The sequence below is a fragment of the Lithobates pipiens genome, unplaced genomic scaffold, assembly GCF_037356315.1.
Source record: "Lithobates pipiens isolate NorthernLeopardFrog02 unplaced genomic scaffold, aLitPip1_a1.2 Scaffold_23, whole genome shotgun sequence".
NCBI classification, from domain to species: Eukaryota; Metazoa; Chordata; class Amphibia; order Anura; family Ranidae; genus Lithobates; species Lithobates pipiens.
The window spans coordinates 4,991,632-5,063,720 of record NW_027507785.1 but is presented as its reverse complement, the minus strand read 5'-3'; the positions used below and the strand labels follow the sequence as shown (position 1 = coordinate 5,063,720).

Here is a 72,089-nt window from a genome sequence, read left to right as displayed (position 1 = left end):
GTTCATCCTTGTACTTATGGGGACCCTTGTCCAACACTGCTCCCTTCTGCACTAACTGCGAAGCTCTTCCCACAATGTTCATCACTGCACCCCTCTACCAACACTCTACCAAATTTTGCAAATGTAGCGCCAGCTCCTGACGAGCATGCGCTATATGTTTTTGAAAATTTATATTCCTGAAACCACAGTTGGGTTTTAGGGCTAATTTTGTTAAATTATGGTTTCAGTACCAGTCTGGCTGGATTGCACTAAGTTCTCCTTGGCCACAGATGTTGCTGTCACCGCCGGCAAGTATGAGAACGCAGTTTAGCTGGGCAGATTGAATTCCATTCTTTCTCTCTGAACCAGCCCAGTGGGAATGTTTTTTCTGCTGTGCATACTGGGAGGTGGTATTTAAGGTACTGAGATCACGTGCTTCAGGATTCCGGTCCAGAACATATTTTCTGTCTGTTTTGTCCTGGTCCTCCTGACCAGCCCTCATGGCCCTCTCTGGCCTGGGGTGCGGATCCATGCAATTCCGAGCATTGGGGCTGGATAGCCCGAGGCAAAGCAACTGCAGGGACAGGCCTGAATAGATACGGGGCCTTAATGATTCTAAGGAGAGGCCCAGCAACTGGAGAAGTATCCAGGGGAGGACTCTTCGGGAGAAGGCCATGCACAAGGCTGGCTTCTCTGAAGGAGCCTGGAGGCTCATTTGAAGGACACTTTATGGATCCACATTCATACGGTATTGCCGGACCGGCTGAGAGATACTGGTACCGTATGATAGTTCTCTAAATTTGTCTACGTCCCTCAGTTACACCCAAGTCTGTGGCAGAGACTTTCTTTTTCTCAAGTTTTCTATACCCAAGTCTGTGGCAGAGACTTTGCTTTACTTAACACCCTACCGGCTGCTAGGCCTAGTGAGAGGAGGTCTATCTAATGGTTGTGAGAATCCAGCTGTGAAACTGTAATTCTCTGGATTTCTTCTATAAAAGACTTTCTATTTTTGTAGTCCAAAAGTACCTGAACTTACTTCCTAACCCTCTACCCTCCATTAAGAAACTGTGTTATCTTCTAAATAAAAAAAACCAAAAGAGGAGACAGTGTCAGTTTCTACATTTCTTTGGGCCATCTACCACTGGAACCCCTAGACAGAGGTGAGGTCAAGAAGGTAACGGTAAGCCCAATAAAACCAGCAGCTCCTTTGGGGGTGAGTGCTACAGGTGGGGGCTCGTAGTCTGGGATTTACCTTTACCCCTCGCAAAGAAAGAAAATTGTCCACGTGGAATTTACATGATAAAGGGTTATCTTTTCCGACTGCACCATTTCTGCAAAGAATGATTGACATCCACTGTTGGCGGACTAAACTGTGGGCAGATTTGGAAAAAGCCAGTGAGTTGTGGAGCCATTGGGAGGAGTCTTGCCTGTTTCTTTTCCCCTCACGAGGCACAGCGTGAGTGTGTCGTAGGAGAAAGAGGAAGTAGGTTGTGTTCTCGTGTGGAAGGAGAAAAAAAGTGAAAATGTTCCAAGTGGCAGGGACATCATCCATCATGGGCCCCAGGATGCCTTCAGTGGGAAACCCCACGACTGTGAGACTGCCTGGGACTGTGTTGACGGATACGGGAATTTGCCTGTTACCGCAGGGGCATCTTGTCCTGTACACGTCAGGAGACATTGAGGCCCTAGGAATGCTTTGTGGAAAGTGTGAGGGACTGGTCGTAAGTCCCGGCTGTTTGTTCGCTGCCTGCGGTGTGGAGAGTATTTGTTCAAGGTGGAACAACCCATCGTGCCACCTCGAGCCTACCGCATGGACTGGGCCACGGGCGATGCCACAGAGGAGTCTACTGTCTACGCTCCTATGGTGAGGCCTACAACCTCTACATTATCTACTGCTGCCAGTGTCCCGGAGGGAGATGCTGTCGCTACTGTTACCGGAGGAGTGACTCCGGATGTCATGGACACAACTTCATCCACCGTCACCACTACTAGCGTGCCCGCGTCGAAGAGAGTGGGCTATGTAGAGGACCATCCCAAAGTTCACCGGATCGGATCAAAGAAGATCCTTCCCGAGAAGTCCGCCACAGTTACCGTGAGAGATCTGGGGAAATTGTGTTAAGCAGGATTGTACATAAGTATTTGCCAGCAGAGGAGTTGCAGAATTCGGAGATAGATTCCCTCTCCGATGCAGGGGATGACGATCTGTTTGAGACCATGTCCCAGGAGATGTTGTGGGCAAATGCGGATGATGTGGCCGCAACTTGCAGTGTCTCTGGCTGGCTAGCCCTTAATTCGGGGAGTGCATCGCCTCGGGCGGGAACCCCTACTACTATAGACTTGACTTTGCCAAAACCTGTAAATTTACCAGAACCAAAGAAAACGTCCTTTTCAATGGTGCGCAAATCACCAAATTTCTGTGTGCCTCCCGGGGATGGAAGTGCTTGAGCTCTGCCCAGGCTCACACGGGCCCAGCGGCTGCTGAATAAGCGGGTGGCTTCTTTTTCTCAAGTGTTCTATACTAAAGTCTGTGGCAGAGACTTTTGTCAGAAACCCAAAAGAGGATCCGGTGTCAGTTTCTGCATTTCTTTGGTCCATCTACCATGGGAACCCCTAGACGGAGGCGAGGTCAAGAAGGTAACAGTGAGCGCAATAAAACCAGCAGCTCCTTCAGGGGTGAGTACTACACAAAGTTACCATGATTACCGGATGCCATTAGCAGTTTACGTTTTGTAATTGATTTTGTCTATAATTGCCTTATTGTTTTCAGTAAAAGTGTCAGCTTTGTGGGATGTGGCCAAACTGAGATCTCAGAAGTAGCCATTTTTTGTGTCATTTGAAAACCTCTCAATATCCTGCAGGGTTGACATTGAAGAGTACAAAAGCATCTTGGCGATAATCATAGCTGTCCGGGAGATTAACAATAACCCCAATCTTCTGCCCAATGTGACCCTGGGCTATCATATATTCAGTACTTGTAATGATCCAATGAAATCTTTGGCATATGTCATAAGGATATTGTCTGGAGAAAAGGAAGCTCCTAACTATTACTGTAAGGGACGTGGAGAATTCGCTGGTTTTATTGGTGACAGCACTTTCCATACAAATTATGCCATGGCCCAGTTACTTAGCTTGTATCGGTATACACAGGTAAGTGATCAATTCAATATATTATGAGTGTAACACATGTGTTCAATAGATGGCTTAGTACAGTCTTGGTGGAATATTTTTAGTATTACTTTTCTTTAACCACTTCAGCCCCAGAAGAATTGACCTCCTTCCTGACCAGAGCCCTTTTTTGCGATACGGCATTGTGTCACTTTAACTGACAATTGCGCGGTCGTGTGACGTTGCACCCAAACAAAAATTGACATCCTTTTTTCCCCACAAATAGAGCTTTCTTTATAAAGAAAAATAAACCTCCGCGGTTTTAATTTTTTTTGCGCTATAAACAAAAAAAGAGCGACAATTTTGAAAAAAATTTTTTTTTACTTTTTGCTATAATAAATATCCCCAAAAAATATATTAAAAAAATATTATATAAATATCCCCATAAAATATATAAAAAAAATATTATTATATTATTATTATAATATTCTTTTCCTCAGTTTAGTTCGATATGAATTCTTCTACATATTTTTGGTAAAAATCGCAATAAGTGTTTATTGATTGGTTTGTGCAAAAGTTATAGTGTTTACAAAATAGAGCATCTGTACACCCACTTTGATGGTGGATGTCTTATGGACGCCCATGCATCACTGCCCGTACATGACGTTGGGGGCGTAACCTTCAAGCCCTTGTGGGTATATCTAGATGTTCAGCACAGATTCCGATTCACAACTTTTTTGGATAGTGCAGTCACATCTCTAAGAACAAATTGACAAACATTGGATTTTTTACTCCATTGAGACGTTTTCAAGACACGAGTTTCGGGGCTAAGTGGAGACCGCAGTGAGAAATACCCCCAATCCAGACTGTGCTGATCCTCCGGATGTTCCCCTGTTGTGGTTTTTGTTTGTTCCGCCCCCTCAGCTCCCGAGCTGGATGCACTACACGGCTGCCATTTTGATATCCAGCGTTTGGCGATTTATCTCAGACCTTCAATACAACATTCATGCATCCGCCCCTGAAGAAGCGAGTAGGGTCTCGCGAAATGCATAGGGCTCTATTGATGCTTGTTTTATGCCAGTACATGCTGGGTATTATTGATGTCTGCACTATGGTTACATATTTTCTGTCCACATGTATGTACATTTTTTATTGTGTATGTGTATTTACTGACCCAGCAACTTTTACGTTTTATTGCTGCTCATGGATGTATAACATTTGTAATAAATCTTAGTATATTTACTTTCACTTGTGTTGTGCACATTGGCTATTATGCCGGGTAACTCACAATCATTGTTGTTGCCGCTCTGTTACACAACATTTTGAAACAAATAAATAGATTTTGTCTCAGTGTTTGTTGTGGACATTGGCTAAACCTCTCTCACCTCATTTAACCAGTTCCCGACCAGCACACGACGATGTACGTTGACAGAATGGCACGGGCAGGCATATTGGCGTACAGGTACGTCCAATATTCAATGCCACCCTGCCATCGGGAGCGCGCCGCCGGCGGCGCGCTCCCGCACTGGTCGGGACCCCCGTGAGTCTGGTCGCGGGACCCGCGGACTCGATCGCCGCGGGCATCCCCGCGATCGTCTCACGGAGCGGCCGAATGGAGGAAATGCAGAGTAAACAGCATTTCTCCATTCTGCCTAGCAACTAGTGACGCTGATCTCTGCTCCATGTGATTGGAGCAGAGATCAGTGTTCACTAAATGAAAGCCCAACCCCCCCCACAGTTAGTAACACACCCCTAGGAACACTTAACCCCTACACTGCCACCCACTGGTTAACCCCTTCACTGCCAGTGTCATTTACACAGGAATCACTGCATTTATAGAGCAATGATTACTGTATAAATGACAATGGTCCCAAAAATGTGTCAAAAATGTCCGATGGGTCCCCCACAATGTCGCAGTCACAATAAAAATCGCTGATCGCTGCCATTACTAGTAAAAAAAAAAATAATAAAAAATTATTAATAAAAATGCTATAAAACTATCCCTATTTTGTAAACACTATAACTTTTGCGCAAACCAATCAATAATCGCTTATTGCGATTTTTTTTTACCAAAAATATGTAGAAGAATACGTATCTGCCTAAATATCTGGGGAAATTTTTTTTTTTTATATATTTTTGGGGGATATTTATTATAACAAAAAGTAAAAAATAATGCGTTTTTTTCAAAATTGTCGCTCTATTTTTGTTTATAGCGCAAAAAATAAAAACCGCAGGGGTGATCAAATACCACCAAAAGAAAGCTCTATTTGTGGGAAAAAAAGGACGTCAATTTTGTTTGGGAGCCACGTCGCACGACCGCGCAATTGTCAGTTAAAGCAACGCAGTGCCGAATCGCAAAAACTGGTCTGGTCTTTGACCAGCAAAATGGTCCGGTCTGCAAGTCGTTAAAGTCCCAGGGCTATTTTTCTTGTTTTTTGTGCATTATTAGGGATGGAGGTGTCAGAGGGGTCACACCAGACCTTAATCTCCCTTCATAGTGTCTACAAAATAGGGGATAGATTTATGGCATTTTTATTATAATTTTTTTTGTAGTAATGGTGGCGATTTGCGTTTTTTTATCGTGACTGCGACATTATAGCGGACACATCAGACACGTTTGACATTATTGGCATTTATACAGCGATCAGCGCTATAAAAAATGCACTGATTACTGAATAAACGACACTGGCAGGGAAGGGGGTTAACACTAGGGGGTGATCAAGGGGTTAAGTGTGTCCTAGGGGGTGATTCTAACTGTGTGGGGGGGGGGGGGGGTGGGCTACCTTGGACATGACAGCTATCACTGCTCCCGATGATGAGGAGCAGTAGATCTCTGTCTTGTCACTAGGCAGAACGGGGAAATGACTTGTTTATATAGTCAACTCCCCGTTTTTGCTGCTCTGTGACACTATCGCGAGACACTGGCGGACATCGAGTCCACGGGTCCCGCAGGCACGGTCACTGAGCACGCAGCGGAAGCTCGCGTGCCCACAATGATGCTTCTTAAAGGGGAAGTGCCTGTACCTGTACAACCTGTTAACCAGCAGTTAATGAATGCAGATCAGAATTAACAGACAATTAGATTTGGTATGCATCTATCACAGGGTGGTCCTGGGGATACATTACATAATACGCATGCCACGTCCCGATATTTAAATTTGCTAGAAAACACAACAACTAGTGTTGAAAGTGATGGACTTTTTAGGCATAAATATAGATGAAAAAGAATAATTTTAAACAAATTTTATTTCTAAAAAAATAAATAAAAAAATAAATAAAAAAAAAATAAACAGATATTCAAAGCCTCAGAGCATAATAGTTTCACTGTCTAGTATAATATAAATGCATCACATTTAATATGGGGACATTGAAAAAAGAAACCATCAATACAGAGAATACAATTTATACAGACAGTGTATCATGGATGACTCAGCTCAGAGATGCTCTACATGTTTCGCGTTCTCTACAACGCTTCATCAGGAGCTCATAACTTTTTCTAAAAATAAACAAACAACAGTAAAATGATTTATTATAAAAATAATTATGCTTCCAAAAATTCTATAAGAAAGAGAAACAGAAAGACTTGCTCCCAGGGTTAAGAAAAAAAAGGGGGGGGGGGGGAGGGAAAAGAAAAAGGTTGTAGGACTAGATAGGAGTTGGGGACAACATGTGAATGGGTGTGAAACCTTCAGACATAAATTAAAGAGGGTAAAAAAAAATATATATAATAATAAGTATATAGACGGGAAGATGAATTAATTAATTACTTACGTTCCCTAAGCCCACGTACACACGGTCGGAGATTTTGCCAACCAAATCCGTCGGATTTTGTCTGTCGGATTTAGTCCGACGGATTGTGTCCCGAAACTGTTGCATACACACGGTTCGGGCCAAGTTGTCTGATTTAGCGGTTGCCAAGAACGCGGTGACGTAATTTCGTTACGATGGGACTACATTCAGGCTAGTAGCCAATAGCTTTGATGTAGGAATTTGATCTGAGCATGCGTGGCACTTGGTCCGATCAAAATTCTCTACACATGATCGGATTAGGTCCGATCGGCCCAGTTGGTCGGGAAATATTTCCAACAAGTTGGAAAATTGGGTCCGACGGAGATTCGGACGGAATCAGTCCGATGCATACCACACACAGTCGGGTTATCTGACGACACGGTCCGATAAGACGCATTCCGACGGATTCTCCGACCGTGTGTACGCGGCATAAGACTAACCAGGTAGAAAAAAAAAAAGCATCTCTACAGAGGTATAGGCAGTAGTATAGCCCATATATCATGTGAAAAAGGCACAACCGAGGACTCCAAGAGTATAAGAACGAGGGAGGGGAACAACAGGTATAACAACCGTGATCTGTGCAATAAACCAAAAAAATATATGGAAAATGCCTCTCATGCAGCCGGCTCACTGCATTTGGATTGGGAAGTTGGGCCACAGCACCGTCTGGAAACAGAAGGGCTGTGACGATCTCTTCCTGGAATTTTAGGAAGGATCCAGTTCATCCTGAAGCTTTGTATAGCACAAAAGCATTCAGCAGAGCCAATTGAAATAAATATAATTTTTTTTTTTTGTACCAGCATCTGGCCTTATGGGCTATTAGGTATGGTGCCAACAGCTGGTCATTGAGATCCGCCCCTCCCATATTAAGGTTGTATTCGTGGACACAGAGGGGTTTCGACACATCACCAGTCGCCGTAGGAATTTGGACTGTCGTGTCTGCGTGAAGGGAGGACAGAATGAAAACATTCCGTGAATCCCTCCACTTCACTGCTAACAAATTCTTACACTTCAAGCAGGCTCTCCCCTGTCTAAGTCGGGATTCTACAAGCCATTGGGGGAAGCCCCGGCGATTAGATTACACCAAGGGTTACACCAAGTCCCACACAATTTTACCAGCGCTCCCTATGTAGTCTGGGCAGTTCTCCGGCTCTACGTGACTATCTCTTTCCTCCTAAACCATAAAACTATATGTATAGCCTGTTGCCCTGTCACAGAGCTTATACATCTTGACCCCATATCTGGCACGCTTGCTGGGAAGATACTGTTTGATAGACAAGTGGCCAGAACACATAATCAGGGACTCATCAACGCAGACAACTTGATTAAACAAGACTGCAAACTTAGTTGAAGTGGTTTGCGAAGGGGCCAAATTTTGTAGAGCCGATCAAATCCAGGGTCACCCCAAGGATGACAGAGTTCAGTATCATTGAAGTGCGTGAACCGCAACTCACTCTTTTTAGTAATGCCCATGAGGAGGGATAGGCCCAGGAAGGTCTTAAATTCAGAACCGTAATACGATTCCAATCTCTGTCAAGGATCAACTGGGGATTAGCGGTGATGAAATGACCAGCATACAAATTTCTTTGGTCCACAATAGATCTATAGAGATCTTCCGTGAAAAACAGTGAATAAAAATCAAGTGACGTAAAGTCAACTGTTTCCACCTGAATTCCAGGTTGGCCAGTGAATGGGGGAAGTACGGGTGCTGCAGAAGTGGTGGGCCCTCTATATTTGGATTGGCAAATGCAGCAGGAAGGGCACTATGGGCTCGACTGGCCTGTCTTTGTCTTCTTCTTGGTGGCAGTGGGACACTACTCGTGCTAGCCACCTCACCAACTTGAACTTCACTTATGGGACTCGCCACGTTGCCAAGTGTTACTGCAGTGCTGGATATACAACCAGGATGTACTAGGCCTCTGGTGCTTGCCAGTTCACCAGAAGGATGAGAGACACTAGTATTGGCTCTGTGCTCCATACGAGAGCCCTGCGGTTCTTGCACCTCAATATCAGCAGAAGAACGCCATTGGGTACGCCTTGGCAGGATCCACTATTTAGTCTGTCAGGGGGCCGCTGTTTGTCTACAGGTTCGTATTCCGAGCCTGAATCTGACAGATGGGTGACTTCCTCTTCACTATCTGTCATGCTCAGAAACGTGTAGACCTCTTCACTATTGTACCTTCGATTGGACATTTTGGCCTCTAAATTTACTGGTACAGTAGTGAGACTCACAGGAAAAAGAGCACCTGACTGTCAGTGACTGCTTCAAACGCTACAATTTTTTTTTTAGCATTTGCAGGGACCAGGCCTGACTCTGCAAACGCTGCAGTTATGTGTTAAGTGTTTTTGTAAATGACAGTGATTGATTGATACTGCACTTGGGTGGACTGGGCTGGGCGGAGGGGGGCAAAACGCAGGGGCTAGCAGGTATCTGGGCTGATCCCGCTAACACTGCTTTTTTGGGAAACCTAAACTGCTGGGGACGCTAGTATAGATCTGATCAGATCATATATTGATCTGTTCAGACACTATACTAGTACGGGAGGTGTATGATGCGTGCATGGGTGTTAGCGCTACTGGCACTAATCCGACGCTGCCTGGGGTGACGCAGACCCTATCTGACACTAAAGCCTAACTGATATCACCCGCCGGGTGATCAGGGAGTTAAACCTTTATTTAGGTAATATACGGTGGGTGCCCTGACACTATAAAAAAATTACTAGCTAACCAGCATCACCCGTGACACTAATACAGTGATCACTGGTGACAGGGGGTGATCAAGGGGTTAAACCTTTATTAGGGGGGTCCCTAAACCTATCTGGGCCTACTACTAAGTACCCTAACATTGATTTTTTCACTAATGAGACCAGTTACAGTGATCAAAAAAAATATAAACACTGCACTGGGTGACACAGTGATGGGGGGTGAAGGGGTTAACTGGGGAGGGGGGCGATCGGGGGGTGACAAGTGTACCTACTTGTACTGGTGTCACTGTACAGTGGCACATTGTTCGTTGTTCGGTGAACAGATGAATACCCGATGTTCAAGTCGAACTTACGAGGACATCGGGCTCATCCCTACCAGAGAGAGGAGAGAAGACATCTCAGTGTTGGTGCACCTTCTGAGCCCTTGTACACACGGTCGGAGAATCCGTCGGAATGTGTCCTATCGGACCGTGTTGTCGGATAATCCGACTGTGTGTGGTATGCATCGGACTGATTCCGTCGGAATGTCCGTCGGACCCAATTTTCCAACTTGTTGGAAATATTTCCCAACCAACTGGGCCGGTTGGACATACTCCGATCATGTGTAGAGAATTTTGATCGGACCAAGTGCCACGCATGCTCAGATCAAATTCCTACATCAAAGCTATTGGCTACTAGCCTGAATGTAGTCCCATCATAACGAAATTACGTCATCACATTCTGAAAGATCAGATTTTTCGACAACTTAGTCCGACCGTGTGTATGCAACAGTTTCGGACAAGATCCGACAGACAAAATCCGACGGATTTGGTTGTCGAAATCTCGGACCGTGTGTACAGGGGCTATGAGATGCAAATTGCTGCCGGAACACCATTAAAGTCTATGGGACAATAACATGAAAAATCAAAAGTGCTAATTTGGCTTATATGCAAATTATTGTCATAAAAAGTGTATGGGGACCCGGGTCCTGCCCCAGGGGACATGTATCAATGCAATTTTTTTTTACAATAGCCCATTTTTTCAGGGGGCAGTGATTTTAACCACTTCAATACAGGGCATTTATACACCTTTCTTACCAGACCAATTTTTAGCTTTCAGCGCTCTCACACTTTGAATGCCTGTTACTCAGTCATGCAACACTGTACCCAAACAAAATTTTTATCATTTTCTTCATACAAATAGAGCTTTCTTTTGGTGGTATTTAATCACAACTGGGTTTTTTATTTTTTGCGACATAAGTGAAAAAAAGCGTACATTTTGAAAAAAACAAACACTTTTTTTTTTAGTTTCTATGATAAAATTTTGCAAATAAGTCATTTTTGTTCATAAATTTGGGACAACATTTATACTGCTACATCTATTTGGTAAAAATAACCCAAATTAGTGGATATTATTTAGTCTCTAGTCATAGAGTCTACAAGCTGTGGTGCAAATCATTGAAAATTGATCACATCTGATCACACCTGATGCACTGACGACATTTCTTGAGGCTCTGAAATGTCAGGAAAGTACAAATACCCCCCAAATTACCCCTTTTTGAAAACTAGACAGTCCATTGTATTTAGTAAGAGGCATGGTGAGTTTTTTGAAGTTGTAATTTTTTCCCACAATTCTTGGAAAAAAGAAAAATGTTTTTTTGTTTTGTTTTTTTTTGTTTGTTTTTTGTTTTTTTACAAAATTGTCATAATAACAAGTTATTTCTCATACACAGCATATGCATACTTCCAATTACACCCCAAAATACATTCTGCAACTCTTCCCGAGTATGGCGATACCACATGTGTGAGACTTTTACACAGGCTGGCCACACAGAGAGGCCCAACATGCAGGGAGCACCGTCAGGGGTTCTAGGAGCATAAATGACACCTCTAATTTCCAACGACCTATTACATTTGTGAAGGCCCTGGAGGACCAGGACAGTAGTATTACCCACAAAATGACCCCATTTTGGAAAGCAAACACCCCAACGTATATACTATGAGGCATAATGAGTCTTTTGAACGGTTCATTTTTTCACACAAGTCTTCAGAACACGTGGAAAGAAAATCAAAACATATTTTTTTACACAAAGTGGTCAGTTTATAAGATATTTCTAACACATAGCATGTATATAGCAAAAATTACACCCCAAAACACATTCTACTACTCATCCTTAGTATTGTGATACCACATGTGTGAGACTTTTACACAGCCTGGCCACATACAGAGGTCCAACATGGAAGTGGTACCTTCAGGCGTTCTAGGAGCATAAATTACACATCTCATTTTGTTCCTACCTATCACACTTTTGAAGGTCCTGGAGCACCAGGACAATGGAATTACCCACGAAATGACCCCATTTTGAAAAGCAAACACCCCAACGTGTATTCTATGAGGCATGGTCTGCAAATAGGTACTCGGGTACACTGACGGACTGGTGACAGGTACTCTGTTACTCCGATGGTCTGGTGACAGGTACTCAGTTACTCCGACGGGCTGGTGACAGGTACTCAGGTACCCCGACGGGCTGGTGACAGGTACTTGGGTACTCCAACGGGCTGGTGACAGGTATTCAGGTAACTCAGATGAACTGTGACAGGTACTCAGATAGACTGTGACAGGTACTCAGGTACTCAGATGAACTGTGACAGGTACTCAGGTACTCAGATGGGCTGTGACAGGTACTCGGGTACTCGGGTACTCAGATGGACTATGACAGGTACTGAGATGGACTGTGGCAGGTACTCAGGTACTCAGATGGGCTGTGACAGGTACTTGGGTACTCAGATGGGTTATGACAGGTACTCAGGTACTCGGGTACTCAGATGGACTATGACAGGTACTGAGATGGACTGTGGCAGGTACTCAGGTACTCAGATGGGCTGTGACAGGTACTCGGGTACTCAGATGGGTTATGACAGGTACTCAGGTACTCAGATGGGCTGTGACAGGTACTCGGGTACTCAGATGGGTTATGACAGGTACTCAGGTACTCAGATGGGTTATGACAGGTACTCAAGTACTCAGATGGGTTATGACAGGTACTCAGGTACTCAGATGGGCTGGGACAGGTACTCGGGTACTCAGATGGGCTGGGACAGGTACTCGGGTACTCAGATGGGCTGACAGGTGCTCAAGTACTCAGCACCCCCGGGGGCCCACAGGAGAGGCGAAATACCGAGGTGTCATATGACGTCCACCCAGGATGGGAGATCCCATCTGTAGGCGTCATTTGACTATGGCCCGGAACTGAAGTGGTTAATAATGCTTAAAGTGAAACAATAAAAATGAAATATTCCTTTAAATATCGTGCCTGTAAAGTGGCACATTTTTACCATGTTTAGAACAGTCCCTGCACAAAATGAAATTTCTAAAGGAAAAATTGTCATTTAAAACTGATTGAGGCTGTAATGAATTGTCGGTTCTCAGCAATATAGATAAAACTCATTGAAAAAAAAAAAAAACATGGCATCCCCCCCTAGTCCATTACCAGGCCTTTTGGGTCTGGTATGAATATTAAGGGGAACCCCAAACCAAAATTTTTAAAAGAATTGCGTGTGGGTCCCCCTAAAATCCATACCAAGCCCTTCAGGTCGGATATGGAAATTAAGGGGAACCCTGCGTCAAATTAAAAAAATGGCGTAGGGGTCCCTCCCGAAATCCATACCAGACCCTTATTCGAACAAGTAACCTGGCAGGCCGCAATAAAAGAGGGGGGGGGACAACAGAGCGCCCCCCCTCCTGAACCGTACCAGACCACATCTCCTCAACATGGGGAGGTTGCTTTGGTGAGCCGAGTGGGGACCAGGTACCAGCGGGAGATGACTTTAAGGTCCGCTTCCACAAGGGAGTTATTAAGTATCTAGGTCCCATTCAAATTGAAGGTCCTACTGCAACATATAGTTCGCTTTTCCCAGGGGGTCAGCTAATGCTGAGTAGATAAGGGAAATTCCCCCCCTCACGTCTGTGACCGACGAGCACCAGAGATCACACTGAGTTACTGACAGTGGGGTGTCAGAGCTTTTCCACACCCTGTGTAAAAAATGTGAAAGCTGATTGTAGCGGAAAGTCTTCGAGGGTGGCATTTCCTATTTGGAGATGCAGTGTTTGCGAGAGATGGGGCCATTTCTGTTAAAGTATTGCCCTATTCTACAGAGGCCCTTATCGAGCCACCACTGAAAAGCCTTGCTATTTAGACCCGGGGAAAATAGGGGGTTGTGGAAGATGTGGGCCAGAGGATGCCATGCAGAGATAAGGGAGTGTCTTTTATGTAGAGTATCGCATAGGGCCATTGTATGAGACAGTTTGGGGAAATGATCGAGGGTCTTTCTCTTTGTGGTCTCCAAATTAGGAAGTCCAGAGTGTGATTGGGAGTTGCCTGTCTTTCTATGTCTACCCAGTCTGGTTTGGAGTAAATGAACAAGAATTGGCAGAGTTGGGCAGCTTGAAAGTACCCCCATAAATTAGGCAGTCCCAGCCCCCCCCCCCCTTACCTTTAACAGTTCTTATATAACTGTGGGAAGGTCCACCTGGTGACATACCCGGGTGACCCCGCCCCCCTCTCATGCCACTGGGAGGCCCCGTCTTCAGTTATATAAGAACTCTCAAAGGCGAAGAAGCGTCACATGGCGGGAGCCTCCAATGGATCGGTCGTGGATTTTTTTATTTTCGCTCCGTCGGGCGGTGTGATAGAAGAAGATAAATGGACATCATGGGGCATTTTTTTTTTTTTAATAAAGGACCCAAGCTGTGTCTTTTTTTGTGATATGGTAGGGGTACATTTATACCCCGGTACCATGTCACACAGAGGGGAGGCCGGGATCTGAGGGGTCCCCTTATTAAAGGGCGCTTCCAGATTCAGATAAGCCCCCAGCTCGCAGACCCTTGTCCCCATCAACATGGGGGCTATCCAAAAGCACCCTCCCCATGTTGAGGGCATGTGGCCTGGTACGGTTCAGGAGGGGGGGCGCTTTCTCGTCCCCCTCTTTTCCTGTGGCCTGCCAGGTTGCGTGCTTGGATAAAGGTCTGGTATGGATTTTGGGGGGACATCTACACCATTATTTTTTATTTTGGTGTAGGGTTCCCCTTAACCACTTAAGCCCTGGTCCAATTTGCAGCCAAAGGACCAAGCCCCTTTTTGCGAATCCCTTTGACTGACAATTGCGCGGCCGTGCGATGTGGCTCCAAAACAAAATTGGCATCCTTTTTTTCCCACAAATAGAGATTTCTTTTGGTGGTATTTCATCACTTCTGCGGTTTTTATTTTTTGCGCTATAAACAAAAATAGAGCGACAATTTTGAAAAAAAAAATTCAATATTTTTTACTTTTTGCTATAATAAATATCCCCAAAAAATATATAAAAAAACATTTTTTTTCTTCAGTTTAGTCTGATAAGTATTCTTCTACATATTTTTGGTAAAAAAAAAATTGCTATTAGGGATTATTGATTGGTTTGCGCAAAAGTTAGAGCGTTTACAAAATAGGGGATAGTTTTACAGCATTTGTATTAATATTACATTTTTTACTAGTAATGGCGGCAATCAGGGATTTTTATTGTGACTACGACATTATGGCGGACGCATCGGACATTTTTTACACATTCTTGGGACCATTGTCATTTATACAGCAAACAGTCCTATTTAAATGCCTGTGTAAATGACAATAACAGTGAAGGAGTTAACCACTAGGGGGCAGTGTAGGCGTTATGTATGACGTTATGTGTTTTTTTATTGTAGGGGGCGTGGCCTGGCATGTGACATCCCTGATCGTCTTTCCCTATAAAAGGGAAGAGACGATCGGTGACAGGCTCAGTAGGAAGCACGGGGAGAGTTTAGTTTACACAGACCTCTCCTAATTCTTCAACTCTGTGACCCGATCGTGGGACACCAGCGGCGACCGGGTCCGCTGGTCCCGCGGCCGCAGTCTTGGAGCTCAGGACCGGGTCGGGAGCGTGCTGGCGGAGGCGCGCTCCCGACCCACGGCTGGGCACTTAAAAGCAATGTACAGGTACATGCTTGTGCCCAGCCGTGCCATTCTGCCGATGTATATGTGCAGGAGGCGGTCCTTAAGTGGTTAAAATCCATACCAGACCTGACGGATCTGGTATGGATTTGGAGGGGGACCCCTACGCCATTTTTAAAAAAAATTGGCGCAGGGTTCCCCTTAATTTCCATATCAGACCCGAAGGGCCAGGAATGGACTGGGGGGGGGGACCCCATGCTCTTTTTTTCAATGAGTTTTATCCATATTGCCAAGACCGACAATTCATTACAGCTGTGATCAGTTTTAAATGACAATGTTTCCTTTAGAAATGTCATTTTGCTGTGGTACTGTTCTAAACATGGGAAAAATATGCAACTTTACAGGCATACTATCCCCAGGCACAATATTTAAAGGAATATTTCATTTTTATTGTTTCACTTTAAACATTCTTAAAATCACAGCTCCCGAAAAAACATCATTTTTAAAAAAAAATGTTGCATTGATACATGTCCCCTGGGGCAGGACCCGGGTCCCCAAACACTTTTTATGACAATAACTTGCATATAAGGCTTTAAAATTAACACTTTTGAATATTCATGTTCGTGTCCCGTAGACTTTAACGGTGTTCGGCTCATCCCTACTCTCTGGAATGAAAAGGATTCCACGAGGAGAGGTGACATCACTTCTCCTGCTGTGTTTACACTTACACAGGAAGGGGAAGGATTTCATTTACCTGGACCGATCATCAGGTCCGGGCCAGAAGTCATTGGCCTGGTCCTGGAGACTGATCAGTTCTGAAGCAAATCCGATCGTTGCGGCCGCACACGCCCGATGTATAGCTATGATGCTTCGCCCAGCCGGGCGATATTACTGCGGTGGCTGGTCTGGAACAGGTTAAGAACTATTGTACATTTTTGTTGCATTGATACATGTCCCCCAGGGCAGTACCCGGGTCCCTATATACTTTTTATGGCCATAACTTGTATATAACCCTTTAAAATTAGCACTTTTGATTTTTCATGTTCGTGTCCCATAGACTTTAATAGAGGTTGCATGTTCGGAAGAACTTTTTGCCTGTTTGAGATGTTCTGGTGCGAACAGAACCAGAGGGTGTTTAGCCTGTCCCTATTGTCCACCATTTTGCCTCCGCCATTCTGTCCCCACCATCACTGTAGACCATTCTGTCCCCACCATCACTGTCTGCCATTCTGTCCCCCACCATCACTGTCCACCATTCTGTCCCCACCATCACTGTCTGCCATTCTGTCCCCCACCATCACTGTCCACCATTCTGTCCCCCTCATCACTCTCTGTCATTCTGTCCCCCACCATCACTGTCCGCCATTATGTTCCCCCCATCACTGTCCGCTATTCTCTCCGCTACCATCACTGTCTGCCATGCTCTCCCCCACCATCACTGTCCGCCATGCTCTCCCCCACCATCTCTGACTGCCATTCCATCCCCCAAAATCACTGTCCGCCATTCTGTCCCCTAAAATTACTGTCCGCCATTCTGTCCCCCACCATCACTGTCCACCATTCTTTCCCCACAATCACTGTTCGCCATTCTATCCCCACCATACCTTTCCGCTATTCTGTCCACCCATCACTGTCCGCCATTCTGTCCAATCATGACTGTCTGCCTTTCTATCCCCCTTATCACTGTCTGCCATTCTGTCCCCACCATCACTGTCTGCCATTCTGTCCCCCACCATCACTGTCCACCATTCTGTCCCCCTCATCACTCTCTGTCATTCTGTCCCCCACCATCACTGTCCGCCATTATGTTCCCCCCATCACTGTCCGCTATTCTCTCCGCTACCATCACTGTCTGCCATGCTCTCCCCCACCATCACTGTCCGCCATGCTCTCCCCCACCATCTCTGACTGTCATTCCATCCCCCAAAATCACTGTCCGCCATTCTGTCCCCTAAAATTACTGTCCGCCATTCTGTCCCCCACCATCACTGTCCACCATTCTTTCCCCACAATCACTGTTCGCCATTCTGTCCCCACCATCCCTTTCCGCTATTCTGTCCACCCATCACTGTCTGCCATTCTGTCCAACCATGACTGTCTGCCTTTCTATCCCCCTTATCACTGTCTGCCATTCTGTCCCCACCATCACTGTCCGCCATTCTGTCCAACCATCACTGTCCGCCATTCTGTCCAACCATCACTGTCCGCCATTCTGTCCAACCATCACTGTCAGCCATTCTGTCCCCACCATCTCTGTCCGCCATTCTGTCCCCACCATTACTGTCCGCCATTCTGTCCAACCATCACTGTCTGCCATTTTATCTCCCTCATCACTGTCTGCCATTCTGTCCTCATCACTGTCCGCCATTCTTTCCTCACCATCACTGTCCACCATTCTGTCCCCACTAATACTGCCCGCCTTTCTGTCCTCATCACTGTCCGCCATTCTGTCCCCACCATCACTGTCTGCCATTATGTCCCCACCATCTCTGTTCCTCCATTCTGTTCTCCACCATCACTGCTCACTATTCTGTCCCTACCATCCATGTCCGCCATTCTGTCCACCACCATCCCTGTCTGTCATTCTGTCCCTACCAACCTTTTCCGCCATTCTTTCATCACCATCACTGTCCGTCATTCTGTTCCCATCATTGCTGCCCACCATTCTGTCAAACTATCATAGTCTGCCAGTCTGCCATTCTGTCAGCCTCATCACTGACCACCATTCTATCCCCCTCATCACTATCCACCATTCTGTCCTTGTCACTGTCTTCCATTCTGTCCCCACCTTTACTGTCCTCCATATTGTCCCCACCATCACTGTCTCCTATTCTGTCTGAACCCTCACTGTCCATCATTCTGTCCACCGCCATCACTGTCCATCATTCTGTCCACCACCATCACTCTCCGTCATTGTGTCCCAATCATCTCTGTCCGCCATTCTGTCCCCAACATCACTGTCCACCATTCAGTACTCCACTATTATTGTTGACCATTCTGTCCCCCTCATCACTTTCCACTAGAGATGGGCCCGATGTGCGAGTCGAATGTAAGTTCGACTCTCACATCGGGTGTTTGTTTGTAGAACAAACTAATATATTCGCCCGCCGACAAGAGCCCCATAATGCACTGCGAGATCACAATGAGGGCAATGTGAACAAGGGCCTCTTCCCAACAACTCTGGCCTATGGTTTTCAGGGTCTGCAGGCAGGGGGCTTATCGGAATATGTAAGCTTCCTTTAACAAGGGGGCTCCCAGATCCCACCCCCCCATGTGAATGGGTATCGGGCACACAAAATTTAAAGGAATATTTCACTTTTATTGTTTAACTTTACTGCTTCTTTAAAAACTGTTGTTTTAAAAACTTTTAGGCCGCGTACACACGCGGGGACTGTTCGCTCAACTTTGTTCGTCAAACAGTTTGAGCGGACAGTCCGCTCAAAATTAGCATGGACGGACTTGGCCACACACGATGAACGAACAGTCCGCTGAAACTTGCGCGATGACGTGAACGGCACGTACGACGGGACTAGAAATACGACGTCCTATACACTGCAATGCAACCTTCGGCGTGTAAATCCTTTCTGAGCATGCGCGGAACTTAGTTTGATGAACAAGCCTACACACGGGCGGACTGTCCGCTCAAACCAAGTTTCAGCGGACAGTTTTACGGAATTTCCGAAAAAGTTTGTTCGTCAGACTGTCCGCTGAAACTGTCCGCTGAAGCCCACACACGAGCGGACTGTCCGCCGAAACACTGTTCAGCGGACAAAGTTGAGCGAACAGTCCCCGCGTGTGTACGCGGCCTTAGACTTTAATAGAGTTTGCATGTTTGGAAGAACTTTTTGCCTGTTCGAGATGTTCTGCTGAGAACAGAAACAGAGGGTGTTCGGTCCATCCCTATTGTCCACCATTTTGCCTCCACCATCATTCTCTGCCATTCTGTCCCCACCATTCTATCCTGCCACTATCACTGTCTGCTATTCTGTTCCCTTATCACTGACCATCATTTTGTCCCTACCATAACTGTGTGCCATTCAGTCCCCACCATCACTGTCCACCACTCAGTCCCCACCATCACTTTCCACCATTCTGCCCCCCTCATCACTGTCCGCCATTCTGTCCCCACCATCACTGTCCACCATTCTGTCCCCCTCATCACTGTCCACCATTCTGTCCCCACCATCACTGTCCACCATTCTGTCCCCCTCATCACTGTCCGCCATTCTGTCCCCCTCATCACTCTCCGTCATTCTGTCTCCACCATCACTGTCCGCCATTCTGTCCTACCCATAACTGTCCTCCATTCTCTCCTCCACTATCACTGACCGCTATTCTGTCCCCCACCATAACTGTCCGTCATTCTGTCCCCCACCATCACTGTCCACCATTCTGTCCCCCACCATCACTGTCCACCATTATGTCCCCCACCATCACTGTCTGCCATTCTGTCCCCACCATCATTGTCTGCCATTCTGTCCCCACCATCACTGTCTGCCATTTTTTCCCCCTCATCACTGCCCGTCTTCTGTCCCTACCATCTCTGTCCATCATCTATGCCCCCGCCATCTCTGTCCACAATCTTTGGCCCCCTCATAGCATACTTCTGCTCTGTTCCCCACTATCAGTGCCCTTCCAGCTTTAGAAACTTACCCGTGCAGCAGCATCCCAGCCAGCAATCAATGTGAGGAGGAGGGCAGGCTGTACACTGACAGAGCGAAGCTCTGCATTCCCTACTACTTCCTTTCACACCATCACTGTCCGCCATTCTGTCCCCTCATCACTGTCCGTCATTTTGTCCCCTCATCACTGTCCACCATTCTGTCCCAACCATCACTGTCCACCATTCTGTCCCCCTCATCACTGTCCGCCATTTTGTCCCCACAATTACTGTCTACCATTCTGTCCACCACATCACAATGGTTTTCAAAAAGCTCTATATGAGAGGGGCATACAATTTTGTGAGGATCAAGGAGGGCGACGAATGGAAAACTGGATTTAATACGAGGACAGGACATTATAAAAACCCTGTAATGCCATTTGGTCTTTGCAACACTCCTGCAGTTTTTCAGGAAATCATCAATGATCTCCCCCAAGATATGTTGCAGCAACGTGTGGTGGTTTATCTCGATGATATTCTCATATATTCTAAATCCCTAGAGAGCCACCATACAGATGTCTCCCATGTACTACAGAGACTGAGAAATGATAACCTTTATTGTGAATTGGAGAGTTCCATCGTAAACAGGTTATTTTTCTGGGTTATGTCATTTCGCAGTTCTACAGTGGCCTTGACCCATAAGAATCTCGCATTCTTGTCTGAGGCTAAATGTTTATCTCCTGTAAGGGCGTAATGGGCTCTTTTTTTGTCACGCTTTAATTACATAGTCTCATTCTTACCCGGTGCTAAGAATGTAAAGGCTGATGCATTGTCGCAACAGTTTTCCTTCCAAGATGGAGTCGGTTCCTGTTCCTGTGATACCTCCCGATCATATTCTGGCCACTGTTCTTACTAGACTCACTTCACCTTTGAGTGACAGAATTCCTGTCGCTCATATTCATTCTCCTCCCGAGAAACCTGAGAATCTCTGTACTGCTTTGCTCCAGACTTACCATTCTCCCAAGGCAGCTGGCCACCCAGGGAAGAATCCACTCATTTGGATTATTTCTCAACAATTCTGGTGGCCTAGTCTCCAACTGATATCACCGTATTCATAGCCGCTTGTTCTGTGTGTGCTCAGAGTAAGACACTGCAACACCTTCCAGTGGGCTTCCCACAACCCGTACCCAATAGAGAGAGGCCTTGGACCCACCTGTCTATGGATTTTATTGTGGAGTTTCCCAACTCACAGGGCAACACAGTGATTTTTATTGTGGATGACTGGTTCTTGAAAATGTCACATTGTATTCCGCTTAAGAAGTTACCCACATCCAAAGAACTGCCATCCATTTTTGCTCGGGAGATCTTTCGGTTACATGAGCTACCCAAGGTTATCATCAGGGGGTCATCAGGGGTAGTCATTTTGTCTCCAGGTCTTGGCGAGCCATTTGTGCACAGTTGGGAATTCAGTTTTCTTTCTCTGTGTATCACCTGCAGTCCAATGGGGCCACAAAATGAGCCATCCAGGCCTTGGAGCAGTTTCTACGCTGCTATATCACTGGCCACCGTAACAATTGGTTAGACCTCTTACCTTGGGTGGAGTTTGCTAAAATAGTGCCGTCAATACTGCTTCTCGCTTAACTTGATGTGCTATGGTGGTTCTCCTCCCCATGCAGCTCTCACCCCGTGATCCAGCCATGTGCCCTGGGCTCTCTGCCCCTTGCAGTTCTTACCCCTGATGCGCCATGGTGGTTCTTTGCTCCACGCAGCTCTTACCTCCTGATCCAGCCATCAGTGATCTGCCCCCCACAGCTCTCACCCCCTGGTCCAGCCATGTGCCATGTGCCCTGGTGACTCTCTGCCCATCGCAGCTCTCATCCCCAATCCAGCCATGTGCCCTGGTGGTTCTTTGTCCCTCAAAGTTCTCACCTCTCGATGCAGCCATGTGCCCTGGTGGCTCTCTGCCCCCCCACACAGTTCTCACCTCCTGATCCAGCCATGTGCCCCGGTGGCTTTCTGCTGTCCATAGCTCTCACCTCTTAATCCAGCCATGTGCCATGTGCCCTGGTGGCTCTTTGCCCATCACAGCTCTCACCTCCCAATCCAGCCATATCAGCCATGTGCTCTCACTGCCCCCCCCCCCCCCCCCCCCCCCCCGCAGCTCACACCTCCCAATCCAGCCATGTGCCCTGGTGGCTCTTTGCCCCCCTGCAGCTCTCACCTCCCGATCCAGCCATGTGCCATGAGCCCTGGCGGCTCTCTACCCTTCACAGCTTTTACCTTCCAATCCATCCATGTGCCATATTGACTCTCTGCCCTCCATAGCTCTTACCTCCCAATCCAGCCATGTGCCCTTGTGGCTCTCTGCCCTCCAAAGCTTTCATCTCCTGATCCAACCATATCAGCCATGTGCTCTGGCAGCTTTCACCTCCTGATCCAGCAATGTGTTCCAGCAGCTCTCTGCCCCCCCCCCCCCGAACTATGCATTATCACAGCTATAGAAGTCTTATAACAACTAATAGCTGTATAGTTGTGATGCTGCACAGTGTGTCCATGTGTGTGTGTGAGTGTGTGGGAGGGGCAGAGAGCAGTTGAATTGGAAATAGTACAGTTAGAGCTCACCCGCCAATACAGCCACATGGGCAGCCTGCAGTAAGAATCTAAATGACCTCCTTTAGCTCCCACTCTCCGCACTCCTCCCTGCTCCACCCCCTGACTATATAGGAGCCAGCTCTACAGAGAAACCATGGGGTATTAATGCCAGCTGACAATACTGACTGTCAGCGAGCATTAAGAACAGACCTGAGAAAATATTGGGTGGTATAGATCCACCATAAAATTGATTTGCGGCGGAACCCCTGAAGGCTTCTAGCGGAACCCCGGATGAGAAACACTGGTCTGTATAATGCCATCCCATTAAAATTGTTCTCAATATCTTATCCAGATCAGTTATCGAGTCACGGACCCTCGCCTGAGTGATGGGAAAATGTATCCAACTTTATTCCGTATGACCCCAGACGATCGGGTCCATTATGGAGCCCTTATAAAACTTTTGCAACATTTTGGGTGGAACTGGATTGGAATATTAACAGCATGGGACGGCAGCGGTGATGAGGAGGCCCAAGAGCTGAGCAAGATGATGAGCCAACACGGGATCTGTACAGCATATATCCTTCAAATCCATGAATTTTATAAAAATGATAATCGGAGAACCAGTATCAATGATATTCTTGATAAATCAACGGCTAAAGTTGTCATAGTGTGTGGAACTGCCACAATGCACTTTTTTACTTATATATCCTCGATTTTAAATTGGATCACATTGATTTTCCCACCTTCATGGAATAAATTAATTAATATGAATGACTCTATAGCAGTCAAATGCAGCTTCATATTTTTTTGGCCACAACAAATGCCCGTAGACGTCAATATTTATCCTGATGGTTTCAATGTCACCGACTGCTTACATGACCCGATAATGGAAGATCTTTGGCTTTATTTGTTTTATTGTATCTCCCCAAACGAAAAGAAAAATGCCCTTTTTTTTTTAGTGTATTCTTTTTTGCCAGAATTTTGTACCGGTTTAAAAGATGTGTCATCCATACTTGCTGGTCAAACATCAATACCTTCCTATGCATACATGGCTGTATATGTTCTGGCCTATACTCTACATGACATGTACTACATGAAAAAAATACAGAAAACACAGAAACACAATGGATTCCAGCACAGAGTAAGTTGGATAATAAGTGTTTATATTACTCTGACCCTGTCCTATATTATACAATAATTATCAGAATGATCGGCCATCTCTCTCCTCTCTCTCACTGTCTGGGCAATCAGGAACAACGCAAATGTGATGGGATATTTTTGGTCTTTTTCTATATCTTTTCTATATATATATATATATATATATATATATATATATATATATATTTTGCTTTGTATACACCATGTGACACATCAAAGAGGAACTGCAGTCTGCTCCCATAATTTGTAATAGAAACATCTTTGCCATTCTGAAGTTTCCATCCAACCACTTTGCATATTATTTTATATATACTCTGATTCTGTATCCACTTTAACTGCAGGCAGCTGAAGCTGCTGCCTGTTCACTTCCTGGATTTACACAGAGGCACACCTCCAGCTCTGCAGCTTTCACTGGACCTCTTAGGACTCATCCCCTCTCCCTTCCTGGCAAACTCTCATGAGAGGCTAATGACCAGGCAAGAAACAGCAAGTGAGCTGTATAAGGGATTTACATTCCGAAGTTAAAACAACAAGGGCAGAAGATTTAAATCAATTGTTTTTTATTAATCAAAATTTCAAAGGGATTTGTGACCTGTCCCAACCATGATTGTGCATTGGCGAGCCTCCATCCCTAGGTTTAGGTGAAAAGTTTTGCATTTAAATGGGACTTTAATTGAGGCTGGTCAATGATTGATAAGCTGTTTGTAATGCCTAGGTATTAGGGTCATGTTGAACCATGTTCCAAAGAAACATAATCATATCAATAAATTCATGTTACATATAATAATACTGTAATCACGTGATTTACATAGTAATATTTGAATAAATTAATTTAATATAATTAGTTATTGGACATAATGATACATTCAATAAAAATAATAAGTCATACAAAAGGCATATAGTGTAATTAATACAGCCATATCCACATATAAATAATAAACAGGACATTGAATTTGACAATTTTCAAAAAAAATATATAATAATAAATGCATCCATTAGATGTTAACTCTACGCGTTTCATGGTTTTATACCAATCGTCAGGAGTCAGATGCATATCAATATAAATAGACAACCAAAAATAATCAAGGCTCCTAAGGTGAAATTACCTGGTGGTCTGGAATCCATTTAATCTCAACCGGGGTTGAGACAGAGAACATCCCTCAAAAAAGAGTTAACCCCGGACCGGGGGGGACACCAACCGAATGCATCCATTAGATGTTAACTCTACGCGTTTCATGGTTTTATACCAATCGTCAGGAGTCAGATGCATATCAATATAAATAGACAACCAAAAATAATCAAGGCTCCTAAGGTGAAATTACATGGTGGTCTGGAATCCATTTAATCTCAACCGGGGTTGAGACAGAGAACATCCCTCAAAAAAGAGTTAACCCCGGACCGGGGGGGACACCAACCGAATGCATCCATTAGATGTTAACTCTACGCGTTTCATGGTTTTATACCAATCGTCAGGAGTCAGATGCATATCAATCTAAATAGACAACCAAAAATAATCAAGGCTCCTAAGGTGAAATTACATGGTGGTCTGGAATCCATTTAATCTCAACCGGGGTTGAGACAGAGAACATCCCTCAAAAAAGAGTTAACCCCGGACCGGGGGGGACACCAACCGAATGCATCCATTAGATGTTAACTCTACGCGTTTCATGGTTTTATACCAATCGTCAGGAGTCAGATGCATATCAATCTAAATAGACAACCAAAAATAATCAAGGCTCCTAAGGTGAAATTATGTGGTGGTCTGGAATCCATTTAATCTCATCCGGGGTTGAGGCAGAGAACATCCCTCAAAAAAGAGTTAACCCCAGACCAGGGGGACACCAACCGATATAGTCGCCGGAGCAGTGCAGCGCACCATCGCTCGGGAATGTGCAAACATGCCACTGTGAAAGTCCAATTCTAATAATAAAAATAAAAATAAAAAAATTTGTTTAAAAGTGAGGGAGGAGTGAGATTGGTGTATGTATACTAGTGATGCAAGAAAGCTGTAATAATTTAAGATTGAAATAATTGAAAATAATAAAAGTGTGGGTGCTGGGAAAGTGTATATGTACTGACAACCGAAAAAGGAAACAAAGAATCAAAATGTAACAAATATAATGTAAAAAAGATCTAAATTTGACAGGTGTGATTACCTGAGGTATTGTGATATGTTGTGCCAGTTGAACACTCCCAGTACAGCGAATATGCAGGGACTGAACCGGCAAAAAAACACAGTTTTTTTATTAATGTTTTTCACATATAACAGATCAAATAAGTAAACAAAATCTGTCGTATAGTGCAAGATTGTAAAAAAACATGTAAATAAATGCATAGGAGGAAACAGAATGATATCAAAGTAGGATAACATTATTATTATATAGGCTTCCTGGAATTCGATCTATGGTGGAGGTAAAGGGTTTATCGACCGTCCCAGACACCCCCTCGAGAGCTAAACTGTCTGGGCTGGCAACAACTAGTGATGGCCGAACGGTTTGCCCGGCGGTCGTTTCGCTGCAAATTTCAGCTGTTCGAGGTCCGCCCGATCGACGGATTATTGCCGCCGTTCGCCCGGCGGACTTCCAAGTTTACTGTGTAAAAGAACTGTGACCTATGATGACACATCCATCATGGGGTACAGGACAGCCAATTGAGACATTACAGCACATGGACACTTTGACATTCCCCCTAACTTATAAATAGACCCAATCCGGCGGCCATTTTACATTCTTTCTTCTGTCACTATAGCAGTGTTTCTCAAATCCAGTCCTCAGGCCCCCCCAACAGGTCATGTTTTCAGGTTTTCCATTGTTTTTCACAGGTGATTTGATCAGTTTCACTGCCTTAGCAATTACCACAGCCGTTTCATCTGAGGGAAATCCTGAAAACATGACCTGTTGGGGGGGCCTGAGGACTGGATTTGAGAAACACTGCACTATAGGGAGAGGTTGCTGTGTGGAGCAGGGAGAGATTGCAGTGACCCAAATCGCTAGCTATTTGGTACACAAAAGTTCATTTCAGGACTGGTATAGGTGTTAGCTGTAGTTCAGGATATAGGTTTGAGGCATTGCTGTGCTACTGATTGTTGCAGCAGCCTGCGTGTCTTTTGTCAGTGTAGGGAAAGTTTAGTCAGTAGCTGTTACTATCAGGTCCACAAAAGTGCTATTCCAGTTATTGTTCCAGCAGCCTCTGTTTTGTCAGTTTATATAGGGACAGGCAGGAAGCAGTGTGTGAGGCAGTGAGGGTCAGTTTAATCAGTAGCTGTTACTATATTAGGTCCACAAAGGTTCTTTTCAGGACTGGTATCAGTGGTATGGTAATAATAGGCTTGTACACGTATAATATTCTTTCTTCCAAATATTGAAAGAATATTATACTTGACTGCTGCCCTTCTGCTGCAGTCTGCTAATCAGTCACAACCTACTTGTTCCACAAAGGTCCTTATAAGGACTGGTAAGGTCTAGGGTGCTAAGGGTATATGGGGTTGAGTGAGGTACGGTCTGCTATTCCGTAAGGACTGGTATAGGTCCACAATACATAGGGTTGAGGTGCACTACTGCTGACCGCTGCCCTATACTGCAGCAGTCCTTCATCAGTATAGGGACTGATGTACAGTCTGCTAATCAGTCACACACAACCTACTTGTTCCACAAAGGTCCTTATAAGGAATGGTAACCTGGTCTAGGGTTCTACAGTACATAGGGTTGAGTGAGGTACAGTCTGCTATTCTATAAGGACTGGTATAGGTCCACAATACATAGGGTTGAGCTGCCCTATACTGCAGCAGTCCTTTATCAGTATAGGGACTGAGAGTTTTGTCACAGGGTCATTTCAAAAATGACAGGCAGAGGAAGAGGCAGGCCCTTCCGCAGGGGTGGTAGGGGTAGGGCAGGAGCAACAGGCTTGAGCCAAAGTGGGAAGTTGCAGAAGGTGCGTTCAATTCATTTAAAGGACGCACCAGACTTGGTTGAGGGGCTCACTCAGCCTTACTCTTCTGCACCCTCCTCATCCTCTCGATCTGCACCCTCTTCTTCACTCTCTTCTATGTGCACCCCCAAAGACACTACCACCAACAACACCACCACCACCACATACCTTCCGCTTGAGTCACAGGAATTATTTTCCGATCCATATCAAGACATTTCTGATGTGCAGCCACTCTTGGTATTGGATCAGGAAGAGGAGGTAACAACAACCGCTACTCAGCAGTCTGACGACAGTACCCAGATCAGCCCAAGGAGGAGGTTGGTCCCCGGTGTTGCTGCCTACACTGAGATCTCTACTTATAGCGGTGGGGAAGGTAACGTCAATGATGACGTGTCTAGTGATGTCACGTGGGTGCCCACAAGAGAGGAAGAGGAGGGGAGTTCAGAGGGAGATATGGACCAGCAGATAGGGAGGAGAAGCAGCAATAACTTACATTGCACAGGAGGGACAAAGCAGACTGCAAATGTATCAGGAGCGAGTCATCGACCATGTACGGTCACATCTGGCACTCCCAGGACACCGGCACATGGCTCCGCAGTGTGGGCTTTTTTTAACGTGTCCGCTGCTGACAATAGCGTTGCCATCTGCAATCTTTGCAGTCAACGCATTAGTCGCGGTAAGCCCAACACTCACCTAGGGACGACCGCCTTAAGAAGGCACATGAGCAGCCATCACCGAGCCCAGTGGGAGCAACGGAACACACAAAGCCACACTGCAGGCTCTCACCGTCCAGCCTCGTCTTCTACTTCTCCTTCTCCTCTCTCCTCACAATTGTCCTCCACTCCACCTTCCATCACGCCAAGCTCACATTTTTCTGCAAAAAGGCAGGCTTCCGTGGGCCTAATGTTCGAGCGTAAAAAAATGATGACGCCGGATAACCTTCTTACCCAACGGTTGACGGCTGGCTTGTCAGATCTCATAGCCCGCCAACTACTGCCATATAAACTGGTGGACTCGGAGGCCTTTCGCAAATTTGTGGCCATTGGAACACCACAATGGAAGGTCCCTGGAAGGAAGTATTTCTCAGAGAAGGGCATCCCAGAGCTATATGGCCATGTTCAGCGGCAAGTGAATGTATCTCTGGCACACAGTGTCGGTGCCAAGATACATCTGACCACAGACACCTGGTCTAGCAAACACGGGCAGGGAAGGTATATGACTTTTACTGCCCACTGGGTGAACCTTCTGACGGCCGTCAAGCATGTAACCCGTGGCACCCGTGTAGATTTGGTTTTACCGCCACGGATTGCATGCAGGCCTGTCTCTTCTTCTCCTCCTCCTACTCTGTCCTCCTCCCTCTCCTCCTCGGCTGATTCCTCCTTTTCCACTGCTAGCGTCTCTTCCACTGCGCCACCCAAGATTCCCAGAACGTATTCGACATGCCAGGTGAGACGTTGCCATGCTGCGTCTGTTGTGCCTGGGAGCCAAGAGCCACACTGGCCCGACACTCCTTTCAGTTTTCCGTTCACAGGCAGATCCGTGGCTAACACAGTTCAATTTGACAGTTGGTAAAGTGGTGTGTGACAACGGTGCCAATCTGCTTAGCGCATTGAAACAGGGCAAAATCACGCACGTGCCATGCATGGCACACGTCTTAAACTTGGTCGTGCAGCGATTCATTGTCAAATACCCTGGGGTCCAGGACATCTTGCAGCAGGCAAGGAAAATCTCGGGCCATTTCAGAAGATCTTACACGGTCATGGCTCGCCTTGCTGACATTCAGCGGCGACACAATCTGCCGGTCAGACTTCTTATTTGCGATTGCCCGACGCGATGGAACTCAACCTTCTATATGCTTGATAGGCTGCTCCAGCAGAAACATGCAGTTAACGTCTACCTGTATGAACTCTGCGGCAGAACCGGTTCTGGGGAGCTGGGGTTTTTTTCACTGCGCCAGTGGCTGCTCATGCGCGACGCATGCAGACTTCTGCGTCCATTTGAGGAGATCACCAAACTGGTCAGTCGCAGCCATGGCGCCATCAGTGACATGGTACCTCATGCCTTCTTTATGGAGCGTGCATTGCGTCGTGTCATTGATCAAGCTGTGGAGGAGCAGGAGCGGGAAGATGAGGAAGTCGCAATGCTGGATGAATTCCCAGGGGGGGCTACTCTATCTGAGACAAGTCAACAACAGGAGTCTGAAGAGGAGTCAGAGGAGGATGGTGCCGGGGCGGATGAGGAGGAGCAAGAAGAGCATGCTTTAAACCTTTCTGGGATCCCTGTTGTGCGTGGATGGGGAGAGGAGAATGAAGAGGACGACATTATCCTGGATGATGAGCAGGAGCCAGGCCACCACACCGCTTCCACTTTAGTGCAAATGGGGGCCTTCATGCTCCAGTGTTTTAATAGGGACCCGCGTATAAAAAGCAAAAGGGTCAAGGACCAGTACTGGGTGGCAACGTACTTAGACCCCCGGTACAAACACAATATGGTGGAAATGTTACCGCCGTCACAGAGGGCTGTCAGAATGCAGCACTTCCAGGACTTGCTTAGAGAAATGCTGCATTCTGCCTTTGCGTGCGCTGGCAGAGGAGCAATTCCCACTCCCAGAGAAGGAGTTGCGGGTACCAATCCAACAGCGCCTGCAAGAAGAGACCGGTTTGAAGATGTATTGGTGACTTCGGATATGAGGTCATTCTTTCAGCCGACCCATGGACAGGTGTCATCCGGATCCAGCATCAGGGAACGCCTAAACCGTCAGGTGTCCGACTACATCGGGTTAACGGCCGATGTGGACGCTCTGAGGAGTGATGAACCCCTGGACTACTGGGTGGGCAGGCTTGACCTCTGGCCAGAGCTTGCCCAATTTGCAATGGAACTGTTGGCTTGCCCCTCATCCAGTGTCCTGTCCGAAAGGACGTTCAGCGCAGCAGGGGGGATCATGACCGATAAGCGTACTCACCTAGCTCACGACAGTGTTAACTACCTCACATTTCTAAAAATGAATGAGGCATGGATCTCGGAGGAATTCAACACATGTGACAAGTACACCATGTGTATGTCTATAAACATTTTTTTTAAACGAGCACAAAGACCTTCTTTCTTCATTTGGCTCACTTCCTTGTCCAAAAAAAGCACACCGTACTATATGCCCATACCCTCCTCTTTGAAGAGGTTGAGCGGTGTCATATTTCTACTGGGGCTGCTTATTATGAGGGGCTCCCACCATCCCTGTGCTGTGCTGACTTCCTCCTGGGGCTGTACCTCTGCTGTGCATATTTTGAGGTGCTCCCACCATCCCTGTGCTATGCTCATTATGAGGGGCTCCCACGATCCCTGTGCTTTGCTGACTTCCTCCTGGGGCTGCTTATTATGTGGGGCTCCCACAATCCCTGTGCTATGCTGACATCCTCCTGGGGCTGCTTATTATGAGGGGCTCCCACCATCCCTGTGCTATGCTGACATCCTCCTGGGGCTACTTATTATGAGGGGCTCCCACCATCCCTGTGCTATGCTGACATCCTCCTGGGGCTGCTTATTATGAGGGGCTCCCACCATCCCTGTGCTGTGCTGACTTCCTCCTGGGGCTGTACCTCTGCTGTGCATATTATGAGGGGCTCCCACCATCCCTGTGCTATGCTGACATCCTCCTGGGGCTGCTTATTATGAGGGGCTCCCACCATCCCTGTGCTATGCTCATTATCAGGGGCTCCCACCATCCCTGTGCTACGCTGACTTCCTCCTGGGGCTGCTTACGGTGCAGGTGTCAGTGCTGTATATCACGGTGCTGATGTCAGTGCTCTCTGTCACGGTGCTGCTGTCAGTCCTGTATATCACGGTGCTGGTGTGAGTGCTTTATGTCACGCTGCTGATGTCAATGCTCTCTATCACGGTGCTGCTGTCATTGCTGTATATCACGGTGCTGATGTCAGTGCTCTCTATCACGGTGCTGTTGTCAGATCACTCTATCACGTTGCAGGTGTCATTGCTGTATGTCACGCTGCTGATGTCAGTGCTCTCTATCACGGTGCTGCTGTCAGATGACTCTATCACGGTGCAGGTGTCATTGCTGTATGTCACGCTGCTGGTGATCATCTCCTGCACCCTCTTCTTTGCCTACCCTGGTCCCTGACCTTCCCTCTCCTCCATTGCCTTCATGCGCTCCACAGTCCTGAATTTTCACAACAATTTCCCATATAAAAAAAGAATGCTTGTAGTTGTCGATCCCAAATTCACCTCATACATGTGTTATGTCATTGGCCATGTGGTGGGACTATGTTTGCACAGCTATTATTTTGTGGCTGAAAATTTGACCTATAGGTTTGCGAAGTTCGCCTCCCATTGAAGTCAATGGGGCCCGCCGCGAACGTTCCGGTCCGCGTTCGCGAAACGTCCCGTCGGAAGTTCGCCCATCACTAGTCCTGGCAATGCTGTAAAGTTAATATAATTGTGTGAAGTGTGATATATAACTTCTAAGCAACAGCCCTCTCACCACACCAGGCCTGGACAGATGGATGCCTTTGGTCTCAGTTCTGCCACAGTCAGTTCTGGCACACTGCACCACTCTGCAAGATGACCGGGACCTCTGTATGACTCCGTCGGGTGTCTCTGGATCCTTCCCGATCTGACCACGCCACTGCTCCAGCACGCTGTGGTATAAACTGTCTCTGGTGGTTTCAGATTTGCTCCACACAAATGTAGGCCACGCTCTCTGGAACACTTCCTCACAGATCCTTGTAGGCAGGCCACGCGTCCAGAAGAGAAACAAAATGGCCATGCTGGGCCTTTTATTACCTACCCAGCATGCAGTTCAGCCACTCAGTGTTCATGGGTAAGTGAGTGAGCATTGTGGGTAGGTGAGTCCCTTCTCAAGAAAAACGATTAAGTCACTTCCTGTTAGGCTTTCCCTATGCTCTTCAAATGGGAAATAAACAAAGTCTATTTCACGTGTATACCATTAGAGGGAGCCAAATACCAATTTATAGCAATTTCCATTGTTTAGCATTAGATAGCATTAGAAAGCAAAAATACCAGCGCTACATATAGTAATTGCACTGTCCCCCTTTATATTGTAAAGCACTGTGCTAACTGTTGGCACTATATAAATCCTGTATAATTAATAAATCACATGAGGCCTGTATCTTGTGAATCATTGGTTTGTTTACAGTGCCTTTGAAAAAAAGAATTAATTCCCCTTAAATTTTTCCACATTTTGTGAGGTTACAACCAAAAATGGAAATGTATTTTATTGGGATTTTATGTGATAGACTGTGACAAAATGTCCCACACTCCGCTTGAGTGCTTTGGTCATATACCGCTTCCTCCCAGTCTGAATATAGATAACAGATATTCCAACCGCTAACAACCACACAACAAGGCAATACTCGTTTGGTTGCTGAACATGAACTGTTTATTAGAACAAGAATACAGACTTATACACAGCTGAAGAGGAGGTTCCACCCTCCTTCTCATATTACTCTAACAATACACCTGTAACCAGAAACATCATTTAACATGAGCTAATTAACTAACTAATCATTTCCAGACTAGGTGACTCTGAGATATGACCTTTCAGGTCCTAGCCTTGTTCTCTCCTAGCTCCCTAACTACAATACACATTATAATAAATATCAACACAGAACTCATTCACACAGTAACAGAGTTAATTAACACAAACAACAATGGGTGAAAGACGCTTAGAGCCCACACTAGCCTTATTTACAATATACACATTATAACAGACAACAGACAGACAGGTGGCTGGAGTTGAAGACATCAGCATCTTCTTTGAGTCCCAACATTATGAAGCAGTTGCTATTTATAATATGGCATATACAGGGTTCCCAGAGTCTGTGTGTTTTGGGGGGACATGGACTTGACTCCAACGTAACATTAATTCAAGGTCCCCAGGCATAAAACTTGCAAAGAGTATTGTTCCCTTAAAATCCAGGGCCCATAAGCAGAATGCAAGAGAATAGCATTTAGTCATCTCCAAAAGCCTCTGTCCCGCCTAGGTCTGTCACATAGACCAACACAAAGTGGCACATAATTGTAAAGTGCAAGGAAAATGATAAATTATACAAATATGTCAAAAGTGTGGGGGGGGGGGGGGTACATTTGTATGGCGCCTCCCCGAGTCAATACTTTTTAGAACCACCTTTCTCTGCAATTACAGCTGTAAGTCTTTTTGGGGGTGTCTCTACTAGCTTTGCACATCTAGAGAGGGATGTTTTTGCCCATTCTTCTTTGAAAAATAGCTCAAGTTCTGTCAGATTGGATGTAAGGAGTCTGTGAACAGCAATTTTCAAGTCTTACCACAGATTATCAATTGGATTTAGGTCTGGACTGTGACTGGGCCATTCTAACACATGAATATGCTTTGAGCTAAACCATTCCATTGTAGTTCTGGCTGTATATTAACCACTTGCCGACCGCCTCACGCCGATGTACGTCATCAGAATGGCACGGGCAGGCATAAGCACATATATGTACGTCCTTTGCCTCCCGCGGGTCGGGGGCCCGATCGGGCCCCCGCCCGGTGCCTGCGGCGGTCGGTTTTCGTTCGGGAGCGATCCCGGACGAGGGGACGGCCATTCATTCATGGCCACCCCCTCGCGATCGCTCCCGACGAATGGAAATCCCCGGTGACATCACTTCCTCTCCTGTAATGTAAACACAGGAGAGGAAGTGATGTATTCTCTCCTCCGTGTCGGTATTTTTCGTTCCGACACGGAGGAGAGCGGATCAGTGAGTTGCACCAACACATCCCACACACAGTAGAACATGCCAGGCACACTCACACCCCCCCTTTACCCCCCGATCACCCCCCCAATTACCCCTGCCCCCCAGTCACAGTGACACCAATGTCATTTTTTTTTTTTTTTTTTGCATTGGTGTCATTTGTGACTGTAATAACCGTTAGGGCAGTTAGGGTTAGCCCCCTTTAGTTCTAATGTACCCCCCTAACCCCCCCAATAAAGGTTTAACCCCGTGATCACCCCCCGTCGCCAGTGTCACTAAGGCTGGGTTCACATTGCAGCGGTTTATGAGAACGAATGTGATTCGCACCGCACTGCAGTGCAAATCACATCCGATCTCTGTGCGATTCGAGTTCAGCCATTCGCCGCACCCGCCGCACCCGCCACACCCGCCGCACCCGCCGCAAATTCGCACGGGACCCTTTTTTTGGCCCGCAGCAGAATCGGATCGCATGGGTGTTCACACCATGCGATCCGAGTTTGCAGATCGCACTGCGATATGCGAACTGATCTGGGGGTGTCAGTAACATTTCACTGACACTCCCAGCAGTTCGCATAGGGCAGTGTGAACTGCCGCCGGGAGGCATGCGATGCGGGAACCCGCCGCGGATTCGCGGCGTTTCCGCATCGCTCCAGTGTGAACCCAGCCTAATAAGCGATCATTTTTCTGATCGCCGTATTAGTGTCACAGGTGACGCTAGTTAGGCAGGTAGGTATTTAGGTTCGCCGCAGCTTTTTATAGCGCTAGGGACCCCCATATACTACCGCATAAAGCCCCCTGATTGCCCCCTAGTTAACCCTTTCACCAGTGATCACCATATAACTGTTACAGGTGACGCTGGTTGGTTAGTTATTTTTTTATAGTTTCAGGGCACCCGCCATTTATTACCTAATAAAGGTTTAACCCCCTGATCACCCGGCAGGTGTCATTTGTGACTAATAACTGTTAGGGCAGTTAGGGTTAGCCCCCTTTAGTTCTAAGGTACCCCCCTAACCCCCCCAATAAAGGTTTAACCCCGTGATCACCCCCCGTCGCCAGTGTCACTAAGGCTGGGTTCACATTGCAGCGGTTTATGAGAACGGATGTGATTCGCACCGCACTGCAGTGCAAATCACATCCGATCTCTGTGCGATTCGAGTTCAGCTATACAGATAGTATGGCTGAATTCGTGTCGCACCCGCCGCAAACTCGCACGGGACCCTTTTTTTGGTCCGCAGCAGAATCGGATCGCATGGGTGTTCACACCATGCGATCCAAGTTTGCAGATCGCACTGCGATATGCGAACTGATCTGGGGGTGTCATTAACATTTCACTGACACTCCCAGCAGTTCGCATAGGGCAGTGTGAACTGCCGCCGGGAGGCATGCGATGCGGGAACCCGCCGCGCATTCGTGGCGTTCCCGCATCGCTCCAGTGTGAACCCAGCCTAATAAGCGATCGTTTTTCTGATCGCTGTATTAGTGTCACAGGTGACGCTAGTTAGGCAGGTAGGTATTTAGGTTCGCCGCAGCTTTTTATAGCGCCAGGGACCCCCATATACTACCGCATAAAGCCCCCTGATTGCCCCCTAGTTAACCCTTTCACCAGTGATCACCATATAACTGTTACAGGTGACGCTGGTTGGTTAGTTATTTTTTTATAGTTTCAGGGCACCCGCCATTTATTACCTAGTCTCACTAGTGTACCCCTAAATTTAGGGGTGTCTACTTTCTAAAATGGGGTCATTTGGGGGGGGGGGGGTTTGTGCCATCTTGGCATTTTATGGCCTTCAAAACTGTAACGCCCTTAGAAAGCCTGAAGGCGGTGCTTGGTTTTTGGGGCCCCGTACGCGGCTAGGCTCCCAAAAAGTCCCACATATGTGGTATCCCCGTACTCAGGAGAAGCAGCAGAATTTATTTTGGGGTGTCATTTCACATATGCCCATGGCATGCGTGAGCAATATATCATTTAGTGACAACTTTGTGAAAAAAAAAAAAAGTTTGTAATTTTCCCGCAACTTGTGGCAAAATATAAAATATTCCATGGACTCAACATGCCTCTCAGCAAATAGCTTGGGGTGTCTACTTTCTAAAATGGGGTCATTTGTGGGGGTTTTGTGCCATCTTGGCATTTTATGGCCTTCAAAACTGTAATAGGTAGTGAGAAGTGAACTCAAAAAATTACGCCCTTAGAAAGCCTGAAGGCGGTGCTTGGTTTTCGGGGCCCCGTACGCGGCTAGGCTCCCAAAAAGTCCCACATATGTGGTATCCCCGTACTCAGGAGAAGCAGCAGAATTTATTTTGGGGTGTCATTTCACATATGCCCATGGCATGCATGAGCAATATATCATTTAGTGACAACTTTGTGAAAAAAAAAAAAAAAAAAAAAAAGTTTGTAATTTTCCCGCAACTTGTGGCAAAATATAAAATATTCCATGGACTCAACATGCCTCTCAGCAAATAGCTTGGGGTGTCTACTTTCTAAAATGGGGTCATTTGTGGGGGTTTTGTGCCATCTTGGCATTTTATGGCCTTCAAAACTGTAATAGGTAGTGAGGCGTGAAATCAAAAATTGACGCCCTTAGAAAGCCTGAAGGCGGTGCTTGGTTTTCGGGGCCCTGTACGCGGCTAGGCTCCCAAAAAGTCCCACATATGTGGTATCCCCGTACTCAGGAGAAGCAGCAGAATTTATTTTGGGGTGTCATTTCACATACGCCCATAGCATGTGTGAGCAATATATCATTTAGTGACAACTTTGTGTAAAAAAAAAAAAAAAATTTTTTTTTTGTCATTATTCAATCGCTTGAGGCAAAAAAATAAAATATTCAATGGGCTCAACATGCCTCTTATCAATTTCCTTAGGGGGTCTACTTTCCAAAATGGGGTCATTTGGGGGGGTTTTGTACTGCCCTGTCATTTTAGCACCTCAAGAAATGAGATAGGCAGTCGTAAACTAAAAGCTGCGTAAATTCCAGAAAACGTACCTTAGTTTGTAGATGTGACAACTTTTGCGCAAACCAATAAATATACAATTATTGACTTTTTTTTTACCAAAGACATGTGGCTGAATACATTTTGTCCTAAATGTATGACTAAAATTGAGTTTATTGGATTTTTCTAATAACAAAAAGTAGAAAATATCATTTTTTTTCAAAATTTGCGGTCTTTTTACGTTTATATCGCAAAAAATAAAAATCGCAGAGGCAATCAAATACCATCAAAAGAAAGCTCTATTTGTGGGAAGAAAAGGACGCAAATTTTGTTTGGGTACAACATTGCATGACCGCGCAATTACCAGTTAAAGCAGCACAGTGCCAAAGTGTAAAAAGACCTCTGGTCATTTACCAGCAAAATGGTCCGGTCTGAAAGTGGTTAAGGGTCGTTGTCCTGCTAAAAGGTGAACCTCTGACCAAGCCTCGGGTTTTCTTCTAAGATTCCTCAGTATTTGGCTCCATCCATCATCTCATCAATTCTGACCAGCTTCCCTGTCCCTGCTGAATAAAAACATCCCCAAAACATGATTGGCCACCACCACGTTTCACGTGGGGAGGATGTGTTCAGGGTGATGTGCAGTGTTAGTTTTCTGCCACACATAGAGGTTTGCTTTTAGGCCAAAAATTTCAATAATGGTCGGATCTGATCAGAGCACCTTCTTCCACATAATAAAAATTATATGAATATAGGGGTGGGTGGTGATCAGTTCTGATCACTCACTGTGTTCATTCAGGAAAGGAAAGGGCTGGTAAATATTCTCTAGTGTGCTGCAGGCAGGTTTCAGGATGAAGAGCAGGGGAAGGGGCCAGTAAATATGCCATCAATTCAAAAGGGGGACCCGGGCACCTGCTAAGCAGGAGGGCTGGCTGTAGTACCTAATTGCAAACACTGATATTTATATGTGGCATTTTAAGGAAGAACACAACATGATGTTAGGGTTAAATGTGTAAATGTATTATTTTACTAATACAAAGTAATAATACCTATCCAGATTGTTAAAAGGGTGAACATACCGGACTTGTCACCGACCTTGTCACCAGCTTTGACAGCGTGAATAGAGGAAAAGCCGATAACCGGCACTTCCTGGTTACGATGTGATCAGCTGTGATTGGACACAGCTAATCACAGAGCCTATGTCATAGGCTGTTTATCAAGATTGGAAATCCAGTATGTCAGAGCAACACACTGCACCACCGATCACCACGCTGTGTGCCCTCAGTGGCTTGCGTGAGGGGCTTATCCTGCTGGATGGCATATATTCATTCAGGATAATGAAACCACTGCCTGGCCATCATTGTGCTATAGGCTGGGAGGGATGTGATTAAGAACGACTCACAGACTCAGAGTTGTAAGAATATGAAAGGGTAAAATGGAGAGCCATGGGCTTGTTATGTGGAAGTATGACAATGTAATATCCTATAGGTCATGATGCCATGGCAGAAATGGGTCATGTATTCCATGTGCAGCTGCCAGATACTTCTAATTCTCATGGATGGATGGAATTCTCCTGATTTAGTCATTGTAATTTACATTTATAGAATGACCTAGTAACTTGAATCCAACTCTATCACTTTTTTGTATTTTTTTACACAACCTTTAATTTCAGAACTCTTATATCTGTATAAAAAAAATGGAAGGCTTGCACACCTAGTACATGACCAATGAGATTTAATAATAAAATACATAAAAAGTGGGTACTTACAAACAGCAACTGGATTGTGTCATAAAAACACACAGTAAGAGACCATGTGCCATATACCATTACAGGGTAAAATGCGTTTCGGGGACGCAGCTCTGAGTTCTGGGGGTTGCACCCCCAAAACAGCCCCTTTTACTGTTTGTGAGTACCCACTTTTTATGAATTTTATTATTAAATGTCATTGGTAATGCACTAGGTGTACGCGTCTTCCATTTTTTTCTTTTTTTTGTATGACGGAGTCACTTTTGGCGGGGGGGGGGGGGGGGGCGTGGAACCTAGAATCCCTTGGGGTTGTTGGGAAAACATTGTTTCCGCTCCCCATGTAGCTCCTATGGCTAAGTCACCCTGTGTCTCTAATAGGGGCACATGGTGACCGAGAAATCCAGTCTGATCTGTACTAATCAGACTCACTGTACAGCCACACTGGAATGTTGTGTGTATATATATATATATATATATATATATATATATATATATATATATATATTTACCTATATATATATTGTCTCATTTTGTTGTGTACTCTTTGCTGGGTCATTCGGGGGGTGGCTGTATTCCAATGTTCTATTGTGTCTGTGTCTATTGTGTCTGTCTTGGATATTATGGGATGTGTATGTAGATTAGCTGTGAGATTGGTGGGGGCAAATTCCTCCAAAAGCTCTCATTGCTGATTGGACAGTCTACCCCACCCGGAATGCAAGGGGTGGATTGTCCAGAGTATTACCTGTGTACCTGTGTTTTTCAATAAAACAGTTCATGTTCAGCAACCAAATGAGTATTGCCTTGTTGTGTGGTTGTTAGTGGTTGGAATATCTGATATCTATATTCAGACTGGGAGGAAGCGGTATATGACGAAAGTACTCAAGCGGAGTGTGGGACGTTTCGTTATATTTAGTATCTATCAGATCACCCCATCTGAGGAAGGCAGCATCCACCCAGTCCTGAGCTACCGATGTCCCTGTTCCCCCTCACGTTAGAAAACCCCTTAGCACTGGAAGTGACTGTCTTTTTTGTTATCTTATATCTGTATATACCGTGTATAACTGTGTCTTTATGTCTTCCATGGAAAGCTGCACAAATATGTGAGACATTTTTATTACGAGAACCCATACGGTGATGATATCTACTTTAATGAGAGAAAAGAAGTTCCATCTGATCTTATTTTATACAACTTTCATTTTTTTAATGCTTCATGTTATTGGTCTAGAACAATTTCCATTATAAAAGGCCCAGATTACGTCCCTGAAACATTTATCAATATGAGTGACCCCGTCTACTGGAAAGAAGGCAAAGTAAGGAATCACTGGATTGTTTTCTCTTCATATCATTTGCTGAGGATGTTCATATTTTGGATTCATAAGGAATTTCTAGTCTTATTTTAAGATATACTAGTCAATGGAACAGATACATCCAAGTTACTACCTCCTGTGTAATGCCTGGTGAGCCTCAAGAACACGGCACACAGCCTGGGAAATCTCTGCAAACCTCCATGTACAATCAGTGCAATAAAGGGAGGAAGGCTGGTGCCATGGAAGTTGGCTAAAACATTGTTTTATTAATACAGGTGAACAACAGTCAAAAATGCCAACACGTTTCTGCCATCAGGCCTGAATCATGATTAAGGCCTGATGGCTGAAATGTGTTGGCTTTTTAAATTTCAAATTATTTATTCGTTTTTCAATACAAGAATACAATGAAAACATAAACGGGGGTTAGAGTATATAAAACGGGGTTAGAGTATATAAAAATGAAAAATGAAAAGATAACAAAAATCAACCAAAAAGGTCCTGCTTGGGAACAGGTTAGAAAAGGAGCTCAAGGCCCCTACTACCACGGAAAGATCCGTCCCATGGACGTGACCAAAACAAGAGGTATGAGGAGTGGAGGATCCGAGGGCCATGTTATGGGGGTCTACCGTCTTTCGATTTCTTGGTCTTTCCTGAAACCCATAGAGGGGAGTCTGGGCTCGCCGGCTGTGGTCACTTGGCTGAAGCTGCTGCGTTGGCCGAGACGTCCATGGGTGCTTCCTGGGATAAGAGCTTTAGATGGAGGAGCAGTCTCTCACCTTCCTGCAGGCTGGAAAAGGCGTAGGTGTGGTCCTTGAAGTTGAATTTTACTGCGAAGGGGAAGGTTCACCGGTATTTAATCTCTTGGCTGGAGAGAACTGCGAGAAGTGGCTTAAGAGCTCGCCTCTTCTGGATAGTAGCTGGGGACAAGTCAGCGAAAATTTGAAGCTGGTGACCATGGCAGGACACCTGTTGCTGAAGTCTCGACTGTCTCAGCACTTCCTCCTTGACGGCATAGAAATGTGGCTTCACGATGATATCCCTAGGGGAGCCATCCTTTCTATGGTAGTCCAAGGGCCCTGTGCGCCCTATCCAGCTCTAAACGATGCAATGGTATATTCAGTATTAAATCCTGGAAGAGATCCTGAACCACCGTGGAAACATCTGAGAAGGTCTCAGGGAGACCACGGATCCTAAGGTTATATCTCCTGGATCTGTTTTCAAGGTCATCGATCCTGGATAGGGCCAAGTCCAATTGCTCCTGGAGGGTGTGGATGTTTCTGTTATTTTGGTTGGTACGTGAGACAGTGATGTCTAGTTTGCTTTCAATCGCTTCCATTCTGGACCCCAGATTGGCAAAATCCGATTTCATATCTCTAGTGATCTGGGCTCCGGTGTTGGCTAGACCCCTTTCCAGTAGGGCTGATATTTTGAGAAAGAGGTCTCCCTGCAGGGAGAAAGAATCCTGTTCAGGCAAGCATGGAGAGGGTGTAGCAAGGAGATTAGGAAACGCAGGCCCTGCTGGAGATAGGGCACAGTCTTCCATGTTGAAGCGATTCGGTAGAGGCTGAGGATGGTACCTGGGGGTAATGAGGCACTCCCTGGGTCACCTGAGAGTAGGTCATTGTAGCAGGGGCGATCACTTGCCTTTGTTCGGGCTTCCTGTCCCCTGAGACTGCGTAAGTCTATAAAGCATTCTGTACGGCGGCCATCTTGGTACACCCATCCCCTCTGGCCTTGTTAAAATCCGGTCCCAGATCGCGTCTGACCGCCCGTCCCAACATCTGCGGATATTCCCACTGGGATCCCTGCAGCAGAGAGGGGTAGGTTATGCTGCGCTGGCTGGGTCTGTGGCTTCAGGGACGATCACGGGGTAGAGGTGAAGCGGAGATCCTGGCTTAATCGGCCATTACGGATCGCCCGTGCATGCACACCATGTGTTGGCTTTTTAAACCTGCATGTTTTAGCCAACTTCCATGGCACCAGCCTATCTTCCTTTTTTACACCAATACTAGCCAATGTACCTGTTCATGAATGGGGTCATTTTTGGAGACAAATATTTTTATAAACTTAGAAATAGTGGGGAACTGGCAAAGTATGCTACATTCTAAAATGGTGACCCCGGGTATCATCCTATGTAAGAAGGCAGAAACATTTTTTTTATATAAGCGACTCTATTGATAACTATCGTGAACCCATAAATACATCCAACTGAACAAAATCACTATTTTTATTGCAGTACACGGTATAGAAAAATGTGACAAATTAGTGAACACAATATACTGTATATCAAATAAAAGAATTGTATATTTTTGGACATTATACATAATATACACCGGCCATTTTGGTAAAACAAACAGCCAATCACATGGCAGCAACTCAATGCATTTAGGCATCTAAACTTGGTGAAGGCGACTTGCTGAAGTTCAAACCGAGCATCAGAATGGGGAAGAAAAGGGATTTAAGTGACTTTCAACGTGGCATGGTTGTTTGTGCCAGATGGGCCGGTCTGAGTATTTCAAAAACTGCTGATCTACTGGGATTTTCATGCACAACCATCTGTTGGGTTTACAGAGAATGGTCCGAAAAAGAGAAAAATATCCAGTGAATGGCAGTGAATGTGGCATGGTTGAAGGTGCCAGATGGGCTGGTCTGAGTATTTCTGGGATTTTCACACACAATTATCTCGGGTTTACAGAGAATGGTGGGAAAAAGAGAAAATATCCAGTGAGCGACAGTTGTGTGGAGGAAAATGCCTTGTTGATGTCAGAGATCAGAGGAGAATGGGCAGACTGGTTCCAGATGATAGAAAGACAACAGTAACTCAAATAACCACTCGCTACATCCAAGGTATACAGAATACCATCTCTGAACGCACAACACATCCAACCTTGAAGGAGATGGACTACAGCAGCAGAAGACCACACTGGGTGCCACTTCTGTCAGCTAAGAGCAGGAAAATTAGGCTACAATTGGTACAGGCTCATCAGAATTTGACAATAGATAATTGGAGAAATGTTGCCTGGTCTGATGAGTCTGGATTTCAGCTGCGACATTCAATAAGTTCTTTATCCAACTTATTGGGATGAGGGTGCACACTTTTAGTTATACCATTATAACACCCCTAAGTCATTTATTTTTCCTATTCAGGTGATAGGGTCAGAATTTGGTGCATGGATCCATCCTGCCTTGTATCAATGGTTCTGGCTGGAGGTGCAATGGCATGGGGGATATTTTTCTTGGTACACTTTGGGCCCCTTAGTACTAATTGATCATGGTTTAAATGCCACGACCTACCTGAGTATTGTTGCTGACCATGTCCATCCCTTTACGACTACAGTGTCCACATCTTCTGATGTACCAACAAAGTGGCTGAGATGGACAGGAAGTCTTTGTTGGTACAGAAACCTCCCTGGGAACAAGATAATTAAAAACAGCATTCATAGGCATTGGGACATACTAAAAAATGATTGTGTATTGAAAAATTTACTTCCGGAACAACCTAAAGTCAATTTCAGAGGAGTGCCCTCTCTGCAGGGAAAAGTTTCACCCCACATTATCAATCCCCCCACAAATATTTCTTTTTTTACACAACTTAGTTGGCTTTTTTTCCTTGCAAGAGATGCACTGCGTGCCAATACAATTCTTGTGGTTGACGTAAAAGTCTTGAATTTAAATCCAATGTCACAAATTGTCCCATTAAGACATTTTGCACTTGTGCCATCACACATGTTGTTTACATGATTACTTGCCCTTGCGGGAAGCAATATGTGGGTCGCACAATTCAAGATTTCTGTCAGAGTAACTGAGCATATCGCTAAAATAAAAGGTGGTGATGTTAAACATAATGTACCCCGACATTATAGAGAACATCACAGTCGGGACTCCCAATTCCTTGTCATTGACAAATACACTCCCCCTTGCAGGGGAGGAGCCATGACACGTGGGGTCTCACGTTTATCCATCTGGAGGTCATACTCGGATTGTGAACCTGATATCCCCTGGGAATATTATACCACAACGTTTGATTGACCCACTAGGTGTACACCTACCTGAGTTCAATCCCCTCCGGGAAGCATTTTGGTGTTTCTGGTGGTGGATCTACTATCAAACTATTAGTATATCCCATGTACATATGTGAGATTGAAAATTATTACCACATCTTTGCATGTTATTAATGCATATGAAGTTGAAGATCGTCATTGGTCTTCTCGGACATTACACTTTGAAGTTTTTTCTTTCAGCCCTTGTACACACGGTCAGAGAATCTGTCGGAATGAGTCTTATCGGACCGTGTCGTCAGATAATCCGACTGTGTGTGGTATGCATCGGACTGATTCCGTCCGAATCTCTGTCCGACCCAATTTTCCAACATGTTGGAAATATTTCCTGACCAACTGGGCTGGACGGACCTAATCCAATCATGTGTAGAGCATTTTCATCGGACCAAGTGCCACACATGCTCAGATCAAATTCCTACATCAAAGCTATTGGCTACTAGCCTGAATGTAGTCCCATCGTAACAAAATTACGTCATCACGTTCTGAAAGATCGGATTTTTCGCCAACTTGGCCCTACCGTGTGTATGCAACAGTTTCGGACACAATCCGTCGGACTAAATCCGACGGGCAAAATCCGACGGATTTGGTTGGCAAAATCTCCGACCGTGTGTACGTGGGCTCACAGACATTTTGTGTGTTTTTTTTGAGGATTTTTTTGACTCACAGTGCGCATTATTAAGCGTACATATATTGTATAATATATAGAAGTCTATGGCTAAGTGCAGCAAACCTGCAGGATATAATAGAAGTCTATGGCTAAGAGGGGCAAACCCGCAGGCAAGCTGTAGGTTGACTGCATTGCACCCGCGGTGTGGGTAAGCTGTAGCATATCACTGGGAAAGCAGCCCTATACTAGTATGCTTGGTGTATTGCTTCACATTGACCTGGAGATCTCTTCCTGCTGTTGGCACCACTCTGGAGACCTCTAGCCGGGATTAGAGGTGGAGTGCAGTCGGTGTCACTCGGCATGGGATAGGAGCCGGCACTACAGAGGAGACATCGGATTATGCAGCTCTTAGTCCTTACTGCACCTCCAACTTTACAAGGAGTCCCTCTGTATTGCACTCTGTTTGATGCTCTGAAATGGCGGGTCAGCAAACCCAAACCCTGATCTACCAGTCACTTGTCCACAATCTATATGTTGCTGACTCCCCCCCGCCTGATTGGATATCAAACCTGAAGAATTCAACTTGAACCCATGGTGAAGGCAAAGCCAAACCTCATTTGTAACACTTTTGAAAAGCCTCATAAAATATGATGGATCTTTAAAATATAATATTAATAATAATAATAATAATAATAATAATAATAATATCTGATTTCAGGTCACAGTATCTCGATGCTCGGATCCCTGTATTCCTGGCACCAGAAAAAAGTTTGGATCTTCAATTCATAAATGTTGCTATGAGTGTGTCTCATGTCCAGAAGGAGAGATCTCCAACATTTCTGGTAAGGTTTGTATTTGTCTTTATGAAGTACTGTACATCTCTATCATCCCCGTGTTTTATCCTTTGTGACATTGGGGTGTTTAGCTCAAGTGGTTAGATGCATTTTTTGTGCAGTGAGTCCATATCATATAGCTAAGGGCCTGGTAGCCCACGTTTATTTTTTATTTTTTTTGAAAATGATTTTTATTGACAAGATTTTGTATACAATAACTGGAACAATGCAATTGTTCTAACAGTATGATAATACAGTTATATGGTTTACATCTTAATCACATAAAAGAGAAAAAAAAAAAAAAAAAGAGAGAAAGTGAACATAAAGAAAGAAAAACACAAAATAACCGTGTAGACAATGCAATCTAATCCAATCCAAGATGTTGCTTTACGTTTGAATTCATGAAACCAGTTCTTCTCACTTGTTTCAGAGTCATACCGTAGCATTCTATGTTTATTTCCAACATTTACCTCTATAACATTAGGATTAACTGAGCTCTAAATTTAAGAGCGAACCTCCCTGTGGTGTAAGTAACTGTGTGGCGTTGGCGCCTACGTGACTCCTCTGCACCCCTACCGGGATCACACTGTGACAGAGGAGCCACCCAGAGCCCCGCCAAGTAGAGTTCTAACTAACTAACACTAGATAAAGAGGGATCTGCTATTTCTTATACCACTCTGTCCAACATTGCCACCTCGCGTCTATAAGGTTGCCACAAGAGTTCCTAAGGGCCAACAACCTTTCATATTGGTAGTTAAGGTTTACTTGAATTAAAACTTCCGATGGGTTAGGGGATAATGTGTTTTTCCAATGGCGAGCAATGATCAGTTTGGCTGTATTTAAGATTTGAATTACTACTGTACGGAATTGAGTTGGGTAATTGTCTATACCAAGGTGTAGAATTGCTAGGGCAGGATCTGGGGTTTGTAATATACCAGTAATTTCAGCTAGGATGCTGAATAATTTCCTCCAGTAGCTAGAGATACTCTTGCAGTGCCAGAATATGTGTAAAATAGTGCCCACACTTCCACAGTCTCTCCAGCAAAGAGGAGATTGTGTGTTGAACATTGTGGCTAATTGATGGGGCGTTCTATACCACTTGTGTAGTATCTTTTGGGTAATTTCCCAGTGGGTTACACAACGAGTTGCTCTATAGTTGTATCTAAAGGCTTTGCTCCATTGTATGATATCATATCATCTACCCAAATCCCTTTCCCATGTGAGCATGGAGGGGGTTTTTACCACTACGCGTTTGTATTGGAGTATGTTGTAGAATAAAGAGATACCTTTACCCACCATATTGGAATTGAAAAAGTATTTCCATGCAGAGCTATCCAGTTCAATAAGTGGTGGGGGGAACTTCAGGAGAAAAGATGAAACCTGGTTATAGAGAAATGCGCTCGATTGGGGTATATTATAATTAGTTTTTAATGAGTGGAATGGCAATAAGTTTGCCTCGGAGTATAGTTCATCGACCCATTCTAAGCCATTCTCCTTCCATGCAGCTATTTTACTATACCGAAGTAAAATTTCTAATGTTTGGATTGGGATTCTGATTTCAGTACTGAGGTTTTTTATCAATTGCTGCTGTCTTAAGTGTCTCCAGGCTAGAATGGACGCCGTGATCGTAGGGGAGAGATGCGTTGTGTTTCTAGGCTTCCAGGAGTCTGCCAAAAGAAGGAGACCCAAGTGTGGAGTTTCTGCTATATGTGCTTCTAGCTTTGCCCACAGTGGATCAGGGTTATGTAGGAACCAGTGTTTAGTTTGTGCTAAAACAGCTGCCCAATAGTAATCCTTAATATCGGGGAGGCCCATACCGCCCGCATTTCTATGTAGTATAAGTTTAGTTGATGGGCAGCGCGCTCTTTTGCCTTGCCATATATAGTGCTTAAGGATTTTATTCAGTTCTTGGAAGTGAGATGCTTTGTATACTATAGGGAGGGTTCTAAATAGGTATAGTATTTTCGGTAGGATCATCATTTTGTATGACGCTATTCTCCCTGCCCACGATACCTCTGTTTTGGAGTGTTTAGCTGTGGTTTTTTGTATTTCTTGAAGGAGGTTTTTGATATTAACGTCTGCTATTTGGGATATGGTCGTCGTTAAATGTATACCTAGATATGGGATCTGTTTGGAGGTCCAGACATATGGATACGCTTTTTTAAGATACGAACTCGTGTGGTGATTCGTGCCTAGATTTAATATTAGGGATTTAGTAAAATTCACTTTATAGTAAGAGATCTGTCCGAATGATTCTAAAATTTCGTGTGCGAATGGTAACGATACCGCTGGGTTTGTTAGGTAGAGAATGATGTCATCCGCAAACAAATTGACTACATGGTTTTTGCTCTTGACCTTAAGTCCAGATATATGCGGGTGCGCGCGAATGGCCTCCGCCAGGGGTTCTATCATTAGATTAAAGATAAGGGGTGATAAAGGACACCCCTGGCGGGTGCCATTCGAGATGTGGAATGTTTTAGATAAGAGTCCCATGGTGAACACCTGGGCTGAGGGGTTAGAATATAATGCAAGTATAGCTGATAGAGCATCTCCCCCAAAGCCAAACTTCTTCAGCACCGCAGCCATGTAGTCCCAATGGACTCTATCGAACGCCTTCTCCGCGTCTATAGAAAGAAGCAGAGAAGGCGTTCTCCGAGTCTCCGCTTGATGCAAGATGTTCAGCAGGCGTCGTGTGGCGTCTGACGCCTGTCTCCCTTTAGTAAAGCCGGTTTGATCCGGAGATATCAAAGTTGGCATAAGATCAAAGATTCTGTTGACTATAATCTTGGCATATAGTTTGATGTCTCCATTGAGGAGGGAAAAGGGACGGAAGTTGGCTGGTGCATCTGGAGATTTTCCGGGTTTGGGTAGAGTAATTACATATGCCTTGAGCATTTCTGCTGGGAATGAACCCGTCGTTTTGGCTATATTAAATATGGAAAGAATATGAGGGGACAATATGTCAGAGAAGTTTTTGTAGTATGCATTTGAGAGTCCGTCGGGGCCTGGGGATTTACCTAAGGGCAATGAGTGTATGGCTGTTCTCAACTCACCAAGCGTAAATGGATTGTTGAGGTCTTCAAGTTGAGTGTCAGATAATGAGGGCAAGCGTATTTTGTCTAAGAAAGAGGTTATTTGTTCTGCAGATGGGTTGGGTGTATCAGGGTCTGTATGTAGGTTGTATAGAGATTCATAATAGTCTGCGAATGCATCTGCAATTGCTTGGGGGTGTTCTAATCTATTTGCAGTTTTGGGGTGGAGCAAGTACGGGATTGATGTTTTGGTGCGTCTGTCTTTTAAACGGTTGGCTAGGAACCTACCCCCTCGGTTGTTGTTTCCGTAATAGTTAAGACGGAGCTTTTTCATAGCACGGTCGTGTATGTCACAGTACCACTCTCTGATTTTGCTGCGTACGCATAGTAATTGGTTGGCAAGGTCAGGTGTTGGGTCCGATTGGTTACAATGTTCTAATTTGCGTAGTTCAGTTAGTAAGTCGTTTAGTTTGGAAGTTCTAGTTTTTTGGATCTTGGATTTAAGTTTGATTAATACCCCCCTTACGAACGCTTTATGGGCATTCCAGTTAGTGAATGGATTGGTGCAGTTAGAATCATTAAATTAAAAAAATTCCTCAAGTTGTTGGGCAATGTCTTTGTGGAATTTTGGGTTTTGTAAAATGGTTTCATCGTTTCTCCAAATACGGGCTGGGACGTGGGTTCTACCACCCTCAATATTGACTAATACGGGGGCGTGATCAGACCACGTGATATCGAGAATGGAAGCTTGTGTAACTCTATGTAGTACGTTTTTGTCAGCAATAAACAAATCTAGTCTGGAGTAGGTGTTATATCTAGGGGAATAGTACGTATAAGATCTGTCGCTGGCATGGAGACAACGCCAAACATCATACATCTCCTCCTTTAGGAGGAGCTCTCTGAATTTGGGGATATGATTTCTAACTCCAGAAGATGTGTCTAGGTTCTTATCCAAGATCATATTAAAGTCCCCACATAATAGAACACTACCAACTCGCATCAGCTCTATTCGTTTGAAAACTTTCTTCATGAACCGTAGCTGGTGCGAGTTAGGGGCATACAAAAGTAATAGGGATTTTGTTCACCTTGCATACAAGAATAATAAACCTACCATCAGAGTCAATAAATGAGTCTTTGAGTTCAAATTCGACGGAGTCTCTCACAGCGACCATTACTCCCCTCTTTTTTGCCGCAATGGAGGAGTGCACTATAAATGGAAAGTCCTTGTGGGAACAAGTAGGCGTGGCCAGTTTGTGAAAATGCGTTTCCTGTACTGCTAATATGTCCGCTTTCAATCTCGTTGCTTCTTGCCATAGAGATCTCCTCTTGGCGGGGTGGTTGAGACCCCTTGCATTAAGTGATAGAATATTAATATTCATAGCTCTTTAGTTGAGAGTGATGATTTTTGTCGTTTGAGGGAATCTGTAATGTCCGAATGTAATTAATTTTCCAAGGGCTCGGGTCGTCAGTAATGTTTGAGAAAGTGCGGTGGAGAAGTTCAGTTCTGAGACCAGGACCGGGGTTGTAAGGTACGTAGCATGGCGACATAGGTTCTGAGCAGGTGCTCAGAAAACATACAACAATGATCAAAAGAAATGGTGGACATGGGTGAACATTTGAAGTTCCCTTGAGGAAGTGAGCAGGTGTGGTCAATGTGCACAGAAATAGTTCCTGCTGCATGTGGTCACAAGAGGGTACGCGCCAAGAGGTAGTGACGTGTACACGCAAAGCTTGGCAAAGAACATCAACAAAAAAGAAAAAACTTAAAAAAACATTAAACAAAACAGTAAAGCTGTAGTAAAAAGTTAGGCCTCCATAGGCCGGGCACCGAGATGCCCTATGCAAGGGGGTAATGGTACGTTGACAGGTACCAGATACACTCGGGGAGTCATAATGACATCTTGTGGTAGAGAGAGACTTTGTGGGCCTTCAAGTACGGTGAGTTTTCGATCTCCTTGGCTGAACTACTTGCCATTCATCATGAAGTTTGGTTGGTAAGCTTCCCGTCTGTTGATGAGCAGGTATGGTTGTATCAGAAACCACTATCTGCCACTGTCTCAAGAGGATGAGCCCATCTTCCAGAGAGCGAATAACGTGCGTGGAACCATTGTGGGATATTTGCAAAGTGGCTGGATATTTCCACTTGTATAAAATCTTGTGATTTCTCATGGCTTTTGTTAATGTGGCCATGTTACGGCGTAGTTGTAAAGTATATTGTGACAGGTCAGGCAGGATCTTGAGGTTAGAGATTGCTTCTGGGACATTGTCTCCTTTGCGTAATGCCTCCAGTATTTTTTCTTTGGTGGTAAAGAAGTGGAGTCGGAGCAAAACGTCTCGGGGTATCTCTTGAGGTAGGAAGGATGGTTTTGGGACCCTGTGGATTCTGTCGATCGTCAGGTCCAGAGGAGTTAATGATGGAATCAGGGTACGGAAGATGTTTTGGGCATAGGGCAGGAGTTGTTGTGCCGCTACCTCTTCGGGAACCCCACGCAATTTTAAATTGTTCCTACGAGAACGATCCTCGAGGTCCGCCATTTTTCTTTGGATTTTATCGATCGCTTCGTGGTGCACCGAATGGGAGTCCACTAGTGTATTGAATGATGAAGTAAAATCCCCCATTTTGGACTCCATTTGTTGTACTCTGTCGCCCAGTTCACTTATTTCTGCTTTACATTGGCGTAAGCATGTCATCATGTCAGTTTGTAATGAGGACCTTAACAACATTAACAGCTCTTTAAGCGTAGTGTCAGAGATGGGCTGCCCTGTAGTTGGGAACTGTGCAATGGGATCCTGTGCATAGAGAGGGGCTGATCGGCCACTGTGTTGTCCACTCACCTCCATACCTCGGTCCGTTATACCGGCTTGTGCATTTGTGGAGGGTTCCATCCTGGGCTTTGATTTTACAGGGCTTCTGGTTGATGGGGATGAATTCGGGGAATCAGAGTCAGAAGTTTGAGTGTCGACATCTTCCTCCATTTGCGCTGCGACTTCCGCCCTTTCCTGTAAGTCTGTGGGCACTAGAGGTTGCGGGAGCTGCTGCGTGTGGTGTCTCCCTCCGCCATCTTTCCGTGGCCCGCGGTCAATGGCCGGATAGAAATCCGACAATTTCAGCTCGGTTGGTGGTTTCGGAGACTTCCGCGGCATATTTGTTCGGATGACGGGTGTCTCCCGAGTCCGGATCAGTTGTTCCCGCGGACGTAACCGATGTATAGCGGGCGTATGATATGTCGTTCCCCGAGTGCAGAGCGGAGCTCTCTTAGAATGCGGCCATCCTGTTGCGCGGTCGCCACGCCCCCTGTAGCCCACGTTTATTAAAGGGAAAACAAAACAACAGTACATCCAGGAATCCCACGCAGGGGTTTAACTTCATTCAGCACACATAAATGAAAACATACCAAGCCACCTGGCTCTCTCTTGTCAGCAGTTCCTCTGCTAACAGACTTATCAATTCTTTCCAGCCCCCTGGACTCACTGGCTTCCGTAGTCTTCCCGACTCTCAAGGCTGGCAAGCCTTTCCCAGTCCCTGAGCAAAGAATCCCCCTTACACAGGCTACAGTCTCCCACAGGGCAGACCACTCTCCAAACATAGGTTTGTCTTCAGACAGCAGCAGCAAGCTGCTCACACTCCACCATCCTCCACACTCTACTCTCACCAGCCCCTTGTTCGAGACATTTCGATGCGCAGCCATTCTTGGCATTGGATCAGGAAGAGGAGGTAGCAACAACCACCGCTCAGCAGTCTGACGACAGTACCCAGATCAGCCCAAGGAGGAGGTTGGTCCCCGGTGTGGCTGCATACTCCGAGATCTCTAATTATAGCGGTGGGGAAGGTGACTTTGATGGTGACATGTCTAGTGATGTCATGTGGGTGCCCACAAGAGAGGAAGAGGAGGGGAGTTCAGAGGGAGATATGGACCAGCAGATAGGGAGGAGAAGCAGGCGGAACTTAGATTGCACAGGAGGGACAAAGCAGACTGCTAATGTATCAGGAGCGAGGCATCAACGATGTATGGTCACATGTGGCACTCCCAGGATGCCGACACATGGCTCCGCAGTGTGGGCATTTTTTAACGTGTCCGCTGCTGACAATAGTGTTGCCATCTACAATCTTTGCAGTCAACGCACAAGCCACGGTAAGCCCAACACTCACCCAGGGATGACCGCCTTAAGAAGGCATATGAGCTGCCATCACCGAGCCCAGTAGAGACATGGAACACACAAAGCCACACTCAAGGCTCCCACCGTCCAGCCTCGTCTTCTACTTCTCCTTCTCCTCTCTCCTCACAATTGTCCTCCACTCCACCTTCCATCATGCTGTCCTCACGTTTTTCTGGAAAAAGGCAGGCTTCTGTGGGCCAAATGTTCGAACGTAAAAAAATGATGACGCCGGATAACCCTCTTGCCCTACGGTTGACGGCTGGCTTGTCAGAACTGATAGCCCGCCAACTACTGCCATATAAACTGGTGGACTCGGAGGCCTTTTGAAAATTTGTGGCCATTGGAACACCACAATGGCAGGTTCCAGGAAGGAAATATTTCTCACAGAAGGGCATCCCAGAGCTCTATGGCCATGTTCAGCAGCAAGTGAATGTATCTCTGGCACACAGTGTCGGTGCCAAGATACATCTGACCACAGACACGTGGTCTAGCAAACACAGGCAGGGAAGGTATATAACTTTTACTGCCCACTGGGTGAACCTTCTGGCATGTAACCCGTGGCACCCGTGTAGATTTGGTTTTACCGCCACGGATTGCATGCAGGCCTGTCTCTTCTTCTCCTCCTCCTACTCTGTCCTCCTCCCTCTCCTCCTCAGCTGACTCCTCCTTTTCCGCTGCTAGCGTCTCTTCCACTGTGCCACCCAAGATTCCCAGAACGTATTCGACATGCCAGGTGAGACGTTGCCATGCTGCGTCTGTTGTGCCTGGAAGCCAAGAGCCACACTGGCCGTGCACTCCTTTCAGCTTTGCGTTCACAGGCAGATCAGTGGCTAACACTGCTCAATTTGACAGTTGGTAAAGTGGTGTGTGACAACGGTGCCAATCTGCTTAGCACATTGAAACAGGGCAAAATTACACACCTGCCATGCATGGCACACTTCTTAAACTTGGTTTTGCAGCAATTCGTTGTCAAATACCCTGGGGTCTACTGCATCTTGCGGCAGCCAAGGAAAATCTCAGCCCATTTCAGAAGATCTTACACGACCATGGCTCGCCTTGCTGACATTCAGTGGCGACACAATCTGCTGGTCAGACATCTTATTTGCGATTGCCCGACGCAATGGAACTCAACCTTCTATATGCTTGATAGGCTGCTCCAGCAGAAACGTGCAGTTAACGACTACCTGTACGAACTCTGCAGCAGAACAGGTTCTGGGAGCTTGGTTTTTTTCACCGTGCCAGTGGCTGTTCATGCGCAACGCATGCAGACTTCAGCGGCCATTTGATGAGATCACCAAACTGGTCAGTCGCAGAGATGACACCATCAGTGACATGGTACCTTATGCCTTCTTTATGGAGTGTGCATTGAATCGTGTCATTGATCAAGCCATGGAGGAGCAGGAGCAGGAAGATGAGGAAGTCGCAATGCTGGATGAATTCCCAGGGGGGGGGGCTACTCTATCTTAGACAAGTCTACAACAGGAGTCTGAAGAGGAGTCAGAGGGGGATGGTGCCGGGGCGGATGAGGAGGAGCAAGAAGAGCATGCTTTAAACCTTTCTGGGATCCCTGATGTTGTACGTGGATGGGGAGAGGAGAAGGAGGAGGACGACATGATCCTGAATGATGAGCAGTAGCCAGGCCACCACACTGCTTCCAGTTTAGTGCAAATGGGGGCCTTCATGCTCCTGTGTTTTAACAGGGATCCCCATATAAAAAGCATAAAGGTCAAGGACCAGTACTGGGTGGCAATGTACTTAGGCCCCCGGTACAAACACAAAATGGCGGAAATGTTACCACCGTCACAGAGGGCTGTCAAAATAGAGCACTTCCAGGCCTTGCTTCGAGAAATGCTGCATTCTGCTTTTGGGTGCGCTGGCAGAGGAGGAATTCCAACTCCCAGAGAAAGAGTTGCGGGTACCAATCCAACAGCGCCTGCAAGAAGATGGCGGTTTGAAGATGTGTTGGTGACTTCTGATATGAGGTCATTCTTTCAGCCGACCCATCGACAGGTCTCATCCGGATCCAGCATCAGGGAACGCCTAGACCGACAGGTGTCCGACTACATCGGGTTAACGGCCGATGTGGACGCTCTGAGGAGTGATGAACCCCTGGACTACTGGGTGGGCAGGCTTGACCTCTGGCCAGAGCTTGCCCAATTTTCAATGGAACTGTTGGCTTGCCCCTTGTCCAGTGTCCTGTCTGAAAGGACGTTCAGCTCAGCAGGGGGGATCGTGACCGATAAGCGTACTCGCCTAGCTCATGACAGTGTTGACTACCTCACATTTATAAAAAATGAATGAGGCATGGATCTCGGAGGAATTCAACACATGTGACCAGTAGACCATGTATATTCATAACTCTAAAAACAATTAATTTAATCGAGCACACAGACCTTTTTTCTACCTTTGGCTCACTTCCTTGTACAAAAAAGCACACCGTACTATATGCCCGTACCCTCCTGTTTGAAGAGGTTGAGCGGTGTCATATTTTTGGGTCCCGCAGCGAGTTGCTGGTATCAGTGTTGCTGTCAGTGCTCTCTATCTCGGTGCTGGTGTCAGTGCTCTCTCTCTATCTCGGTGCTGGTGTGGTGTCAGTGCTCTCTATCTCGGTGCTGTTGTGGTCTCAGTGCTCTCTAACACGGTGCTGGTGTCAGTGCTCTCTATCACGGTGCTGGTGTGGTGTCAGTGCTCTCTATCTCGGTGCTGGGGTGATCTTAGTGCTCTCTATCACGATGCTGGTGTCAGTGCTCTCTATCACGGTGCTGGTGCGGTGTCAGTGCTCTCTATCTTGGTGCTGGTGTGGTGTCAGTGCTCTCTATCGTGGTGCTCATGTGGTGTCAGTGCTCTCTATCTCGGTGCTGGTGTCAGTGCTCTCTATCTCGGTGCTGGTGTCAGTGCTCTCTATCACAGTGCTGGTGTCAGTGCTCTCTATCACGGTACTTTTGTCAGTGCTCTCTATCACGGTGCTGGTGTGGTGTCAGTGCTCTCTATCTGGGTGCTGGTGTCAGTGCTCTCTATCACAGTGATGGTGTCAGTGCTCTCTATCACGGTGCTGGTGTCAGTGCACTCTATATCGGTGCTGGTGTAAAAATCTCTATCTCGGTGCTGGTGTCAGTGCTCTCTATCACAGTGCTGGTGTCAGTGCTCAGTCTCTATCGCGGTGCTGGTATCAGACAGTGAGGGAGAATCAACAGGCAGTGCCAGCACCATGGCTGAGGATCAGCACTGGACTGGCACCTCAGGACCACCGCAGTGAAGCCCTGCATAGGTGGGGGTAAGGGCCGGGCAGAGGGAGGGGCTCAAGCACAGGTTGGCACACTGGGACACTGGCACAGGACTGCTCTGCCCTGACTGTGGCACTGATCATCTCCTGCACCCCCTTTATAGCCTGCCCTGACCTTGCCTCTCCTCCATGGCCTTTCTGCGCTCCTGAATTGTCAAAATTTCACAGATAAAAAAAGAATGCTTGTCGTTGTTGATCCCAGATTCACTTAATACTTTTGTTATGTCAGTGTCCATGTGGTGGGACTATGTGTGCACAGCTAGTAAGTATTTTATGGCTGAAAATGACCTGGAGGTTTTTAAGGTTCGCCTGCCATTAAAGTCAATGGGGTCCACTGAGAACTTTGCGGTTCGCAAACTTTTGGCCACGTTCGCGGTTCACGTTCGCGAAACATCCCGTCGGAAGTTCGTTCATCACTAATCAGGATTATTTACTGAGTGTACACACTTGGACTATTCACTTTAATCATTTATTACTGATTTAAAATTTCTGGTCTTTATTGGTTGTACATGATTTTATTCATTTCATTTTATGTATTTAACCTTGTTATATACTGTGGGTTTTGCAGAATTTTCACAATTTTTTTGCACGTATGCACTTTAGCGCAACATATTCTTTTTCATTTTTCCAATTAGCCGTTAGTCTTCCTTTAATGTTTGCTGCTTTCCACATTCAAATTTTATAGTCACAGTGCAGTATTTCCTTTTGTTTTTTCCAGTGTGAGTGGAGGAGCGCCGATTAACGGCACTTCTTTGTTAACATGTGATCGGCTGTGATTGGACACAGCCGATCACATGGTTAACAGAGATCAGGGGTGCGTGAGAGCGCCCGTTCTGGGACGCCGTCATATGAAGTCCTCCCAGAATGAAAGCCACACCGCCCGCCGCCATTTGACGGTGGGCAGGCGCCAACCAGTTAAAGAATAGATAAAGCTGAAGACAGCAGATATACAAGTAAAACTTATGTAGGGTGATTTGTTTAATCTCTGTGTATCATCTTAAGGCTGTTCACTTCACTGGGTATATACATCCACTTTAAATGAAAATTAAATACAAATAAAATTAAAAAAATAAATGTGAAAAATAAAAGTAAAAATAAAATAAAATAAAAATGAAAGCGAAAATAGAAAATAAAAATAAAAGCGAAAAAGAAAATAACAAAAATGGAATAAAAATGAGAATAACAAAAAAATAACAGAATAAAACCATCGGGTAGACATAAAGTATCTCACAAACGTAAATACACCCCTCAGTCACATTTTGTAAATATTGTATTCTATCTTTTCATGTGACAACACTGAAGAAATTATACTTTGCTACAATGTAAAGTAGTGAGTGTACAGCTTGTATAACTGTAAATTTGCGGAGACACGCAGACTAAGGACATGGATTACTGGAACCATGTCCTGTGGTCTGATGAGACCAAGATAAACTTATTTGGTTCAGATGGTGTCAAGCGTGTGTGGGGGCAACCAGTGTCTTGTCTACAGTCAGGCATGGTGGTGGGAGTGTCATGGGCTGGGGCTGCATGAGTGCTGCCGGCACTGGGGAGCTACAGTTCATTGAGGAAACCATGAATAACAACATGTACTGTGATATACTGAAGCAGAGCATGATCCCCTCCCTTCAGAGACTGGACCGCAGGGCAGTATTCCAACATAACGACCCCAAACACATCTCCAATAGTGATGGCCGAACAGCTCGCCCGGCGGTCGTTTCGCGGCGAATTTCGGCTGTTCGCGGTCCACCAGTTCGGCGGACTATTGGCGTCGTTCGCCCGCCGGACACTTCCGTGTTTTTACTGTGTAAAGGAACTTTGACCTGATGACACATCCATCATGGGGTACAGGACAGCCAATTGAGACATTACAGCACAAGGTCACTTGGACATTCCCCCTAACTTATAAATACACCCGATCCGGCGGCCATTTTACATTCTTTCTTCTGTCACTATAGGGAAAGGTTGCTGTGTGGAGTAGGGAGAGATAAAACGCTAGCTATTTGGTACACAAAAGTTCTTTTCAGGACTGGTATAGGTGTTAAGCCCCGTACACACGAGAGGACTTATGTCCGACAGACTTCCAAAGGAGTTCCGCCGGAGTTCTGCCGGAGTTCTGACAGACTTTTCGGCCGAACGGACTTGGCCACACACGATCACACTAAACTCCGACAGATTCGAACGTGATGACGTACGACCCGACTCGAATAAGGAAGTTCATAGCCAGTAGCCAATAGCTGCCCTAGCGTCGGTTTTAGTCCGTCGGAGTAGCATACACACGAGCGGATTTTTCGAAGGGGACCGGGTCCGGCGGAGTTCCGTCGGGAAAATTTGAAGCATGTTCCATATTCTAAAGTCCTTCGGACTTTGGTGAGTCAAAAGTCCGTTGCAGCCCACACACGATCGTATAGTCTGACGGACTCGGACTTCTATAGTGACAATGGGGCGGGGTCACATGGTATATGTCACATGGGTTGGTCACATGGTGACCCCGCCCCCTTACGATGTCATAGTCCCCATGTGACATCAACCCATGTGACCAACCCATGTGACATATACCATGTGACCCCGCCCCATTGTCACTATATAAGTGACCGCACAGCGCGGCTCTGGCATTCCGGCCGGAGGGAGCGACGTGTCAACATCTCCTGGAGAAGAACAAGAAGAACAAGAAGAAGAACAAGAACGGAAGTCGGCGGCGACAGCGGCGACACAGAAGACCGGGCCACCGCCTGTAAAAGAGCTACAAGAAGGCGCGGTGGCCCGGCAGAAGAACCGAAGGCGGCGACAGACGAACGGAAGGCAGCGGCGACAGAAGACCGGGCCACCGCCTGTAAAAGAGCTACAAGAAGGCGCGGTGGCCCGGCAGAAGAACCGAAGAGGGGGACAAGACCCCCGAAGACGGGAGAAGAGGCCGGCGGCGGGGAGGAAGAAAGCCGGACTCCTCCGCTAGCAAAAGAGCTACACACAGATAGCGGAGGAGTCCGGCGAGAAGACCCCCGAAGACGGAAGACCCCCGGAGCTGTGCAATAAAATATTTTTTCCCTGTGTTGTGTTTTTTTTGTACTTTATTTCACAGGTGAATGGGTAGGGGTACATTGTACCCCATACTCATTCACATAGGGTGGGGGGCCGGTATCCGGGGGCCCCCTTCTTAAAGGGGGCTCCCGGATTCCGATAAGCCCCCCGCCCGCAGACCCCGACAACCAACGGCCAGGGTTGTCGGGAAGAGGCCCTTGTCCTCATCAACATGGGGACAAGGTGCTTTGGGGTGGGGGGGCGCGCGGCCCCCCCTTCCCCAAGGCACCCCCCCATGTTGAGGGCACGCGGCCTGGTACGGCTCAGGAGGGGGGGCGCGCTCGCTCGCCCCCCCTTTCCTGGCCGGCCGGGTAGCGTGCTCGGACAAGGGTCTGGTGTGGACTTTGGGGGAACCCCCACGCCGATTTTTTTCGGCGTTGGGGTTCCCCTTTAAGCCCATTCCAGGCGGCGGAGCCCGCGACGTCTCCTTCGCGGGCCCCGCCTACCTTCACACGCGCTTGAAATGAGCAGACTTTCCTCTGGGCGGGAACAGTCCGCTCATTTCGAAAGTACAGCGGACTGGCCCACACACGGGCGGACTGTTCGCTCAAACACAGTTTCAGCGGACAGTTTTTCGGAATTTCCGAAAGACTTTGTCCGTCCAACTGTCCGCTGAAACTGTCCGCTGAAAGCCCACACACGAGCGGACTGTCCGCCCAAACACTGTTCAGCGGACAAGGTTGGGCGAACAGTCCGCCCGTGTGTACGCGGCCTTATTATGAGGGGATCACACCATCCCTGTGATGTGGTGACTTCCTCCTGGGGGTTCTTATTATGAGGGGATCACACCATCCCTGTGCTGTGCTGAGTTTCTCCTGGGCCTGCTTATTATGAGGGGATCACACCATCCCTGTGCTGTGCTGACTTACTCCTGGGGGTCCTTATTATGAGGGGATCACACCATCCCTGTGCTGTGCTGAGTTTCTAATGGGCCTGCTTATTATGAGGGGATCACACCATCCCTGTGCTGTGCTGACTTCCTCCTGGGGGTTCTTATTATGAGGGGATCACACCATCCCTGTGCTGTGCTGACTTCCTCCTGGGGGTTCTTATTATGAGGGGATCACACCATCCCTGTGCTGTGCTGACTTCCTCCTGGGGGGTTCTTATTATGAGGGGATCACACCATCCCTGTGCTGTGCTGAGTTTCTCCTGGGCCTGCTTATTATGAGGGGATCACACCATCCCTGTGCTGTGCTGACTTCCTCCTGGGGGTTCTTATTATGAGGGGATCACACCATCCCTGTGCTGTGCTGACTTACTCCTGGGGCTGCTTACGGTGCTGCTGTCAGTGCTGTATATCACGGTGCTGGTGTGAGTGCTTAATGTCACGCTGCTGCTGTCAGTGCTGTATATCACGGTGCTGATGTCAGTGCTTAATGTCACGCTTCTGATGTCAGTGCTCTCTATCACGGTGCTGCTGTCAGTGCTGTATATCACGGTGCTGATGTCAGTGCTTAATGTCATGCTTCTGATGTCAGTGCTCTCTATCACGGTGTTGCTGTCAATGCTGTACGTCACGGTGCTGGTGTTAATGCTTTATGTCACGCTGCTGATGTCAGTGCTCTGTATCACGGTGCTGGTGTCAGATGACTCTATCACGGTGAAGGTGTCATTGCTGTATGTCACGGTGCTGGTGATCATCTCCTGCACCCTCTTCTTTGCCTACCCTGGTCCCTGACCTTCCGTCTCCTCCATTGCCTTCATGCGCTCCACAGTCCTGAATTGTCAGAACAATTTCCCATATAAAAAAAGAATGCTTGTAGTTATCGATCCCAAATTCACCTCATACATGTATTATGTCATTGGCCATGTGGTGGGACTATGTTTGCCCAGCTAATAATTATTTTGTGGCTGCAAATTTGACCTAAAGGTTTGCGAAGTTCGCCTCCCATTGAAGTCAATGGGGCCCGCTGCGAACTTTCTGTTTTGCGAACTATCGGCCGCGTTCGCGGTCCGTGTTCGCGAAACGTCCCTTCGGAAGTTCGTCCATCACTAATCTCCAACACCACCACTGCCTTGCTAAAGAAGCTGAGGGTAAAGGTGATGGACTGGCCAAGCATGTCTCCAGACCTAAACCCTATTGAGCATCTGTGGAGCATCTTCAAACGGAAGGTGGAGGAGCGCAAGGTCTCCAACATCCACCAGCTCCGTGATGTCATCATGGAGGAGTGGACGAGGACTCCAGTGACAACCTGTGAAGCTCTGGTGATTTCCATGCCCAAGAGGGTTAAGGTAGTGCTGGAAAATAATGGTGACCACACAAAATATTGACACTTTGGGCCCAATTTGGAGATTTTCACTTAGGGGTGTACTCGCTATTGTTTCCAGGGGTTTAGACATTAATGGTTGTGTTGAGTTATTTTGAGGGGCCAACACATTTACACTGTTATACAAGCTGTACACTCACTACTTTATATTGTAGCCAAGTGTCATTTCTTCAGTGTTGTCACATGAAAAGATAGAAGAAAATATTTACAGAAATGTGAGGGGTGTACTCACTTTTGTGAGATACTGTTCATCTATTCCAAAGCCTTGTTGACCCACCTCAGCGTAAGCCCAGGGGGGTCCACCCCTGCAGGTGAGTGCGCCCTCTGATGGGAGTCTACCCGCTGGGTGTTGCCACATGCAGCTCACACCAGGGGGTCTGGTACGTCCTGGTTCACCATTTCAGTTCTGAATTTTGGGCTGAATTTGGACCTGAAATGGACCAATAGACAACAGGGTTTTTTTGTGTAAATCACACCAGACCCACTATGGAGATATGTGAACCAGCTACAAAGAGTGCTGGCCAAAATCTCCTGCTATTGCGAATTGGATACGGGGAACCCAGCCTTAGTATTGGAGGAACCTCACATGCACCTTATGCTGATAAATTTTTGTGCACTTTTTTCACTGACGACAAAAAAAACTTCACCTCTCCCAAAACAGCTGAAATTTAAAGACTGATCAGGTCCATTAAAGACACACTATATTACTCCTTCCCATAGACACCCTCCTAAACCTTGTGGATAGCCTTCCCAGAAGAGTTGAAGCTGTTATAGCTGCAAAGGGTGGGCCAACTCAATATTGAACCCTACGGACTAATGCGGCGTACACACAACCGGTTTTCTCGTTGGAATGAACTCTGAAGGTTTTTCTTAGGGAATTCTGACAGAATCCCGCTCAAACAGTCTTGCCTACACACAGTCACACCAAAGTCCGACCGTCTAGAATGTGGTGATGTACAACACTACGACGAGCTGAGAAAAATTAAGTTGCATGCATCGACTTGATTCCGAGCATGAGTGGTTTTTGGTCGGTCGGAATTGCATACAGACAAACGGATTTTCCACTAGGAATCTTTAACGTTGGAAAAATTTGAAACCTGCTTTAAATCTAACTCCGTCAGAAAAGAAAGTCCGATGGGGCCTACACACGGTCGAGATATCCGATGAAAATCTTCCGTCTGACTTTTCCCAAGGGAAATTGCGACATAAGACTGGGATAAGTAAAAAAAATTGTGTTGCGCTCCCAGAGCTCTGGGAGCGCAACACCATTTTTTTACTTATTTATATTTAGATGAGAGCCAACTCATAAAGTGTTTGCTGCACCCAGTTGGATAGAATTTTCCTTTTTATTTTCTATATACAGCGCAGGAGCCCCTATATATACATAAGAATGGGATGCCATTAAAGTTCATGTGTGTGTAAAGGCAGATGTCCCAATACTTTTGTTAATATAGTGTTATATATATAAATGCTGGAGCTCATGTCATTAATAATACATAGATACAGTGGTGTGAAAAAGTGTTTGCCCCCTTCCTCATTTCCTGTTCCTTTGCATGTTTGTCACACTTAAGTGTTTCGGAACATCAAACCAATTTAAACAATAGTCAAGGACAACACAAGTAAACACAAAATGCAATTTGTAAATGAAGGTGTTTATTATTAAAGGTGAAAAAAAATCCAAACCATCATGGCCCTGTGTGAAAAAGTGATTGCCCCCTAAACCTAATAACTGGTTGGGCCACCCTTAGCAGCAACAACTGCTACCAAGCGTTTGCGATAACGTGCAATGAGGCTTTTACAGCGTCCTGGAGGAATTTTGGCCCACTCATCTTTGCAGAATTGTCCTAATTCAGTTACATTAGAGGGTTTTCGAGCATGAACGGCCTTTTTAAGGTCATACCACAACATCTCAATAGGATTCAGGTCAGGACTTTGGCTAGGCCACTCCAAAGTCTTCATTTTGTTTTTCTTCAGCCATTCGGTGGTGGACTTGCTGGTGTGTTTAGGATCATTGTCCTGCTGCAGAACCCAAGTTCGTTTCAGCTTGAGTACACGAACAGATGGTCGGACATTCTCCTTCAGGATCTCTTGGTAGACAGCAGAATTCATAGTTCCTTTTATCACGGCAAGTCTTCCAGGTCCTGAAGCAGCAAAACAGCCCCAGACCATCACACTACCACCACCATATTTTACTGTTGGTATAATGTTCTTTTTATGAAATGCAGTGTTCCTTCTACGCCAGATATACTTGGACACACACCTTCCAAAGAGTTCCACTTTTGTCTCATCGGTCCACAGAATGTTGTCCCAAAAGTCTTGGGGATCATCAAGATGTGTTGTGGAGAAATTGAGACAAGCATTGATGTTCTTTTTGCTCAGCAGTGGTTTTCTCCTTGGAACTCTGCCATGCAGGCCATTTTTGCCCAGTCTTTTCCTGATGGTGGAGGCATGAACGCTGACCTTAACTGAGGCAAGTGAGGCCTGCAGTTCCTTGGACGTTGTTGTGGGGTCTTTTGTGACCTCTTGGATGAGTCGTCGCTGCGCTCTTGGGGTAATTTTGGGCGGCCGGCCACTCCTGGGAAGGTTCACCACTGTTCCATGTCTTCGCCATTTGTGGATAATGGCTCTCACTGTGGTTCGCTGGATTCCCAAAGCTTTGGAAATGGCTTTATAACCCTTTCCAGACTGATAGATCTCAATTACTTTCTTTCTCAATTGTTCCTGAATTTCTTTGGGTCTCGGCATGATGTGTAGCTTTTAAGGATCTTCTGGTGGACCTTACTGTGTCAAGCAGCTCCTATTTAAGTGATGCCTTGATTGTGAACAGGTGTGGCAATAATCAGGCCTGGGTGTGGCTAGAGAAATTGAACTCAGGTGTGGACAACCACAGTTATAGTATGTTTTAACAAGGGGGGCAATCACTTTTTCACACAGGGCCATGATGGTTTGGATTTTTTTTCACCTTTAATAATAAACACCTTCATTTACAAATTGCATTTTGTGTTTACTTGTGTTGTCCTTGACTATTGTTTAAATTGGTTTGATGTTCTGAAACACTTAAGTGTGACAAACATGCAAAGGAACAGGAAATGAGGAAGGGGGCAAACACTTTTTCACACCACTGTATATAGCATAATTTAGAACCCTATTAAAGTCTATGGGACTCCAACGTTCAAAATCTAAAGTGCTAATTTTAAAGGCTAATTTGCAAGTTACTGTCCTAAAAAGTGTTTGGGGACCCGGGTCCTGCCCCAGGGGACATGTATCAATGCAAAAAAAAGTTTTAAAAACGTCCGTTTTTTCGGGAGCAGTGATTTTAATAATGATTAAAGTGAAACAATAAAAGTGTAATATTCCTTTAAATTTCGTAGGGGGGGGGGGGGTTGTCTATAGTATTCCTGTGAAGGGCCGCATGTTTCCCGTGCTTAGAATTGTCCCTGCACAAAGTGTCATTTATGCAGGAAAAAAAGTCCTTTAAAATCACTCGCAGCTATTATGAATTGTCGGCTCCGTAATACAGAGAACACTCATTGAAAGTCATTGATAAAAAAATAAATAAATACATTTAAAAAAAAGCGTGGGGGTCCCCCAAATTCAATTACCAGGCCCTTCAGGTCTGGTATGGATATTAAGGGGAACCCTGCCTCAAATTTAAGAAAAAATTTGACGTGGGGTTCCCCCTAAATATCCATAACCAGACCCTTCAGGTCTGGTATGGATATTAAGGGGAACCCCGCGTCAAATTTAAAAAAAAATTGACGTGGGGTTCCCCCTAAAAATCCATACCAGACCCTTTATCCGAGCACGCAACCTGGCAGGCCGCAGGAAAAGAGGGGGGACGAGAGAGCGGCCCCCCCTCCCTCCTGAACCGTACCAGGCCACATGCCCTCAACATTGGGAGGATGCTTTGGGGGTCTGTGACCCCTCAAAGCACCTTGTCCCCATGTTGATGAGGACAAGGGCCTCATCCCCACAACCCTGGCCGGTGGTTGTGGAGGTCTGCGGGCGGGGGGCTTATCAGAATCTGGAAGCCCCCTTTAACAAGGGGACCCCCAGATCCCGCCCCCCCCCCTGTTTGAAATGGTAAGGGGGTACAAAAGTACCCCTACCATTTCACAAAGAAAATGTAAAAAATGGTTAAATAAAACAAACACACTTTTGAAAAATTCCTTTATTAAAAATAAAAAAATAAAAAAAAGATTCCAGCGGCGGTAATCCACTCTTGCTATCCAGCGACGGACGGTCATCTCTCCAGCGATGTCTCATCTCATCCAGCGCAGCGATCCATCCTTCTTCTGTCTCCTCCACGGAGACACTACAGGCATTCCGGCGGCTGACGTTTCTTATATATGGAGGGCGGGGCCACCCGTCACCTGGCCCCGCCCCCCTCTGACGCAAGGGGAAACCCGGGGTTCCCCGTGACGTATGGGTGACCCCGCCCCCCTCTGATGTAACGGAAACCTGCCTGTGTTACATCAGAGGGGTGCGGGTCACCCCTACGTCACAGGGAACCCCGGGTTTCCCCTTGTGTCAGAGGGGGGCGGGGTCAGGTGACGGGTGGCCCCGCCCTCCGTATATAAGAAACGTCAGCCGCCGGAATGCCTGCAGTGTCTCCGTGGAGGAGACAGAAGAAGGATGTATTCGTTGCGCTGGATGAGATGAGACATCGCTGGAGAGATGACCGTCCGTCGCTGGATAGCAAGAGTGGATTACTGCCGCTGGAATCTTTTTTTTATTTTTTTATTTTTAATAAAGGAATTTTTCAAAAGTGTGTTTGTTTTATTTAACCATTTTTTACACTTTCTTTGTGAAATGGTAGGGGTACTTTTGTACCCCCTTACCATTTCAAACAGGGGGGGGGGGGGGCGGGATCTGGGGGTCCCCTTGTTAAAGGGGGCTTCCAGATTCTGATAAGCCCCCCGCCCGCAGACCTCCACAACCACCGGCCAGGGTTGTGGGGAGGAGGTCCTTGTCCTCATCAACATGGGGACAAGGTGCTTTGAGGGGTCACAGACCCCCAAAGCATCCTCCCAATGTTGAGGGCATGTGGCCTGGTACGGTTCAGGAGGGAGGGGGGGCCACTCTCTCGTCCCCCCTCTTTTCCTGCGGCCTGCCAGGTTACGTGCTCGGATAAAGGGTCTGGTATGGATTTTTAGGGGGAACCCCACGTCAATTTTTTTTTTTAATTTGATGCGGGGTTCCCCTTAATATCCATACCAGACCTGAAGGGTCTGATTATGGATATTTAGGGGGAACCCCACATCAAATTTTTTCTTAAATTTGAGGCAGGGTTCCCCTTAATATCCATACCAGACCTGAAGGGCCTGGTAATTGAATTTGGGGGACCCCCACGCTTTTTTTTTTATTTATTTTTTTATTTTTTTATCAATGACTTTCAATGAGTGTTCTCTGTATTACGGGAGCCGACAATTCATAATAGCTGCGAGTGCTTTTAAAGGACTTTTTTTCCTGCATAAATGACACTTTGTGCAGGGACAATTCTAAGCACGGGAAACATGCGCCCCTTCACAGGAATACTATAGACAACCCCCCCCTACGAAATTTAAAGGAATATTACACTTTTATTGTTTCACTTTAATCATTATTAAAATCACTGCTCCCGAAAAAACGGCCGTTTTTAAAACTTTTTTTTGCATTGATACATGTCCCCTGGGGCAGGACCCAATCTCATATTCTATATCGAACTGTTGTAACAATGAAAACGAACGAAAATAAAGCATTTATTTATGTCGGATCTTTCGTTTCGGATTTTGTGCTTTCGTTATCGTTTGTCAAAACGAAAACGAAAATAGCTGAAATTCGGACGAAAATGCATTCGGACGAAAACGAATGCACATGTCTACTTAACTGAGGCAAGTGAGGCCTGCAGTTCCTTGGACGTTGTTGTGGGGTCTTTTGTGACCTCTTGGATGAGTCGTCGCTGCGCTCTTGGGGTAATTTTGGGCGGCCGGCCACTCCTGGGAAGGTTCACCACTGTTCCATGTCTTTGCCATTTGTGGATAATGGCTCTCACTGTGGTTCGCTGGATTCCCAAAGCTTTGGAAATGGCTTTATAACCCTTTCCAGACTGATAGATCTCAATTACTTTCTTTCTCAATTGTTCCTGAATTTCTTTGGGTCTCGGCATGATGTGTAGCTTTTAAGGATCTTCTGGTGGACCTTACTGTGTCAAGCAGCTCCTATTTAAGTGATGCCTTGATTGTGAACAGGTGTGGCAATAATCAGGCCTGGGTGTGGCTAGAGAAATTGAACTCAGGTGTGGACAACCACAGTTATAGTATGTTTTAACAAGGGGGGCAATCACTTTTTCACACAGGGCCATGATGGTTTGGATTTTTTTTTACCTTTAATAATAAACACCTTAATTTACAAATTGCATTTTGTGTTTACTTGTGTTGTCCTTGACTATTGTTTAAATTGGTTTGATGTTCCGAAACACTTAAGTGTGACAAACATGCAAAGGAACAGGAAATGAGGAAGGGGGCAATCACTTTTTCACACCACTGTATCTTCTAGATTTTTGTCATTGTTTCTGTGTGCTGTAATGTCTTTTTCTGATGTGTTTAACCCCTTCAATACCAGACACTTGCACCCCCTTCCTGTCCAGGCCAATTTTCAGCTTTCAGCGCTCTCACACTTTGAATGACAATTACTCAGACACATTTCTCTTTGCTTCTGTTATAAAATTTTGCAAATAAATAATCTTTCTTCATATATTTAGGTCAATGTATTCTGTTCCATTTCTCTGGTGGAAATACCCCAAATCAGTGTATATTATTTGTGTGAAAGTTATAGAGTCTACAGACTATGGGATATATTGTATATGTGAAAATCGATCAATCCTGATGTAGTGACGGCCGATCTCATTTCTTGGGGCCCTAAAATGCACTGATTGAAGCTCTGACCCCGATGTTCATTGTGTTTGTATTGTTCTTCTTGCAGACAGTGATAACTGCATGAAATGTCCTGATGAAGAATGGCCAAATAAGAAGAAGGATCGGTGTGTTCCAAGACTGGTGGAATTTCTCTCCTACACTGATGACACCATTGTTGTAGTATTTTCGGCTGTCTCCATCCTCTGTTGTCTTCTGACTGGTTTAATATTGGGGATATTTATACATTACCAGGACACCCCTATTGTTAAAGCTAATAACCGGAACCTGAGCTATCTTCTCCTGGTCTCCATCATGCTGAGCTTCCTCTGTGTCTTCTTGTTCCTCGGCCATCCAGTAGATGTGACCTGCATGCTCCGTGTCTCCTCTTTTGGTGTCATCTTCTCAGTTGCCGTCTCTTCTCTTCTTGCCAAAAGTATCATGGTGTGTATTGCTTTTAAAGCCACCAAACCTGGGAGCCCCTGGAGGAAATGGATGGGAGCCAAACTACCGACTTTTATCATTTGTGTCTTATCACTGGTTCAAGTCTTAATCTGTGTCACTTGGTTGTCTATTTCTCCTCCCTTCCAGGATCGGGACACTCACTCTTATCAGGGGAAGGTCATCATTCAGTGTAATGAGGGTTCAGTTATCGGCTTCTACTCTGTCCTGGGATATATGGGGCTTCTGGCCGCTGTGAGTTTCATTATCGCTTTTTTAGCCAGGACATTACCGGACAGTTTTAATGAAGCCAAGTTCATCACCTTCAGCATGCTGGTGTTCTGCAGTGTCTGGATCGCCATGATCCCGGCCTATCTGAGCACCAGAGGGAAATACATGGTGGCTGTGGAGATTTTTGCTCTAATAGCCTCAAGCTCTGGACTTCTTGGTTGTATATTTTTCCCAAAATGTTATATAATTCTGTTCAGACCTGACCTGAATACAAAAACATGTATCCACTAATAAGTATGGAGCAACGCTGGGTTACCAGTAGTTATAGCATTATCTCTATTATTGATAATTGTAGTATTTTGTTAATGTATTGAGAGTGGACATCATTAAATCTGAACATTTCATACTTATCTCTTAGGTGGACGGTGGGTTTCATTTTTGTTCTGCACACTGCTGGGATCACACATGTTGGGTTTGTTGGAATCCTTGTCTCCTGCAAGTTGTAGTGGTTCCTCCTACCATCTGTTATATCATTAGAGAAAAGTTTGGTCACTTAGTGAGGAGAAACCACAGTGACCAGAGGGGGACAAAGTATCCAAAAAACCCTAAAGTGTCAGATACCCGAGATAGCCATTACCCATCAAGAGAAGGAAGATGTCACCCACCGCCTTCCAGAAAGATAAATAATGATGCCATTTTAGTTGCGGGATCAAATATATATTTATGGTCAAAGCCCTATGGCCGATACGGATATGAACAAGTAGCCTCTACCATAAGATTAACCACATGAAATGGACCTGAAGTGTGCCCTGGTCTGATGGTCGGTATACCAAAATAAGGGGGCATACCCTAGATTAGAAATTAACATAAGTGAAGAGAAATGAATTTGAGAAATGCCCTGAAAAGGGGAAGGGAGGGTGGGTGCCGCGCACCGGAAACCGACAAAGACCACAGGCGAGCGGGCTGGTTAAATACCCTCCGGGCTCCTCCCATAAATTCAGGCCACCACACTGGCCTTCTTACTTATGGTCAAAGCCCTATGGCCGATACGGATATGAACAAGTAGCCTCTACCATAAGATTAACCACATGAAATGGACCTGAAGTGTGCCCTGGTCTGATGGTCGGTATACCAAAATAAGGGGGCAAAACATTCAGGTAGGGGTGCAGTTTTATTAGTTTTAGCTTAATTAGTTGAGCAGGTTTGGTGAACGCTTGTGCCATTTCCACCCGAGGATTGGGAATGTACCGGGCGAGGTAGGCAGGGTCCCAACTGCTTAGTCTTTCAATGACGTGACTTGGGACCCACGCCAACATGCTACCAAGGGTGCTCAAATACTAAAGAGTGTCCACGGTATGGACCGGGGTCGAGGTGTAGGCTGTGTAGAAGAACCCCATGTGTTTGGGAAACTGGCCGGTACACAAGTGTTGGCACGAAAGCAATAGGGAACTAGAGTCTACGCGTTCCGGTAGGAGTGACAGTAGGTAGTCGAGTACGGTTACTTGATACCAAGCCCTGCTTCTCTATAGAAATGGACGTCCATCCTGGAGTCAGATTGCTGGGTTTTAGACACTGCAAGGAGGAGGATGAAATGAAGTTGGTAGCGAGCCAAGTAACGACTATGCAGAACTTGGCCTGCGGGATTGCTGAAGGCCTGGAATGAACATACAATGGACATTAAACTGGTGCCACCGGGCTAACTGCAGCAGTCTGCGCAGGAAGGACACAACCGAGAGCGGTCCAGACCTGGCTTCAATGACAAGATGAGCCTCGGCCCAGTTGTCGGTGGTGAAAGCCACAGCCTGTCCTGTCCTGACATGACCCCAGATACGAGAGGCTGCCATGACCGGGTATAGCCTGAAGAGGGAGGAAGTCCAGGTAAACCGGGGTTTAGGAGTATCCCTGATGCCATGGTCCTGTAAACCAGTGGTGGCCAAAAATTCCCGCGAAGCCTGTGGAGGCTGTGGCATCTGTCACTACCAGGGGTGACAGGGGCATCGTAGACGGTTTAAACACCGATACATCAATCCATGCAGTAAGGAACCTTCCGACATTGACAGGTCTGCTATTGCCACGGCATCTAAATTAAGGATCTGAGAAGGGTCCTGTGTCCGTGAGAGGAGGACCAGGAGGCGTGACATAAAGATCGATCCTGGGGAATGGCCCGTATTGCAGATTTGAACATTCGTCAGGTAGTGTCTGTGTAGAACCTGGCTGCCAGTGCTATCAACAATAAATTGGCTAGGCCATGTAAAATCACAAAGGGCCAGGTAGATGGCCGCTTGGATGACTAGACTGGGGAATATGCGAGGATTTCATGTCCCTAAAGATGGCAGTTGTGATGGGCGAGCGTTTTCCGTTGGCTATGGGTGATGCCTCTGGATGCCTCGAAGTGGGGATCTTGCTGTATGAGCCATAAAGACAGGTGGCTCTCCGGGCCCTGTAAGGATGAGAAATGCTGAACGCTGGCTAGGTATAGCCTGAGCGTGTTACAGGAAGAAGCCAGTTGCGTGTGTCGACACGATCCAGGTGCTGGATGGAAGTTGAACTCAACTATCCTAAGGGAGAGACCGACAGACAGGAAACGGTGAGTGGCTTGTAAGAAAAGCCACAGGAGACAAGTGGCCAACTAAGTGCTGCTGAAAACGACGTGTAGCCAGTTTGTGTGCCACTGAGAATGTGTGCTTGCAAA

At 46.0% G+C, this 72,089-nt stretch overlaps 1 protein-coding gene across 1 annotated transcript; it reads left to right on the top strand.

The window, feature by feature from the left end:
• Positions 1 to 53,930: 53,930 nt before the first annotated feature.
• Positions 53,931 to 69,688, top strand: LOC143926791 (vomeronasal type-2 receptor 26-like). The gene is made up of 2 exons (XM_077450838.1): positions 53,931 to 53,937; positions 68,796 to 69,688. The coding sequence occupies exons 1-2, from the start codon at positions 53,931 to 53,933 to the stop codon at positions 69,686 to 69,688; spliced, it is 900 nt and encodes a 299-aa protein (XP_077306964.1).
• Positions 69,689 to 72,089: the final 2,401 nt, after the last annotated feature.